The sequence below is a fragment of the Nelumbo lutea genome, chromosome 6, assembly GCF_056320005.1.
Source record: "Nelumbo lutea isolate HS-2025 chromosome 6, American lotus-T2T, whole genome shotgun sequence".
Lineage (NCBI taxonomy): Eukaryota > Viridiplantae > Streptophyta > Magnoliopsida > Proteales > Nelumbonaceae > Nelumbo > Nelumbo lutea.
In genome coordinates, this window is record NC_142689.1 from 69,248,875 (window position 1) to 69,320,963 (window position 72,089).

A 72,089-nucleotide genomic window follows, 5' to 3' on the forward strand; every position below is an offset into this window, starting at 1 on the left:
AATGATAAGAAGAATACCCGTCTGATTTTAAAAATCAATCTCAACTTATCAAAACAGTTTGCAAATGGAAGGATATATAAGATTTTGAAGCCAAGTTTCTATAATGTTCAAAGCAAGACAGTTTTACCCCTTAAGCCTAATACTGATCTATACAAAGTTTGAGAATTCTGAAATCAAGATACTTGGCTAATTTTGTCAAGGATGATCTTGCAATGGGAATGATTTCTTTACTTAGTGTAATTTTAAGGCTGCATTGCTAAGGAACTAACAATAGTTAAGTTGGGGGTTGTGATAATTGATGCCTAAAGGGCATCATTTCAGGAGTATTTTAGGCTTTAGAATAGTCAAAATGTCTCATTTTCCCAGTTAAATTCAAGATTATGACCTCTAAGGGTATCTATGCAAATCTTGGGAAAATTGGGGAAGTTTTAAGGCTGAAATGTAGTTTTTGGGAAGCTGGTGTGAATTCCAGCTAAGAGAGAGGGTGTTTTTGTGAAAAGCTAAGCATAGGAGGGCGCCTCCTATATGCTAAACCCAGAATGACACCCCTCCTACTATATTAGCATACTCCCCTCTCCCTAGCAAACCCTAGGGCGCCTCTCCACTCATTCTTTTCATCTCTAACAAACCCTAACCGCCCTAACTACTAAATCCGCACCTTCCATCCCTTCCTAACATCTAATCTTCACCCTCCATTCTAGGGTACCCTCTTTTGAGTGCATTTTAACCCTAGGGCACCACCTAACTTCTAATCCTCACCATTCAACCTTTAGCCACTAGATCTCAACCCTTTATTTCACTCTCTATCTCAGCCATTCACCATAGGGCGCCACCCACTCCTTTTAATCTCCACCTTTCAGTCCTAGGCGCCTAAATCTCCACCATCTAATTCTGGGCACCCAAATCTCAACCCTACATAATATTGGGTTCCCTCTCCTTCTCTTCTCAGCCTTAGGATCATCTTTGAATAATCCTAACCCTCCATTCCAAACCCTAGGGTGCCCATATTTCTGCTAAAATCCAGCTGCCACCCCCCTCTTTCTCTCTAATCCCAATTTCATTCACTCTTCTCTATAAAAAGAACCCAAAGGGTCCTAAGAAGGGGTTGGATTTTGCCCCCAAGTAAGTTGAAAGGTTGTTCTTGAGAAATTCAAGGGTAGAGGAAGAGGAGAACGCCCAGGCAAAAGGAAGAGTTCTTGTTTGCAGTTCGCCTAGATACTACTGCCACATTTGGATTCGAATCCCAACCAATTTTCCATTAGTTTCAGATTTACTTTCCGTTCTTTAATTTACAGTCCTTATCTTCATTCCTGCAATTTACTTTTATCTAGTTTAATTTTTGTGTTCCTTTCTGTAGATCTGAAATTTGGCTAGGTAAGACGGAAGGCCTAGTTCGAAAAGTTCGAGGGTCAAAGGATAGATCCGAAGACTACTACCTCTGACTGAGATTCAAACTTTTTTATTTAGTTTTTATTTATTTATTTCTGTCATTTATTTATCTTTTTGCAAGTTTCACTTTCAACATTGTTAGAATTTTATTTTAATGGATTCTATTTTAATTAATTAAATTTTATGTTTCTGCAATCTCCAATCGTGTTATTTTGTCCGAATTGAAGTACGTAACAATTTTTCCCTCGCTTCCCTGTGGATACGATCCCTTTTTCACCACTAACTACGTTTGTAGTTATTTTGAGAATCGAAAAAATTTATAAATGTTGAAATTGGTGTTCTGAAGTGGTTAACGAGCGTTTCCGTACACACCACCTGCCTTAAAGGTGGCCCGTGCTGTGCTAGCCTATGGGCAGCCACGGGCCATGCTGTCCTCCCCAGTGGAAATTTTGTGGGTCGGCCCGGCACTACCCATGGCCCAGGCCCAATCTGGCCCATGTTGTGCTGTGCCGGCATGTGGGCCTGGGCTGAGCCAGGTTGTAGGCCATGCCAGGCTGGGCCACAGGGTAGGCCTTAGGCCTAGGCTGAACTGGGATAGACTTATTGAATGGATTATTGTAAAATCAAATGTAATATCAGGGATTCAAGATCACTGGATTAGGATTCAGGAATCAGGACAAGAAACAAATAATAAATTAATAACAAATTTATGATTACCCAATAACCCAAAGAATAAATAAATAAAAGCATAAAACAATTCAAATAGGAATTTAAAAATTTTATTTCATTTAAATTTGAATGAATAATGATACAAATTACAAAGCATACAATTATACAAATATTGAAATTATGAAATATAAAATGGTTGGATACTTCATAAACTTCATACTTGGATAGTTGGATGAATGAAATATGAAAATGGAATAAATTAATAAAATATAAAAAACACAATATAGAATTATAAACTATATAGACTATATAGTTACAAATTGAAAATACAAAATTACATTAATAGAAAATAAATTAAATAAAATTAAAACAAAATTTCTAATAATTAGACAAAATAAAAAATTGTGGGTTATTTGTTAAAATTTACAATTTAAACAAAATTTGCATATACATTATGACGAAAGCATTCGCACACACTTTCATAATCTCCTTCAGGTGAAAAACCAAATATTCAGTGTATGTAGTACTGTAGTAATCTGTAGTATCATGCCCTCCTTTGTCTTGTAATTGTAAAGTTGTAACCTATATTCTGCATCATGATTCATAACTGCATCTAGCCAACCCTGGTAGGCTGGTACAGTGGTAGTGCCATAGTGTGGTACAGGTCTTGCACTAAAATAACTAAACAAGACTCCAATGGAACTATAGCCTGAAGACACCGGGGGGGGGGGGGTTAGTAGATCACGAATCATGTGCCATGGTGGGACTGGTGGTGAGAAATGTTCTCCAAGACTCTGACTTCTCCCAATATTTTTAAAGTTTATTTTCCATTATTTCAAAAATTTATTTAAATTGTGGGTTATTTCTTCTTCCTTCTCATGTGTGAGAAAATGTCTAGTCAAATGGCTAGTACTACCCTTGCTACAATAGCTAAAGTCTTTTCTACATTTTTGGCAAACTGCTCTTTTCCCCTTCCCCTCAACATCCTCTATTTTAAATATTCTCCAATACTAAACTTGGAGTTTTGGGAAGAGTTGGCCATTTTTTTTCAAATTCTAAAAAAAATAAAATTAATTTAATTGTAGTTAACCCAAAATCCTGGATTGCCGATTTAGAATCCCAACTTGATTTCCATGGTTAAAGCCTTTCAACATGACAACGTCCAAGGTTCCGAGCCTCCCAAATTACTAACTTGGAGAATTAGACAATCAACCAATCAGACTATGAGACTATTAGAGTTCACTCAGATGGCAACGAATGTATGAGAGACTGAGAGTCTGAGAGGATAGGGCTATTAAACTTGAATGTTGATTGTTGAATTGGTGTGATGAGAATGGTGGAGGATAAGGCTATTTATAGGAATTGAACATAATTCAATTGCCAAAATACCCAAAAAACTATATGTTATTTAGTTGTTGGGAGGGGTATTTTGGTCATTGTAAAGTTACTTATAACTTTACCCAAAACGCCTCCTAAACTAGTTGTTATATAGTTGTTGGGGGACATTTATGTCATTTTATCAACCCCCCATAAGCAAAACACACAAATACCCCCGTAATATGGCTGTTTATAGCTGTTCAGGGGTATTTTATACCCCCCAAAAAGCTGAAACTAGCCGTTGAGCCCCTTTTGGGGGGGGGGGGGGGGCAACCACCCAAGTCCCAAGACTCCCAACGGCTATATTCCCGGGTGGGCCAAGCACGGCCCGTTATGGGCCTGGCGGGTCATGCCACATCGGCCCGTGGTAGGCCATGCTTCGTGCCATGACGTGGGTTGGGCCATCCTGGCACGCGGCTGTGTCGTACCGGTCCAAGGGCCTCAAACCCCCGGCCCAACACAGCATGGACCTCCGTGCCAGGCTTGGCATGACTCGTTAGCCTTCATGCCAGGCCGGGCTGGTTTGGTCCAATTTACACCTCTATCCATTGATATCTATCAAAAAATATCTGGTCCATTGATATAAGATAAGAATATATGTGTCAATGGACTGAGTTTGGGTTGAAACCAATCTAAATAAAAATGAATTTAAACAGATTGAACGGTCCAGATATTAAATTGAACTGGTCCAAATTGATCCAAAACATTCATTGGATTAGATTGGATTGGACATGGTCCATTTATAATGGACTCACATTGGACTGGATTAGATTGGACCAAATCGAGTACAATTGACACCCTTACATGCTTTAAACCAATCATTAACTTTTCGGTCACTATTTAATTGATTGGATCTTTCGATAAAAAAGCTACCACACCAAGCTGCTATGGTATCACCTCTTGCATCATGAGCTTGAAGATGCTATACCCTTTTGAAATATTTGTTGCCATTTCTGAAGGAATACAAATACATATGCAAAGTCTTGAATTTTGTATCATCTTGTATGTATTTGTACTGTACATATTTGCATTTATACTCTTTTCAAACTGAACCAATGTAGGCCGAGCACATGGAAAATTTGTCCTTCCAGTCAACAGTCCAAATAAGTTCATCATTCCACTCCTCTAATCAACTTAGTAGATAAAATTTTCTTCGCGTATACTTTGTCAAAATGATGTGAATTGATGTTGATTCCAATATCTATTCACCATCAATGAGGTCTATAACTGGATTTCTTAAGGTTATGTTCGGTTTGAAGGAAAAGGTAGGGAAATGAAGGAAAAGGTAGGGAAACCCATACAAGGTTTGTAAAGGTTTCCCTACCTTTTCCTTCAAACCAAACACAATGCAAAGGAAGATAGAACCCGCTTTTTAGGGAAAACACAAACTTTAGCATGTAGTGAAATAAGAACAAATAATTCTTAATACAATGGTAATGACATGGTCATCAAATCATTCGAGTGAAGTAATCATTCTCAATTCAATTATTAGTAAAAGAAAGTTAGAAACAAGCCTGTTTATCACTTTTCAGTCCCCCCCCCCTTCTTTTTTCTTCACCACTCTTCTCCACAGACTGTCATTATATGATTTGTCGGAGTTCACCAGTAAGTAATGCATACTTTCTGTGCTGTGATAAGATGGAAGGTACTTTAATTGCTTCTATCCTTGATAATAAATCTGTACCAGTAGAACCTGCATTCTTATTAGTTGCATGGAGAACTGTTTGCAAGATTTGAAGAGGATCACCATGGCTGACAACCAAGATGGCACATCTGCACATGCCAAAATAATTAAAAGTTAATATGTATCAAGAAACAATACATACAAAGTGGATGAAGAAGATGACAGCCAGGGCAACGGGTCACTAATAAAAGTATCAGCTTATATAACAGTATAAGACTGTCAGGTGTGTGCTTGCATTATCTTGGATTCAACCTCTTTATAAGGAAAAAAGAAGATGATTTTAAATTAAGTAGGATGAATGCAGTTGTGTTAAAACATGAAATATAGAGGTGTTAAGTAGGATTCACCCAATGCTGCTCCCAGCAATCTAGGGTCTTGGGACTTGGAAAAGGTGGATTGGATAAAGACCTGATCTATGGCATTTTATTACGCACAAAGTGGTCATTCTCAGATTCAAACCTGCATTCTCATGCTTGTCAGCTTGAGGTTTTACCATTCCATCAAGTGATGGCCCCCCTCAACAAGAGCTTCATTAAGATAATGAAAAAAAAAATGAAATTAACAAGAGCTTCATTAGGTTTGCATTTCCTTCCCCTCCTAACCTGACAACTTTTATGATATCGTTCAACTGGTTCATCAATGGATCAATAGTAAATACATTTTTTAATAGTACAAAAGAAGGGGACATCTTAAAATTGAACATATTACCTCTGTTTAAGCCTTCGAGGAAAATGTATTAGCTTCTAGATCAGTTCCATTCCTTTTTTTAATCATTATTACCAACTTACCATAACTACAATACTACATATAGGTTAAATAAAGGGTGAAAGTGAAATAAGAACAATTACCCTCTTCAAACAAGATTTTTCTTGTAAGGGAACAAGAACAATTACCCTTCAAACTCTGCCTCCATGGTTATTATAGCAGTTGTAAGTCGATAAACAACATCTGCAACACTTTCTCCACAATCTGGCCGCATGAATGGATCTTTTTCATCCAGAGCCCATATTTCTGCATACTGTTGACACACATAGGAAAAAAAAAAAAGGAAGAAAAAAACCATGAAGCGAAGTGAATTTGAACTCCAAAGGGCACAAAAGACTATGGGCAAACTGCCCTAACATTATAGTTATGGCTCATCACACAATGGGCCATACAAGATTGGTAGCCAATGGCCCAATGCCCGAAAGATGTGCCATCATATGTATTCTAGGATAAGTTTGGGAAGAGTGCAAATACAAGGTTTAGAAATACAGTATACAAGGTTTATAAGGTTCAGTTTTGGAACAGTACAAATACAAATATGAACAGTGCAAATACAAGGTTTAGAAATACCATATACAAGGTTTTGCTCTGAACCTATTTGTATTTGCACTCTTCCCAAACTGAGCCCTAAGGACATAAAGTAAATATGAAACCCTTCGTTTGGTGTTCCTTTACTTTCTCTATAAACTAGGAGGAATTAAACCAAAAAGAATACTTACTTTATCATGTGAGTTAAGTTCAAAGGAAGGACCAAAGTAACGTTCTCTGAGTTCTTCCACAATCTACCCAAGCAGATTACCAACATCAGAGAGAGAAGGGAAAAAAAAGCTGAGCAACTTTGTTGAGAAGAATCAAATTTCCACCAAAAGATCAGTGAATGCTTAAATGGGAATAATGATCTTATATGTTCACTAAGTTGGCTTTATGGCAAACTACTCATATTTACATTTAGGAAATTGTTGGCCTTGAGATCATATTCTTCCTTTTATATCTTCCCAGGTTTGAGAAGATAAGATATCCATTAAGTATTCATATGCAAAAGAATGGAACCAGAATACCTAACAGCCTACTGATCACCTAAGGCAAGCATTGATACAATAAGGTTCTTCTTTAACCATCTAACTGATGTCCATTTTTGTTTTTTGGGGGGAGCAGTACATTTTTCATAGTATAATCTGTCTAATGGAATCTTTTAGATCATTTTAGATCATATTTTTAGATTATTCAATGATGTCAGTTTTTGGCCTTGGAGAAGAGATATACATATGGATCCATTGGATATACACCTCATTCTTGATAGTCATCAAATAGGCATCGTTAGATTTCTTCCTATCATGTTTCCTTGCAATAAAAACTACCATTGAGAAAATTCTTATTATTTGCAGCAAAAAGCAAGAATAGCTAACCTTACATCGAGGACCTTCAAATGGAAGATTCAAAACAGAAGCAACAACCTTAGCAGTATGAGTTGTTCTTGAAAATGGAGAATAGCAAATCCGAACATTTTCAAGCGGTATGTTGTTTTCTTTAAGTTCCTGCAGATGTGATACAGCTTAGATGTAAATAACAAAATGGTTATCAACTTCTCTGATAGAAAAACACTTGGAGATGGACAAGTAGCAATGCTGACCTCTGATTATGAATATCTGCTGCAATTTCTGTGTGCCTCTTAATACATGGCTAACAATTGGATATAATTTAATCCTACCATCTCTCACTTAGTATAAACTTGTACAAGGCCAAACCAACTGTTATGAAAGTCTATAGAAAACCAATTGCATGCCATGCATTTGGAAAGTGGACTTATGCAAGTATGGTGGTACTCCAATTATGGTCAAGGAATTATTACAGTTTCAATGTGTAAAACAATCTGTGCGAAGTGAAGCATCTGATACAATGGTATCAACTAGCCAGCTTGCATGCAACCATATTACCCAATATAAGTCCTAGTTATCGAGGGCCTTGGGAGGAATGGACTAGATAGGGACCTAACCTCTGGCACTTTTTACATACACATTGCACCAAGCAATGACTCCCTCCTGTTTAATACCAAACTTATAATTTCATATCATCTTAACCATCTTGGTCATATCTGAGGTCCCATTTAACTCTAAAATGACCATCTTTAACAACTATTATGTGTCATTGTTGGGAACCAAGGCCCGGACCCAAACCCAAGGCCCAGGCCTCCACTTAATCGCACCTACCTGAGGAAGAAGGCATGCAAGCAGATTCAGCACCCAACTGCAGCAAGCAACACGTCAGCTGGTCCCTCTGCATGAATTTGTTAGAGCTCAGAGTTTGTTGAGATATTTTGCAACTGAAACCATTATAAGTATGGGTTGGCCGAATGAATTAAGTATGCAAAAATTGAATCCTCTCTCTCTCTCTCTCTCTCTCTCTCTCTCTCTCTCTCTCTCTCTCTCTCTCCATTTCTGCTTAGGAGAAAGGGTCTCCCTCGAAGAGATTCCTAAGGTGAGCAGCAACTCATCAATTGGTATCAGAGCCAGGTCGGCTAACTTGAACGATCGAAGATGACCAACACCCAATCGGTGATGCTGGATGAGAGCGTGGACAAGATCAAAGTCGATCTCCACCAAAGTGGTCACGGGGCTTAAGGAGATCAAGGAAGCCATGTCAGTAATTGAAAGAACGGTAGGATCCATCTAATGGACGCCATAAAGGTTGCGGAATGGGTGGGCGAATTTAAAAAATTTCCTACCTTCTCCCAACTGGGAATCATATTCCCTAAATTTAGAATACAATATTCAAGGATCCGACTTGAACCATAATCAAACCAGATATGTACCAAAAGATAAATGGGAGGAATATACCTGATCCGGAGAAGCAGTATCTCCCAAAGTTGGTATTCACGCCCAAAGAATGCTCCAAGATCCGTTCCTGCTGAATATGACACAGCTGTGGATGGAACAGAACCAGCAGGGTGTGTCCTACACACTGGATCCTTCACAAGAATCCTCTGGAAGTACTAAACACTGAATCTTTTTCAGTCTTTCTTGCAAGACTGATGTCAAGAACAGATTTCTTGACTTTCTTTTCTGCAAAGATCTAATCTTGCAATGGCAGATGGCGGCGGCAGGAGGAGATCTCCAAAACGAAAAAGGCTGAACTGCTTTTTCTCTTTTTCTGGAGAGTATGAGATCTGATCTGAATTCGCAGGAACCTTTCTTGCGATTTTTCTTGGTTCGAAATCTGCTGTAATTCTCTCTATCTTGGTTCGTTTTTCTCCTCCTTTCTTCTTGATTAAGAAACCTCCTTATTAGGAGTTATCCCAATCCAAATCAGTATTTGGATAGGGGATAATCTTAATCCTTTCTGCAGATGGAGTTAGCTTACTCCTGATCTTATCAGGAGGTTACCAGATTCAAATCTAATTTGAATTTGGTCTCTAAGAGTGGATAAGGCTAAAGGCCCAATCCTTTTACTAACTTTAATCTCAGATTCGCCCCAAGGATGGGTGATCCTATCAGCCCACCTCGAAATGGGCTTCTGGCCCATTAAGTGTTCAGTGTCTAATTACTTTCCAATCTGCTGCCCAATTGGGCTTCTTTGTATGGCGTGGGACCCAAGCATTGATCTACACACCAGCCACATGGGTTCGGCCCAACCTCTAAAACAAGGCCCAGCCGAATTCACTGAAAAACTCAATGAACCCCTTGAGTCCATCATATGGACCCTATGGGCCCAACACTTACATTAAGTGGTCCCTGGGCCAAGCCATCTTATAAAAACCCAGGGACTGTGGGCAGGTGCAAGATTAGCCCATCAGGTATTATCCTCAATGGTCTTACACTTAACCTCTCAGCCCTTAATGATCAAGCACTGCCCGACAAGAGAGGACCTCTCCCTCGGCTGCAAGGAACAGTGCCGCACTCTCCTCTCACATGGATCCCGGGAATTAAAACTATTTGCAAACAATTTGAAACCGTACATATATATATATATAAATATATTAATTTTTGCAAAACAAAATTCCAACGATTGAAATCAACTGCCGGCAGTTTGGTTTCCATCAGAGAGAGTGCATTCCCGATCATTACCCTTTGTCCGACAAAGTGGCTGATTCTGTCACTATGATCACCCACTCAGATGAATTCTCAAACTGCCCCAACATACCCAGGTTTTGATCCCCGCTAAGGATCTCACTGATTGGCATATCAAAGGCAGCCTGATCCAACACCTAGTGAAATGTCATAATCGAGTCTAGGGGTCAGGTGTAACTTTCCAGTTTTGCCCATCTATCTCCAAGGTCCAGAGCAATACTGGAAATCTGGTCCGGTTCAAGGATTCAAGTAATCCCATACTGCATGTGCCTCGGGTCTTACCCTGATGGCTGAGACAGGCCATCCCAACACTTGGTGGCACACCAGCATCAGCCTTGGCAGGATAAATCTCCCCAGACTTATCCAACGGCTGTGAACATTTAAAACTAACACGAATCTCTATAAATGTCCAGTTTTAGGGTTTTACACAGAATTAAACCAAACAACATGAATCAAACATGCACTTTATTTATTTCCACTAAATAACAAAAGTACATCAAATCAGATTGAAGCTAAGGGCATACAAAAACTGTCTAACAGTAATTGCATCTCAGAAGGAGAAAGCTTCTCCCGCTGCCGGCCGAGAAAGTGACAATGAAGAATCCAACTGGGGCAGCAGCGGAAGGGGAAATTACGTTGCATGAAGAATCACTAAACTGGATTTCCCAACGTTCTACGGGGGAGATCCGATTCCTTGGGTCTTCAAGGCTGAGAAGTATTTTGAGTATCATGATGTACAGGGACTCCATCGCCTCTTTTCATCTGGAAGGGGAGGTGATTTTGTGGTTTCAGTGGTTCCGGTGCTCCCATCCCCAAATCTCATGGCAAGAATTCACGGAGGCGTTGTGCATACGATTTGATCCTATTGGGTATGACGACTATGATGAGATGCTATCCTGGGTAAAACAGACGGGAACGGAACGAGACTACCAAGTTGAGTTTGAATGGCTAGCCACCAAAGTATATGGGTGACCGGAGAAGGCGTTGGTCGGTTGCTTTGTCGAAGGATTGAGAGATGACATCAAAGTAGAGGTGAAGGCTCTTCAGCCCACTTCTCTATCTGCAGCAGCAGGACTGGCAAGGTTGCAAGAGGAGCGACTCGACCGACTAAGGAAGGTGATGACTCGACCATTCGGGCCCCTGTTAAAAACCCCATGCCACCAAGATGGGCTTCTCCCTCGCCCCATGACAGAACCCAGCCGAACTGTTGGGGAACCCACTTGGCCCACCCAAGGACCCACACCACCAACTAAGAGCCCAGTTCCCTTCAAACGCCTCTCCTGGGCTGAAATGCAGGCCCGGCATGAGAAGGGCTTGTGCTACAATTGTGATGAGAAATTTGGGCCTGGCCACCGATGCAAAACCTTTTTGCTACAATGGGAGGAGACTGGAGAGGAAGGTGAGGAGGAACTAGCTAAGGAGGAAAGGGAACCAGACATACAACAACCCCGAGATCTCTCTGCAAGCTTTGACAGGGCTAACATCCCCCAAATCTATGAGGGTTGAAGGGAAGCTCAGAGGTCATCCGGTATCCATACTCATAGATAGTGGAAGCACACTGAATTTTATCACACAAGTATTGGCTCGCCAACTAGGTATGACAGTTCTCTACACCTCTCCATTTTCTATTAGAGTATGGTAACCACATTGAATGTGAAAGTATTTGCAAACACGAAAAGCTGGTAATCCAAGACCACACTTTCACCGTGGACTTGCATCCATTGGATTTCAGCGAGGCCAATGTAGTTTTGGGTGTACAATGGCTAAGCCAACTGGGCTCGATCCTTTGTGATTGGGAACATATGACCATGGACTTCTATTGCGATGGGCTCCGCTGCCATCTGCAAGGTCAAGAGGTACCCAGCCCACTAGTGGAAGGTCTACACTCCATGCTAAAAGGGGGGTTTGGAAAAGAACACCTACTGCTGATGCAGATGGGCCCAATGCCTATTGGGCCTTTACTAAGGCTAGAAAATGAGGTCTAATCATCTAAGAAGGACCAAGATGACATATAAAAGGTGATAGGCCAATTTCCAGAAGTCTTTAGAGATCCAGACCAGCTACATCGAAACCGGTTCCAAGACCACTGCATACCTCTAATTCCAGGGGCAGCCCCTACTAACGTGCGGCCCTACAGATACTTGCATTTCCAAAAGACTGAGGCTCATGAAGGAGCTCCTGCACAAGGGATGGATACAAGCCTAGTACAAGCCCATTTTCGTCCCTAGTGCTCCTTGTAAAGAAGAAAGATGGGTCCTGGCATTTTTGTGTAGATTACCGGGCCCTGAACCATATCACAGTCAAGGATAAATTCCCGATCCCGGTTGTGGATGAGCTATTAGATGAGCTGGGGCAAGCCAAGTATTTTTCCAAAATGGACCTCTGGTCCGGCTATCACCAAGTTCAGGTCCACTCTGAAGATGTATACAAGACAGCCTTCAGAACCCATGATGGACACTATGAGTTCCTAGTTATGCCGTTTGGGCTGTCCAACGCCCCTTCTACCTTTTAGGCCATCATGAATGATGTCTTCAGGCCCTACCTCCGGCGTTTTATTTTGGTCTTCTTTGATGACATTCTGGTATACAGCAAGGATTGGAATTCACACCTCCAACACTTGGAACAAACATTGAGCTTGCTGAAACAGCATCAACTGTTTGCCAAGCTTTCAAAGTGTGTTTTTGGGCAGATTGAAGTCCATTATTTGGGCCATGTGATTGCAGCTGGACGGGTCATGGCTGACCCAGAAAAAATAAATTGTATACAAGACTGGCCCACGCCTAAAACAGCCAAAGCCCTACGCAGGTTTTTGAGCCTTACCGGCTACTACCGGAGGTTCATATGCAACTATGGGTCACTAGCAGCTCCATTAACTGGGCTTCTCAAAAAAGACTGCTTTGTTTGGATGGAGCAGACCCAGAAGGCTTTTGATTCTCTCAAGCAGGCCATGATCAGCCCACCAGTCCTAACCTTACCAAATTTCGAAGAGACCTTCATGATTGAATGTGATGCATCAGGTGTGGGAGTTGGAGTGGTGCTCATGCAAAATGGAAGGCCCATATCTTATTTCAGCAAGGCCCTCTCCACTAGAGCCCAGAATCAGTCAACATATACAAAGGAGCTTATGGAAATAGTACTGGCAGTCCATAAATGGCGACCATACTTGTTGGGTCGAAGGTTCATAATCCGAACGGATCAGAGAAGCTTGAAGTATATATTGGACCAAAAAGCTCTCACCCCAGATCAGCAAAAATGGATAATGAAATTAATGAGCTTGATTTCTTAATCGAATACAAGCCTGGAGTCACCAACAGAGCTGCGGATGCATTGTCTCGGAAGGTTGATTTGTCACTGTTAGTACACTCTCAGCCCCATTACCCTCCATTTGAAGCTCTACGAGAGGAGGCCCGAAATGACCCTAGCCTTGAAAAGGTGCGGCAAAGCTATTTGCAAGACCCCACCTCTACACCGGGGTACACCATGAAGGGATCGGACTTGTTTTTTAAAGGAAGATTTGTCCTCACTCCTACTTCAACGCATCATAAGACCTTGCTAGAGCTCTATCATGATTAGGTGGACATTCAGGTGTTTTTCGGACCTATAAGAGGTTATCTTCACATTTTTATTGGCCCAACATGAGGAAGGCAGTCGAGCAACACGTAGCACAATGTACAGTATGCCAGCAACAAAAGTACTCAGCCCAATCCCCTCCTGGGCTCCTGCAACCCCTCCCAATTCCATCTCAGATTTGGGAAGATATACCCCTGGACTTCATCACTGGTCTTCCATCTTTTGGGGGCAAGACGGTGATTTTGATGGTGGTCAACAGGCTCTCTAAGTATGGGCACTTCATTGCCCTATCCCATCCCCACACCACAACTTCAGTATCTGAAACCTTCATAAAAGAGGGGACAAGACTCCATGGTACCCCCAAATCGATCGTCTCAGGTTGGGATCCGGCCTTCCTCAGTTAGTTCTGGAAGGAGTATTTCTGTTTACAGGGGGCAATGCTTCATCAATCTACTAGCTATCAACCCCAATCTGACAGACAGACCGAAGTGCTGAATAGATGCTTGGAAACTTATCTACATTGCTTTGTGGGTTCCAAGCCCAAACATTGGACAAAGTGGCTTCCATGGGCTGAATACTGGTACAACACTACATTCCAGGCGGCAGCAGGCATGACACCATTCAAAAGCCGTGTATGGAAGGGAACCACCCCACATCCTTCCATATGAAATGGGTTCAACCGCAGTAGCAGAAGTTGAAGCCCAGTTGCTGGAATGAGATGAGGTACTCAGCTTCCTGAAGGAGAATTTGCACAAGGCCCAACAACTCATGAAGAAGCAGTATGACAAAAAACATTGGGTCGTTGACTTTCAGGTGGGGGACTACGTCTACCTCAAGCTACAGCCCTATCGATAGTCCTCAGTAGAAAAAAGGGCCTAGCATAAGCTCTCTCCTCGCTACTTTGGGCAGTTCAAGATAATTGAGAAGTGTAGAGAAGATGGGCCGAATGGCCCATAGGTTGTTTATTCTTTCTTGTAATTTATGTTTCTTTTTTGTAATGGGCCTTATTCTGGGCCCATCCTGTCAATATTAAGTTCTTTGTAAATTCTTGCCCAACTAGGGGCCTCCTTGTAATTATTCAAATATATCTAATAAAACAGTGTTAGGGGGCTGAGAGAGAGTGTGTTCGAAATCCTCTTCTCAGACCCTCATTGCCGAACCCTCAACTCTCTTCTCTTCAGTTTTCTTCATGGTATCAGAGCATACCTGAACTTCAATATCCTAGGGCTGGAAGCTTGACTCGTGTTGCCTGATTCTTGGAGGTCATTGGAAGTGCCCAAGACTCGAATCTCTTGGAGAAGTGGTTCAGTGGCCAGGAAGAATCAGAGAAAAGAAAAAGGGGAAGAGGAACAGTTCAGTTCTGTTGAAGCTCGAAACTGTAAGTTGTACTCAGATTTCTGGGTTCAGTTTTCTTCTGGTTCGAAACTGTAAGTTGTACTCAGATTTCTGGGTTCGGTTTCTACTGGTTGTTCTGTATTGCTTTCGAATGTGTTTGGACTGTTGAACTGCCCGAAAAACTTTGGTTGTTCTGTACTTAACCCAACACCTTACGGCACGAGCTGACGACAGCCATGCACCACCTGTGTCCGCATTCCCGAAGGCACCCCTCTCTTTCAAGAGGATTCGCAGCATGTCAAGCCCTGGTAAGGTTCTTCGCTTTGCGTCGAATTAAACCACATGCTCCACCGCTTGTGCGGGCCCCCGTCAATTCCTTTGAGTTTCATTCTTGCGTAACTACCTTCAGCTGCCATTGAATCTGGTTTAACCCAGAAATTTCTGGGCTGTTTTTCACTCTTTATTGGACTATCAAACTGTCGAAGCATGCTTGTAACAAGGCTATGGATTGTTGCTTATACCCGGCTGTTTTTGGGGGGTTGTACGAACTGTTCTTGAGGCCTTTTCTCCTTTTGACAGTGGGGTTGTCTCTATTGCCCACACTGTGTTTGTAAAAAGGATACTTCGGCTGAGTGCCAAGTGGTATTTACTTTGAAGCCCAGATTTGAAAAGGGTACTTCGGCTGAGTGCCTAGAAGTTTCTGTTTACTTCTTGAAGGCTGAACTCAGTGTATTGCCTTCTTGTGGTCGGCTAGACTCTATTATTGCTTGTCTTTATTCAGTATACTTGTAGAAGTCATCTGAAATCATATTTGGAGTGTTTACATGATGTACTCCTCAGAATTTGAAAACAAAAGTGGTGCTGAATATGGACTGGTTCAGGGGACTCCAAATGATTCCTTATTGACTGTGACCACAGTTAAACTAGATGAAACTAATTATCTGGCATGGTCACAATCAGTAAAGATTCATGTATGTGGTAGAGGAAAGTGGGGTTTATTTCCGGGAGTAAGAATGCTCCCCCAGAAGATGATCCATCCTACGAGAAGTGGATGCAAGAAAATTATACTGTCATTGGGTGGCTTGTGAACTCAATGCAGCCACAAATTAGTCAACACTACCTATGGATGAATTCAACAAAAGAAATTTGGGACAGTGTTGCAGAAACCTATTCCCAAAAACTCAATGTGGCCTGGGCATATAAATTGAGAAGTGATGTAAAGAATTTAAGGCAATGAGAGAAACCTCTTGCTGTATATTTCTCAACCCTGAAGTCCCTATGGAAAGAAATTGACCTAATAGAAGCTGTAACTTGGGACACCACAAATGATGCAGAGACCTACAGAAAATTGGTTGAAAGGAACAGGGTTTTTGAGTTCTTAATTGGATTAAACCCGGAATATGATATCACAAAACAGAATATTCTTTCCAAGAAGTGTGTCTCTTTGTCACAAGCTTATGCATTGGTGAGTAGTGAAGAGAGCAGAAGGGCTGTCCAGGTTCAAGGGGTTGATATTAATGATCACTTTGCCAATATGGGGATTAAACCTAAAGGGAATACTGGAACTTTTAGTGGCACAGGAAGGAAAGAAGTTATATGTGGGTACTGCAAGAAGCCGAAGCACACCAAAGACAAGTGCTGGAAGTTACATCCTAATCTTGTTCCCATTCGGTTTCAGAAAAAACATGATAGTAAAAGATCAGGAAGTGCAAATGTAGTTGTCAGGCCAGATAGTGAAGAGATGTCTACTTCTGCACAGTTGGTAGTCATGAGAGCAGAATATGAAAAGTTTGGGAAGATGATCAGTCAGCTGAGTGATGTGACCTCTCCTTCCAACCCTTCAGGAAATTCTACTGTTTCAGCATTTGCTCATTCAGGTATAAGGGCTTCTGCCAATCATGCTACCTCTTCAGGTAATCTCAAGATCCCTTGGATTATTGACTCAGGTGCTTCTGACCATATGACTACCAATCATGCTACCTCTTCAGGTAATCTCAAGATTCCTTGGATTATTGACTCAGGTGCTTCTGACCATATGACCAATCTGTCTACCTTGTTTGTTTCATATGACTTACTTCCTGGACGTGATAAAGTCACTTTAGCTGATGGTTCACTTGCCCCTATCTCTGGTAAGGGAACCATCAAGGCTACGGATTCCTTGTAACCTTCTGCCCTTCATGTACCTCAACTAAATACAAATCTGTTGTTTGTGAGTAGTTTAACCAAATCACTAAACTGTTGTGTAACCTTTTTTCCTTCCTATTGTGTTTTTCAGGATCTTGAGTCTCAAAAGGTGATTGGGAGTGGCCATGAGGCGAGCGGAATATACCTGCTTGATACTCTGGGACAATGCACTGATCATCTTGAAAATGTTGCTCTCGGACTCTTCAGAGTCTGCTAGTCGGATTATGTTGTGTCATTGTCGTTTTGGTCATCTTCCTTTTTCTGCCTTGAGTCATCTATTCCCTGAACTGTTTAAGGGAATTAGTTTGTCCAGTCTTCATTGCGAGTCTTGTGAATTGTCAAAGCATTGTAGAAACAATTATCCTTTGAGCAAATATTTTATCCTGTTTATTGATGACTTTTTATGGTTCACTTGGATATTTCTGATGAAATCCCGTGATGAAGTTCCAAGACTTGTAAAACAATTCCATGAATTTGTTCTAACCCAATTTGATACCAGGATTAAAATCTTCAGATCAGACAATGCAAAAGAATACTTTGAGAAAAACCTATCCTGCTATCTTTCTGACATGGGGGTTATTCATCAAAGCTCATGTGCTAGGACCCCAGAACAGAATGTGGTTGTAGAGAGGAAAAACAGGCATATTGTTGAAGTTGCAAGAAGTATCTTATTTACCTCACATGTTCCAACCAGGTTTTGGGGTGATGTTGTTCTTACTGCTACCTACCTTATAAACCGCATGCCATCCAGGGTTTTGGGGTTTAAGTCTCCCTTCACTCTTCTTCATCCGGACAAGGACCTTTTTCCTGTTCCTATTTGTGTCTTTGGTTGCACCTGTTGCATACATGTTCCAAGTGTTCAAAGGCATAAATTTGAACCCAAAGCTCAAAAGTGTATCTTCCTTGGTTATTCCCCCACACAGAAGGGTTATTGTTGTTTTGATCCAAAGTCTGGCAATCGGTATGTCTCAATGGATGTCACCTTTGATGAGCTTTTCCCTTTTTATGGTTCCTCTCTAAAAGGACATTGTCCACAGGGGGAAGATTTGACACAGGTGTTTGCTCTTCCTCTTCCTGCCCCTGTTGAGTCTCTTGATGTGTCTGCCTCTCCTTCAAATGTATCAAGGGCGGATCAGTCGTTCCATTCTCCTTGTCCCAGTACTCTACCTCCTCGTCCTATCCTCAATCCCAAGGTGTATCAAAGAAAAAGATCCAGAAATGTGCAAGTTGTTTCTCCTACAACACATGAGCCCCATACACTTCCAGTCACAGAAAAGACAACATGTACTGTTTCAGCACCTTTGGATTCATCCTTCCCTGACCTTGATATTCCCATTGCTGTTAGAAAAGGAAAACAGAAGTGCATTGCACATTGCATTTCCAAGCACCTTTCTTACAGTTTGCTTTCACCTTCATACTTTGCCTATCTCTCTTCTGTTGCTTCTCATCTTATTCCCAGGTCTGTGTCAGAAGCTCTTAAGATTCCAGAATGGAGGGATGCTATGAGATCTGAAATCGATGCCCTACACAAAAATGACACATAGGAAGTGGTGGATTTGCCTGAAGAGAAGGATCTTGTTGGTTGCAAGTGGGTCTTTACTATCAAATACAGAGCTGATGGCACCATTGAAAGGTACAAGGCCAAGCTGGTTGAAAAAGGCTATACACAGACATACGGGATTGATTGATTAGAGACTTTTGCACCTGTTGCCAAGATGACATCTGTGAGGGTTCTTCTATCTTTAGTTGCTCACTTTGACTGGCCCCTTTATCAATTAGATGTGAAGAATGCATTTCTGAATGGTGAATTACATGAGGAGGTTTACATGTCTCTTCCTCCAGGGATGTATGGAACTGATATGAAAGGGAAGGTGCAGGCTAAAGAAATCTCTTTATGGACTAAAACAGTCCCCTAGAGCATGGTTTGAGAGATTTAGAACAGCACTTGTTAACTTTGGTTATGTGCAGACACAGTCCGATCATACTCTTTTTGTGAAGAGGAGTGGACCTCTAACAGTATACCTCATTGTGTATGTAGATGATATTGTAGTGACTGGTAATGATGCCTCAGGAATTCATGATCTAAAATCTTTTCTCCATACAAAGTTTGAGATTAAAGACTTGGGGGAATTGAGATACTTTCTTGGCATAGAAGTGGCTCGATCCATGGATGGGATTCTTATCTCCCAAAGGAAGTATGTTCTTGATTTGCTCTCCGAAACTGAAAAGATGGGTGCTAGACCAGTTGCTACTCCTATTGATATGATTCATAAACTCTCAGCCTCAGAAGGGACATTGTTAGAAGACAAAAGAATCTTTCAGAGACTTCTTGGGAAACTTTTGTACCTATGCATGACTCGGCCAGATATTGCATATGCAATCAGTTGCATTAACCAATTCATGCATGCTCCCCGAGACACTCATATGGCAGCTGCAGAGAGAATCCTATGTTATTTGAAGGGCTCCCCAGGAAAGGGTATTCTATTTGCCAAGCATGGTCATATGAAACTTGAAGCCTACACTGATGCTAACTGGGTCGGGAACATTAATGACAGAAGATCTACCTCTGGGTATTGCAGCTTGGTAGCTGGTAATGTTGTTTCTTGGAGAAGCAAGAAACAATCGGTTGTTGCTCGGTCTTCTGCTGAAGCAGAATACAGGGCCATGGCACATGAGGTTTTTGAATTATTATGGCTAAAATCTTTGATGGAAGAAATTGGAGTTGAATATGACAAGCCAATGATGTTGTACTGTGATAATCAGGTTGCCATCAACATTGCTCACAACCCAATGCAACATGATAGAACCAAGCATATTGAAGTTGATCGACACTTCATTAGGGAAAGGGTCTCTTCGGGTGAAGTGTGTCTTCCTTTCATCACATCTAAAGGACAGTTGGCAGATTTTCTCATCAAAGGCATTCCCAAGGCGAAACTTCAGCATGATACCAGCAAGCTTGGCATGATTGACTTCTATGCTCAGTTTGAGGGGGAGTGTAGAGAAGATGGGCCGAATGGCCCATAGGTTGTTTATTCTTTCTTGTTATTTATGTTTCTTTTCTGTAATGGGCCTTATTCTGGGCCCATCCTGTCAATATTAAGTTCTTTGTAAATTCTTGTCCAACTAAGGGCCTCCTTGTAATTATTCAAATATATCTAATAAAACAGTGTTAGGGGGCTGAGAGAGAGTGTGCTCGAAATCCTCTTCTCAGACCCTCATTGTCGAACCCTCAACTCTCTTCTCTTCAGTTTTCTTCAAGAAGATAGGCAATGTTGCCTACCGACTGGACCTTCCCAAAACAGCTCGTCTCCACCCAGTTTTTCACATCTCCTTGCTTAAGAAGTCGGTGGGAGATACAACCAAAGTTAGCAGCAGCCTCCCAACATTTACAGAGGAAGAAGACATTACCCTCACACCCACCAAGATATTGGATTACCGTTGGGTCCATCGTGGAAAGAACATAGTGCAAGAAGCCTTAGTAACTTGGACTGGGCTTCCCCTCCATGACTCCACGTGGGAACAGTATTGGCAGCTAAAAAATCAATTCCCAGATTTGGACCTTGAGGACAAGGCCCATCTTGAGGGAGGGGGAACTGTTGGGAACCAAGGCCCAGACCCAAACCCGAGGCCCAGGCCTCCACTTACTTGCACCTACCCGAGGAAGAAGGCGCGCAAGCAGTTTCAGCACCCAACTGCAGCAAGCAACACATCAGTTGGGTCCCTCTTCTGCATGAATTGTTAGAGCTCAGAGTTTGTTGAGATATTTTGTAGCTGAAACCATTAGAATTATGGGTTGGCCGAATGAATGAAGTATGCAAAAATTGAATCCTCTCTCTCTCTCTCTCTCTCTCTCTCTCTCTCTTTCTCTCTTTTTCTCTTCGGAGGAAGGGTCTCCCTCGAAGAGACTCCTGAGGTGAGCAGCAACTCATCAGTCTTGCTTATCTTTGTTATGTGTATGTGGTGTTCTGCTAGTTGTTCCAAGCAATAAGGCAGAGGAGCACCTAAGATATCTCCCAAGCAGAAATCTTTAATAATCCTAAGCATCCTAAGCAGAAATTCTACATTCAAATCCTTCTGTACACTGATTTGCATACGGGAAAGCACAAAGTGAAGACATGCTTGTATTTTATTTTACGTTAAGAAACATGTATCAAATAACAAGTTCGGTCATTTGCTCATGTAAAGAGGCAGTGCAAAAGGAATGCACCCAGAACAAGCTGATATCTCTCTCTCTCTCTCTCTCTCTCTCTCTCTCTCTCTCTCGCTATATATATATATATATATATGAAAAGCTACAACAAAGGTCCATGAGAAGCAGCTGAAAACAATGGTTAGATGATAAAAGTAGGTTTGCCAAACTAGAAAAAAATGGAGTATGCGTTACATTGAAGAAACATATGAAAATTGAAAAAAATCTAAATTATGTTTGGACATTGCACTTTGACATCTGTCCAAAATGACATCTTAGACCAGGCATTCTCCAAACAAAAGCAATTACCTTTTTAAATGCTTCTCCTGCTATTTGTGCTTGATTAACACCTTCTGAAGCCAATTGATATTCATTAAGCATGCCATTTTCCTGTTTAAGATATTGGAAAGTTGTTAATAAAATAACTAGAAGAAAATTCTTAAGACATGGATCTAGATGAAATTTTGAAGAGATTCTGAAGAAAATTAATAAAAAATTTAAACAATGACATTAGAAACCATCCAGATGGACATTTAATTAAACAAAGTAGAAAAGTTAAATTCATATAAATATCTTTCAGCGAAGAAATACAAGTGCTCACTGATATTTAGACTTGAATTGCCCTTAAAACCAGTACTTCGAGAAAAGTAAAAAAGAAAAGTGATCACTGTCCAACAGGTTTGAATTTCAAGTGTGATGATTAATCTATAAGATATTTTTCAGCTATGCCCTAGGTCTAAGCAGGCAAACACTGAAGTTCATATCAACATTGTAATAGACTGCCCTGTCTCTGAAAAAAAAAATGACAAAACCAGCATACAACCACTCTATTACTCTTTACACAAATTATGGATACCAACAAACAATTATCACTGACCAAAAAGAAAAAAGAAAAAAAAATAAAAGGATGGAAAAGGCCTAATAAGTACCAAGAGCACACTGCCTGCTAGTGGAGTTGAACAATAAATTAAAATAATGAAACAAGTAATCCATTGAATTTCTTCTATTTCTTGTTGAGGTGTTATCTTCATTTCTTTTATAACTTTGCAAATGGTATTGACTCTCCAATGGAACATAATAGTAAGGCCCCACTTATTTTGATGTAAAGTGGGATGGAAGAAAGAAAGTTTATTCTGTATAAATTCTTTCTGGTATTTGGTTAGAGTTAAGGCAGAACCCAAAGGAAAAAATGTAAAAGGTTTCAGTGGGTACCGTTATTTTATGCCCAAACTCCATAAACTGGGAACCAAATCTTTCAATGGTGGATCTCGATTCACAGGTGTTTATGGTAATTATAATTGGGAACGCTTACAGACATAGATATAGAACCCGGTCTGTGCAAATGGTAGTATAAGTGCCTTTGATTGCAATGTCGCATCTTCAAGATTGATGTGGTACAGTTTCTTATAAGGATCGAGTTTCTTCTAAACTATTCCTACCATTTCACTGTTCATTTCACTCTGATAAAAAAACAGAAGAACTTGGGCTGGAATTTTTTGTTTAACATTTTGGAATTTCTTATCTATTCCCTCTATCCCTCGGACTAGTTCTACAAAGAAACAAAAGGAGCCTAAAAGTGAAAATTTTATTTTATTTTTTCTTTTGGTGAGACTTTTCTTTCGAGAAAAGATAACTTCTATTAGAAAAAGAAAGAGCAGTATATGAGATGATGTGCGAAAGGCAAAAGGAAAAGCAAGTAAACTCCTCAAAGATTACAAATGCATGGTTAGATTTACAAGAAATACAATCACAAGAAGAGATAAATATAGCCTAAATGAACATCGCCAACCCTGACGAAAAACTGCAGGTTTCTGCCTCCCCTGCAAGTTGAAAAAACTTATCCCCTTCTCAGTTACTTATACATTCAACCAAATGCAACACTCGAATTGACGTCCAAACACCAAAACCACCGATAAAACCATGGATTTAAGATACCTGCATAGACATTTCGATCTATGCGACAACCAACACTTAACTTTCCCTCCTCCCCTCTATGTTGCTTACATACTGCAAGGTCATCTAACCTCCTTATGAGATGTCTACATCTAAACAAAACAAAAGATTTCAAAAACCCAAATGTCTATTGTTCTTAACGTGGAAATATGTAGTCGAATGTATCCATTTCTAGTCGATAATCGATGTTCTAAATTTCAAATGATAAAATCCTTCCAAAACAAAAGAAAACAACAGGCAAGAATGAAATACCAACCATGGAACAAACGATAAGGCCTCTTTCGTTGGGAATACTTTTACCATGTCTCAGAACCCAGTATCTATTTCGGAGGAAAGAGAAGTTCTCCATTTCTCATTGCCCAAAATGTTGGAGACTTGGGGGTTTTATAATTTTTCGTTACGATCGGGCTTCTCGCTCGCTCTCGCTCTCTCGCTCTGTTAGTTTATCTATTACTGTTATATTTTCACAAAAAAAAAAAAAAAAAGGTAAATTTCAAAAGACCCTTTTGTACTATGGAGTCTGTGACAAAGACCCCTTGTACTATGATCATGAAACAAAAGACCCCTTTCGTTAGTTTTCTGTTAAAATCCGCCGTTACAATCGTTGCAATATTTTTTAATCCCCATACTAATAAATACAACTCTTATAATAATTATTTTAAAAAAACGCTGTTCATCTTCCCCGACTTACGATAGAACAGCAGCGACACGGTAATCACTTCTACCTCAGATTTTGGTAACGGCGGTAACTCCCCTCGTTAATTTACAAGTTTCTCTGCTGGTCGCTGCTGTGTGTTGATTGATAGATTATCGATGTCTCTCCTCACCAAAAGAAGCAGCAACACCTATGGGAAATTCAAAATTTCCCTTCTCGCCTTTTCACTCTTTTTTGCTCTAAGAACATCCCATGACGCAGCTGCAGCAACAAGGGACACAATAATAAATGAGGGTGAAGGGGTTCAGGATTGGGATCACTTGGAGTCTGCAAGTGGAATTTTCAGACTGGGATTTTTCGGCCCGAGTGCTTCAAGGAACAGCTACCTGGGTATTTCCTACAACAAAGTTCGAGATGCAACCGTTGTCTGGGTTGCCAATCGAAATAACCCAATTGCCGATTCCTCCGGTCTTCTTACGATGGAAGGCGACGGAAAATTGAAAATCACACACAGTGGAGGCAGTGCTATTATGTTATATTCCAAACAGACCGCCGGTAACGTGACAACTACTCTATTGGACACGGAGAATTTTGTTCTGAGGGAGGTCGATTCTAATGGAACTGCAACACGGGTATTGTGGCAGAGCTTCGATTATCCCACGAACACGCTTCTGCCCGGGATGAAACTGGGCTTCGACTCGAAGACTGGACATAACTAGACTCTAACTTCTTGGCTGACCAATGAAGACCTCTCATCGGGGGATTTCTCTGTGGGCGGGGACCCAATGGGTACTAACAAGTTGTTGGCCTGGCGTCGACAGGATGTTTACTGGAAAAGAGGAGTGTGGGATGGCCGAAGCTTCAAGAGCGTCCCTGAGTTGACATCCGACTATGTCACATACAATTTCAGCTACGTCTGGAGTGAGGACGAGAGATACTTCACTTACTCCCTAAAGCAAAATTCTTCTCCTTCGTCGTTTTGGGTGCTGGATTTGAAGGAAACATCAGGCAATATAAATTCTACAACTGGAACGACAAGTATGATAGTTTCAACAATTTGTGTCCAACCCATCTGCCCTACAACTACTCCAGAGAAAACAAGAAAGGGTGTGTGGAGCAGAAGGTACCAGAGTGCAGGAGAGGAGAGTTGTTCTATTCGAAACAGAGGTATATGGATGGACTTCGATCTTTCTACACGTCCTTGGATATGAGCTTGAGGCTCAGAGACTGCAAATGTGCTGGAGCAATTGTTCTTGTATAGCTTACAAAACTTATTTTGCCGAAGAGACGAGATGCCAGCTTCGGAACAGAGATTTTCCTTTTCGGGAATCATCCTCCTGGGGTCCTATTCCTATCTATATTCTGGGTTCGTTTCTTTATCAACAATTGACAGCCAACAGTAAGCACCAAGTAACTCTATGAATCATCCATTATTTCAATTTTCAACAATTTGGTTGTAGAAAGTAGTTGATTTCCAATGCAGAAAAAGAATCAAAAGATATGCGATGGTTGTTGTACACCGTTGCCATAGTAGCCAGCGTACTGATGCCTGTTGGGTTTGGGCATCTTTTGCTGCTTGAAGAGGAGAGGTCTCAGATCAAGAGGTAACCTCTTACAGTCGATCTAAAAGTTGAAAAGAAGAAAGTCTGTGTTTAGTCAAAAGACGAGCAAGATCTTATTTTTCTCTATATTCATCAGAACAAAATGAAACAAACCAAGAGAAGTTATTACTTGAAGTTGAAGATGGGAAGGAAGTGTTATGTTTTAATCTCTGTTAAGTGGGCTTATATATTAAGTGAAACAAGTGCATTGATGGGCTATCTCGTAAGTGGGCTAAATCAAGTGATTCATTTAGGCAAAGGGTATGGGGCTTAATGAGTGGATACCACATTTTGGCCCATATAGGCTTAATGGCATCCTATTAGGTCAAAATATAAAGGCTCCTAGGTTATGGTTCCCAATATGTTAAATCATCTAACCGCCCTCTTGCTCTACCCGATTAGAGTCAAGAGTTGAGAAAACCTAAGGAAAAAAGAAGATTTAACTGAGGAAAACCACAGTCGACCTACCATTGATTTATCACTCATTCCACAAGGGTTTCCACTACTGCGATGGATATAGGTATGTATGTTTAAACCTCCTTAATAACTGCAGCATGATATTCTATGGGGTGCAACATGTCTTATTGTTCTTCGTAAATGATATTGGTATGATTCTGCAAGACTAAGGATTGATTTGCTCCCCTTTATTTATTCTTACAGGAAGATCATGAATTAAAGTTATTCAGTCCATCCAGCATTGTAGTTGTCACAAACAATTTTTCATCAGAAAATAAGCTTGGTCAGGGCGGATTTGGACCTGTTTACAAGGTAAGCTCCTGTACTCCTCAAACTCGGTCCGACCTCCTGTGTCATTGCTGTTCGTGTATCATAAGGCCAGGGAAGATGAACAATATTTTTCTTTCAAATAATTATTATAAGGGTAATATGGGAATTAAAAAATATTGCAACGGAAACAAAGTATAAGGGGTATTTGTCACAGACCCCGTATAGGTGGGGTCTTTGTAATTTACTCAAAAAAATCTATTAGTGTTATACTGAAGGAATGCCCACTTTGGAAAATAATTTGGCTGCCTAAATTTGACAAAAACCCCCTGTATTATGGGGTATAGAACAAAGACCTCCTACACTTTATTTTGTGACAAAAACCCTTCTTATACTATGACTGTGAGACAAAGACTCCCTTCTCAGTTAACTCGATTAACAGATCATTTAACGAAAATACCTTCCATTGTCGAATTAACATTTTCAAAATGGCGAAAATAGACACCCACCAAAAACCGTTAGAGATGAGTACGTGTCACCCAGCTATGATACGATGCCCATCCCCGTCTAGCTGAATTCCTTTGGTTTCTCGCCTTCGAATTCCCTACTCGTCTTCTTGTGTTCTAAGCAAAGAAAGACAAGAGCAGTAATAAATCATTAGAAGACATTACTGTCGAAGTGTCAACCAGTCGCCCGTGATCGATTCTTCTGTACAGCTTGAAGACAAGAATATCTTTCTTTTGCAGTAATGGATCATCGAATAGATTAGCAATGTTGTTTTCGGACGAGATTCCCTCCGACATCTGCTTTTACTTGCTTCTCTCTCTTTGTTTTTCCGGCGACGTAGTTGATTCTTAATCAACAAAATTTGATCTTAGAACTTCAACTCTGAACAATATGAAGCTTCTCGGAGATGCTCATTTTTGAGTAATGGCAGCTTGTGTCTCACTCGTGATTTGTCCGTCCCTAATTCCGGCGCTGGGAGGATCTTGTATAGTAAGCCCATCAGGTTCCGCCAACCGGAGACTCCTCCGTCTTCTTTCTCAACTTTTTTCTCCTTCTCGGTCATTAATCTCAACCCATCTTCCATCGCCGGATGACGAGACGATTGGCAATGCTGGTGGGTTCCTTGGCTTGGTTGGAAGAAATGTGATGTGTGGATTCGTTGCGGTTGAACTCGATACATTAATGGACGTAGAATTCAGGCACATTAATGGGAACCATGTGGGTTTGGATCTAAACAGCTTGCTTTCTACTCAGGTGGGTGATTTAGGTGCAATTAATGTGGAGCTAAGAAGCGGGGATCTCGTGAATGCTTGGTTCGATTATGATGGCCCAACTTGGTTGTTTAATATCTCTATTTCTCCGGTCAATCGATCCGCTTTTGTCATTCAATCTCGACCTGGAACGGTTTGTCAATGATTTCATGTACGTGGGTTTCTCTGGTTCGACTCAGGGGAGTATAGAGATTCATAGCATTGAACAGTGGAGCTTTAGTTTTTCATTTGGCTGAGCTTCATCTTTTTTCTCCTCGTCCCCATCCTCTTTAACAGCTGATGGAGGGTGATTTGGCCCGACATCTTAGTACGGGTACACATGGGCGTGACTTTGCTCAAGCAATGACTTAGCATGACAGCACAGCAAGCGCAACTGCAATTTGGAGGGAAGGGCCCATCGAGTTCAACCTGGCAATTCGGCGAAATAAGCTACTCGTCGAGAGCCGTCTGACCCGTACCTCCTCCCCGAGGCTAAGACGTTCCGAGCTACCTCCGAGCTCGGGACCCCCTGACCTTTCCTAATGCCCGAGCTCCTCCCAGTGGATTTTGGGCCACTCTCAAACAGGAACACCCCGATCCGCCTCTAGATACCCTGGGGTAAAGACACCTCGGGCTAGGCAGCTCGGTGTAGCTTGCCACAGGCAGCTCGCCACTTGCGGGATAGCTCGGCATAAGGTAACTCGCGAAAGAGTAATTCGACATATCGTAGGAAGATCTCCTGCCCGACCACCGTACCCGACAAATCTGGGGACAGCACCATGTCCCTTGTCAGACAGTGTCGTGCCTGCCACCTTTAGAGGGTGCCTTACACCTGACAAGCACGTACCCTGCAATGACGGCCCCGCGCGTGCCACCTCAGCCCTGCCTGTAACGGCTGCGGCAAGATGACAGTGGCGGTTATACCTGCCCTGTCAGAGGCTAGTGGGCCTGATGCAACCGAATTCTGTTATAAGAAGGCCAATCTCAAGGAACAGAGGTAACTTTCACATACTCGCGCTATCTGCACTCTTAGCCTTCATCCTCTCTTTGCATCTTTCACAGAATTCTAACTTAAGCGTCGGAGTGTTCCTGCCGGGTAAGCCCCTGGGGATTCTTCATCTTCTCCATCTCAGGTACCTTTTAGGAGCCATGTGAGTGCCAGTTAGGAGTGACCGGATTGCGCACCATCAATTGGCGTCGTCTGTGGAAACCGCTTCTAAAAGCCTTACCCTAAACCTTCACAGTTCTTTCTTCTCTGAAAATTCAACGTTCATGGCTTCTTCAAGCAATGTCGGACGTAGCATAGATATGGATAACACTAGGGAACAACCCTAGGTTCCCACGGTCTACGTTGGGCAGTTCACCATTCCCCTCTCGATGGATGGAATCCCTAGCCTGAACGTGCCGCAAGCAGTGTCGCCTGTGGGTGTTCCCCTTCCCCCCTCTGTTGAAACAACCTTTGCTGAACCGACTGTCATCCCTCTGGCGACCAGCCAGAACCAACTCGACGATTTGATGCAGTGCATGCGGGCCATGCAAGCCCAAGTGCAGCAGCTCTAGCAACACCAGCTTTACCAGTAGCAAGTGCTGCACCACGTCTCCTAGTACCACTATCAGCAGCAATTCCCTCAGCTGCCTCAACCTCAGCTTCAGCCTCAGCTCCCTCCTCAGCACATAGCCTCACGGAAAGCTAGGTCTTGCCGCCAGGATGAACGCCCTTCTCGCCAAGGAGAAGCTTCCCAAAACCCCCCTAAGAGCCAAGCCTCCTCCCGCGGCAAACAAGAAAGACTAGCCACTCCGGTCTCGCTGCGAGCAGTCAGGTCGGGAGGACCCCAGCTCGCCAGGTCTACATCACCTCGGCAATCAAAGTTCGAAACCCCGCTTCTGGAGAACTAGTTTGAGATCCTAGCTGCAGACTCTAAGCAGGATCCCTCTGTCCACAGCCATCACCTACGGCCAGAGCTGCTTCCTATGCAAACCATTCCTGACAGCACGGAGGTGAGCAGCACCAATGCGGAGCCCGCCAAGAAGCAGAGACACCCCCGCCGAGCTCGTCGGTCTACCACCCACAACCTGCCCGAGCTTAAAGGAAGGGAAGAGGTAAGCTCGGGTGAAGTTAAAGCTCCCCTTCTTTCTGTTCCTTCCCCCCTGTCTCCCGAGCTCCTGGTTGTTCCAATGCCTAAGGACTTCAAGCTCCCCCCTCTCGACAAGTATGATGGGTCGTTCGACCCAAATGATCATGTGGACGCGTTCCAGTCACAGATGCACTTGGCGAGGGCCAGTGAGTCTTGCATGTGTGTGGCTTTCTCCACCACTTTCAGAGGAGCGACCCGCACATGGTACCGAAACCTTGCACTCGGATCTATAAGAAGTTGGGCACAGTTCGCGCAAGCCTTCACATCCCATTTCGTCACCAGCAAGCGGTGCCCGTGAACTTAGGAAAGCCTTCTCAGCATAGTCCAGAGAGAGGGAGAGTCCATTCGGGGCTATATCAAGCGGTTCAATGATGCATGCATGCAGATACCGTGCCTGGATCCCACAGTGCGTATCGCAGCAGCCAAGAAGGGCGTGACTCACAAAGAATTTATGTGGCACATGGTTGTCAACCAGCCGGCGACCATAATTGAGTTCCTCAAGCTTGCGGACAGGTTCATAGCCACAGAAGAAGAGATCAACCAGAAGGGCGAGAGCGTGCCCGAGAAAAGAAAAAGAGAAGGAGAACCTTCCAGCCAAGGAGGTAGCCGAAAGAAGAAGGATGTAGCTCGGGGGACAAAGTCGGGTCAGCCGTTCCGAGCTCTTGTAGCGGACCGAACTGATTACACCCCACTGAACGCGAAGCGGGCCGAGATCCTGATGGCAATCAAGGATGTCCCGTATGTGAAGTGGCCACCTCGTCTGAGGGGGAATCCTAATGAAAGAAATAAAAATTTGTATTGTAGTTTTCACAGAGACCACGGTCATAGTACCGAGAACTGTAAGAACCTACGCGACGAAATAGAGGAGCTCATCCCTCGCAGATATTTAAGGAACTTTGTATAGAACAATAATAATAATAATAATAATAATAATAATAATAATAATAATAATAATAATAATAATAATAATAATAATAATAAGGCAGGTCAGCAAGGGGAGCACGGTAAGGATGCGCTCGGGTCCAGTAGCAGGCCGGCCGAACAGTCACAGAGGCAGCCTCCGGAAGAGAGGCCGGTTCGGGGCACCATCAACATGATAATGGGAGGCTCGATCATTGCAGGTTGTACCTCAGCAACAGCTTGGATGTCAGTTCGTGAAGCCACCAAGGAAGAACAAAATCCTCTGAAGCGGCCGAAGACGGAAGAACCAATCTTCTTCACGGAGGACGATGCATGAGGGGTCCACTACCCCCACGACGACGCGCTTGTCATAAAACTAAGGATCAATGATTTCGAGGTCAGGCGTGTCCTCGTTGACTCAGGTAGCTCGGCAGATATCCTCTTCAAAGCCGCCTTCGACCAGCTTCAGTTGTAGGGAAGTGACTTGCGGTCCACAAACACCCCCTTGGTGGGTTTCAGCAGAGAAGAAGTTAGGCTCCTTGGGAAAGTAACAGTACCTGTGGAAGTCGGCACATGGCCCTGCGTAGTTAGACTCAACCATGACTTCCTGGTGGTCGTGACCCTCTCCCCATACAACGCCATAATAGGCCGGCCGATCGCCCATGTCCTATGGGCAGTGGTCTCCACGTATCATTTGGTGATGAAGTTCCCTACGGACTTTGGTGTGGGGGTAGCGCGGGGTGACCAGCTTGAGTCTCGCTAGTGCTATGTCACTGCCCTTAAGGGGAAGACCAAGGTGGGCGACGACCTCGAACTGGAGCGGCCTACAGAGCAGAGCGAAGAGCGAGCTGCACCCATGGAAGAAACAGTTGCTGTTCCAACTTCAACAGCAGATCCAACTTGGACACTTCAGATCGGTGCTTCAGTCCAGGAACCCTTGCGATCCGAACCAGTAAGTTTCCTACTTCAAAACTTAGATGTTTTTGCATGGTCCGCAGCAAAGATGCTGACAAACCTAACTACTGATCCTGTAGTTAGGTCTGTTAGACAGAAGAAACGCAACCTAGCCCTGAAGCAATGGAAAGCTATCGACGATGAGGTCGCGAAGCTCCTCGCAACCGAATTCATAAGAGAAGTCCATTATCCGAGCTGGGTAGCCAACCCCATTCTGGTAAAGAAGGCTAACGGAAAGTGGCGCATGTGCATCAACTACACCGACCTAAACTGAGCCTACCCAAAAGACTGCTTCCCCCTCCCCAGAATCGACCGCTTAGTGGATGCGACCTTGGAGCACGAGTTGTTGAGTTTCTTAGACGCTTATTCGAGCTATAACCAGATCAGGATGGACCCCGCCGACGAAGAAAAGATTGCCTTCATCACAGAGTTCGGTCTATATTGTTACAAGATTATGCCCTTTGGGTTGAAAAACGCTGGGGCAACCTTTCAAAGGCTTGTAAATAAATTGTTTGAGCCATTAATTGGTAGAAAAATAGAGTGTTATGTAGACGACATGGTCGTCGAGACCCAATTCTCACACGAATTAATACAAGACTTACATTCTGTATTCCAAATTCTGAGATGATTTAATATGAAATTGAATCCAAACAAGTGTGTCTTTGGTGTTACCTCGGGCAAATTCCTAGGATACATCGTTAATCAGCGCGGTATTGAAGCCAACCCGGATAAGATTAAGGCCATTTTAGACATGAGACCACCCCAGAAGTTGAAGGAGGTTCAGAGGTTGAGTGGCCGCCTAGCCGCCCTGAGCCACTTTATGTCCAAGTCGGTGGACTGTTGTCTGCCTTTCTTTAAGGCAATTAAAAGCAAAGGGTTCGAATGGACCCAAGACTGCCAGCTTGTGCTTGACGAGGTCAAGAAATACCTCGCTAGTGTGTCAATCTTAATCCGGCCTGAAGAGGGCGATATTTTAGAGTTGTACCTCTCGGCAAGTGACGAATTGGTCTGTTCGGTACTAATAAAAGAAGTAGATCGGGTCCAAAGACCCATCTATTATGTTAGTAAAGTATTGCAGGGAGCAGAGATGAGATATCCAGAGATAGAGAAGCTAGCCTATGCACTAGTTATCACAACTCGAAAGCTCTGTCCGTACTTCCAAGTTCATACTATTATCGTCCTCACCGACAAACCTCTGAGGCAAGTCTTACTTAAGCCCGACGTCTCTGGTCGACTGACGAAATGGACCATTGAGCTCAGCGAGTACGACCTTCAATACAAGCCAAAAACTGCTATTAAGGCCCAAGCCTTAGCAGATTCCATTGCCAAGTGCACTTTCAGCTCCGAAGTCCCCAGGCTGGTCGAGCACGAGGCCCCCAGTTCGGGCGAGCCCGGATCTCCCAAGCCAGTTGAGTCCGGGCCCTGTGAAGTAGCAACCGGTGTGGCATCTCTCCTAGTTAGGCCAAGCGCGAACTGGGATGAGGAGCCTTGGATCCTTTACGTAGATGGCTCCTCAATCCAGCAGGGCAACGGAGCCGGAATAATCTTGCATGGCCCAAGTGGCATGAAATTGGAGTACGCACTACGCTTCGAGTTCGTGGCATCCAACGATGAAGCGGAATACGAAGCGTTGATAGCTGGACTAGCCTTAGCTAGGGAAGTAAAAGCCAAGCACATCGTCATTTGCAGCGACTCCCAGCTCATAGTCAACCAAGTCACAGGAGATTACGAAGCTCGTGAACCAACCATGGTTGCTTACTTAGCCAAAGTAAGAGAGGCCCTACTCAACTTCCAGTCACACTTCATTAGGCAAATCCCGAGGTCGGAGAATGCTGAGGCCGACACCCTATCCCGGTTAGCCAGCACCAGCGACATCACTATGAGAACAGTGTACATAGAGGACCTACCTCAGCCTAGCATTCTCGGGGGGGCAGAGGAGGTCACTCCTGTCATTCAAGCAGAGCCAAGCTGGATTGACCCGCTCGCGAGCTTCTTGCTACATGGGAGATGAGATGCGTACCAACCTTGATCTACTCGACGAAGTAAGAGACCTCGCGTGCATCAGGACTGCAGCTTATCAACAAAGAGTAGCTCGGTACTATAACGCCAAGGTCAAGAAGTGGAACATCCGCGTCGATGACCTAGTCCTTCGTAAAGTTATGGTACCTGAGCCCGGCGCTGGCAAGCTCGGGTCCAACTGGGAAGGACCTTATTGAGTAAAACGAGTGCTCGGGGAAGGAACATACGAGCTCGAAACCCTCGAAGGAAGACAGGTACCTCGAGCATGGAACATTGTCAACTTAAGATAGTATTACCTGTGACAACTGAGTAGACTATGAGTCACTCCCAGACTACAAGCCGCTTCTCCAGCCTAAGGGCTAAAACGCAGAGCTAATGAAAGACCCCAGCACCACATGAGACCTAGCCGCCTCATCGGCATAGGCTAAGCACTTGTAATGCCTAAGGCGCAGGCAGCCCGGGTACGAACCTTGTGATGCATAGCCCGCCCCCAGCATGCAATGGGTTGAACCCGCCAAGGACAACCAATGTCAACTCAAACTGGGCGCAGACAGGTCGGGCATATACCCTACTATGTTACTCGCCTCGATGCACAATACCCCTACTAAGTACTGGAAGACGGTTCGGGGTAACGACAGTTGAGAAACCCTCATTTCGGGTGTTTAGCTTAATAGCTTAATAGTTCAGGATAAAATAATCACTTTAGCAAGTAAAGAGAGTAAATTGCACAACATGTAGCAAGGTGTATTTTCATTACAAATATTTCATTACAAGAAGTCGGTTACAAAAAGAAAAAAGATCAAGCTCGCAAATACAAGGACTGAGCTACTTTGGAGGCTCGTTGCCTTCGCCAGGGACCTCCTCAGGGGCAGTAACCAGACTAGTGGCCTTTGCTTCATCATCGGTGCCTTCGTCCTCAGAGTTCGAATCATCCGCTGACTGAGGCACTATGTCATCAGTGATCCGTGAAGTAGTGATGGCGCTTGTATCAAGACCGGGGTGGAGATGTCTAATCAACCACCGGTTGAGCTTGAAGCCCTTGCGGTAGGCCTCGGTCATCACATCATCAAATCTTGAAGATTGGACGTAGTCGATAACTGCTTGAACCTTATTCTCCTTGAGGGCATCCTCGAAGACCTCGGTCTTCTCTTTAAGGTCGGCTCGGAGGTACTCCACCTCGCACTCCAGCTTCCCTTTTGCTTCCTTGAGGCCCTGCACCTCGAGCTTCAGGGCGTATCGGTCTGCCTTGAGACCGTCCCAGTCTGCCTTGAGACTGTCCCGGTCTGCCTTGAGACTGTCAACCTCAAGCCTCAAGGCTTCTTGGCTGAAATTAAACCCGTTCACTTCGGCCCTCAGTCTGTCCTTGTCTTGGGCCAACTCGCTCTTCTCTACCAACAACACCACAATAAAGCTCTTCTGAGCTAAGGCATCATTCTGCAGGCGGTGGATTTGACCGCGAGCTACCCTCAGCTCGGTATGAGCTGCGCATGATGACTTCTCAGCTTCCAAAGCCCGTTTCATATGCCGATCAGATTAAAAGGTCAAAGCACGCACGACTGAGTTCACCTACAAGAAGGAGACCAGTCAAAAAAAAAAAAAAGAAGAGAGATAGAGAAGAGAAAGAAAGAGAGTCTTTTACAAGGAACTCACCACCATGGTATGAGAAGCAGCCTGGGCACCGAGCTGACCAGGAGTGAGATCATCCCATTCTGTGACCTCCTCCAGGTACACAGCCTCCTTGCTCTTTTGGAAACTACACCGGGGGTTCAAGACACTTTCGCCCCCCTGACTCTCCGAGCTAGACACCGTCATCTCTACCACATGGGCGGACTCCTTGGAAGCCTCGGCGGCAACACCAACAGGGCAGGCCCCGGCTGTAGCCTTTGCAGAGCGTGCCTCGGCTTCTGTAGCACCTCTAGCAGCAGTCTCGACAGGCTCAGTGGTGAGCTCTGCTACTGTCTTGGGCCCCTGAGGCGCCATGTCCTCCTCCATATCGATGACGGGCTGAATGCCAGGGAGATCGGGCTCCGGAACCGGGGCCTATGAAGGCTGAGCCTCGATAGAGGCCTGCTAAGACTCAATGTGCGCCTTCTTGGCTATGCGCTTCTTTCTCTTCATCTGGCGGAAGAGCCTCTAACCGTCTATCTTGTTCGTCTCCATAGGACCTGCAGTGAAGCTCGGCGTTAGTAACCCCGAAGTAAGCACGTAGACAAAAAGGCTGGAGTAAAGAAAAACCTACCTGAGCTCAAGCCGGTCTAGATGAGCTTCTCCTCGGCTGTGAAGTCCTTGTAATTCAACCCAAGCTGAGCCCACGACTAAAGTGACTTCTTGGTCTTCCCATCGAGGATAACATCGGGGTCTTGAATGGCCACCCTCCAGTCATTTGGGAAGGGCCACCCCGTGCTGCTTCGAACTACGAAGTAGTCCCGCTTCCAGGCCGGGACTTTACTCGGGAGCTTGTGCATTAATTTAAAACCCGGGCGGGGAAACAGATAATAAGCCCGCCTATGCCCGGGGACAGTGCCCAAAGCGCTCTTCTTTATTGCCAAGATAGTACTAAGGATATCTAGGTCAATGGGGAGGGAGCAGTCGAAGCAAAGGGAAATGGTCTCAACCACATTTCGTATGGAATTCGGGTGAAGCTGGTCCAAGGTAATGTTAAAGTGCACCAATACCTCAACAATCAGGGGATGAAGAGGAAGTTGGAGTCCAGCGACCAGTTGCTCCCTGAAGACCACGATCTCATCGGGACCGTGCCCCCATTGGAAGCTGCCGGAGGGGAGACTGTAAGAGTACCCCCCAGGAAGGTTGAACCTCTGTATGAGGTCCTGGAGTCTCTCCGGAGTCATGGTGGAAGGGTCGAACTGGTCTGGCACCCGACCTCGGTGGGAGGTGGATGCCAGATGACCCGAAGGCACCCGTACATCGGGCGACTGGGTGGAAGAAGAGCCACCCTGAGCCGAGGTACCCACCTCGGGCTCGTTGATGAGGCTATCTACACTAGACGACATCACAGCGTGGAAAGGAAAGAATATTCGGAAAAAGAAAGGAAGCTTGGGGACTCACCGCAGGAAACACGAATTGAACTAAGGGGAATAATCGAACTGGGAACCTCAAACGCGAGCTCAACACTGACGCTGAAGGCTTTGTGGCGAAGAAATGACCAATGGTCCCCCACTATTTATAGCCGTTGCCCTTGGGCATTAACGGTCAAGATGGAGACGATCCAACTACTCTCAAAATAACTGGCTACGGGTTCCTCGAGGTGAAATTAGTTTAGTGTGTTTTTTGGCGTCCGCGAAGTCTGAATCGCGTGACATCTGCGCGTAAACCGAACACGACCCAGGTTCCTTTTGACTGAGCCGGGAACTAGACCGGTCCAGCTAGGCGAGTCACGTGACGAAGCGGCATGAGTACCGAAGCCAAATCCACCCGGTGCGACATGAACTCCCTGCGCTAGGTCAACACCGCCAGCACAGGGAGTGGAGGGCAATTGATGGAGGGTGATTTGGCCCAACCTCTTAGCACGGGTACACGTGGGCATGACCTTGCTCAAGCAATGACTCAGCATGACAGCACAGTAGGCGCAACTACAACTCGGAGGGAAGGGCCCACCGAGTTCAGCCAGGCAACTCGACGGGATAAGCTACTCGCCGAGAGCCGCTTGACCCACACCTCCTCCCCGAGGCTAAGACGTTCCGAGCTACCTTCGAGCTCGGGACCCCCTGACCTTTCCTAATGCCCGAGCTCCTCCCAGTGGATTTTGGGCCACTTCCAAACAGGAACACCCCGATCCGCCTCTAGATACCCCGAGGTAAAGACACCTCGGACCAGGCAGCTCGGTGTAGCTTGCCACGGGCAGCTCGCCACTTGCGGGATAGCTCGGCACAAGGTAACTCGCAAAAGAGCAGTTCGGCATATCGCAGGAAGATCTCCTGCCCGACCACCGTACTCGACAAATTTGGGGACATCAGCCATGTCCCTCATTAGACAGTATTGTGCCTGCCACCTTAGAGGGTGCCTTACACTTGACAGGCACGTACCCTGCAATGACGGCCCCGTGCGTACCACCTCATCCCTACCTGTAACGGCTGTGGCAAGATGATAGTGGCGGTTATAACTGCCCTGTCAGAGGCTAGTGGGCCTGATGCAACGAAGCCCAATCTCAAGGAACAGAGGTAACTTCCACATACTCGCACTATCTACATTCTTAGCCTTCATCATCTCTTTGCATCTTTCACAGAATTCTAACTTAAGCGTCAGAGTATTCCCATCGGGCAAACCTCCGGGGATTCTTCATCTTCTCCATCTCAAGTACCTTTTAGGAACACGCGAATGCTATTTAAGAATGACCGGATTGCGCACCATCAACAGCTAACGCATCAAATTCAGCAACTCCTACCATCTTTGCTTCGCACTCCAACAAATCATCCTGCCATAACGAGCTCCGTGAGCAAAGACCCGTCGCGGTGGCGGGTGGTAACAACTGTAGCTTTTTTTCTGGCTATTTTTGCGGTGTTCTTATTTAATTCAAAAGAGGGTTAAAATTTTCTAAATAGTTATTATAACGATAGTAAGGTGATTAAAAAATATTATAACGGCGGATTTTAAACGAAAGAGGATCTATTCACGATCATAATTTACCCTATTTTCAATGCAAGGCGGTAAAGATTGCTCGAACGGGCTATGCCCTGACCGAAGCCGAACTCGATCTAATATTAGCGTCGTTTTGACTGTCATATTCAGTGGCAAACAAGAAGTCGTTTTACATTATTACATTATTACCGAGACTATTGCATCATTTTTAGCCTTCTCAGAGACAGACAGGTCCCTTTCCTTCCCTTCTCATTCCCATTTCTCACTTCCCCAATCTCTCTCTCTCTGAAGGAGAAGGAGAAGCGAAGCAGAAGCAAAACAACAGAAATTCAGATCTGAAACCGACTAGCAGAGTAAGCTCTACAAATCTCTGCTTGTAGAGAAGTAGAAAGGACTCTGAGCGCTGGAGGTTGACAGACGGCAATGGCTCTCAATCTTCGACAGAAGCAAACTAGTAAGATACTAAGACTTTCTTCATCTCATCCTCCTTTCATTTTACATTCATTTAGGAACAAGAAAGCTTAAAACAAATAAACAAATCGAACCCCTAATTTTTCATTTTATTAACATGCTGCTTATATTCTCATCCCATTTTAAATTGGTGAATTTCAACCCATATTTAACGAGTAGGTTGTATCATTCGGATGTTGAATCTGAATCAACCCTTGAACTCGAGCGGGAATTCTGACGAAGAGGTTTACAAGATCCTGGTGTATGATAAGTTCTGCCAGAACATTCTCTCGCCACTGATCCATGTCAAAGAGCTCCGCAAATATGGAGTTACGTTGTACTTCCTCATCGACAAGGAGAGGAAGCCAGTTCCTGACGTCCCGGCTGTCTATTTCGTGCAGTCGACTCCATATAACATTCAACGCATCGCCGCTGATGCCTCTGCTTCTCTCTACGAGAGCTTCCACCTCAATTTTTCATCGTCCATCCCCCGGCCGCTGCTCGAAAGTCTCGCTTCTGGAACTCTAAAAACTGACTCAATTCATCGGATCTCGAAGGTGCACGATCAGTACTTGGAATTTATAACCCTGGAGGATAACATGTTTTCTCTTGCGCAAAAGTTTTGTTATGTCCAATTGAACGATCCCTCGGCTGGAGATCGCGAGATCGAAGAGATCGTGGAGAAGATTGTAAGTGGACTGTTCTGTGTTCTGGCAACACTTGCGGTAGTTCCCATCATAAGGTGCCCACGAGGTGGGCCTGCGGAAATGGTTGCTTCTGCACTGGATTTACGACTGCGTGATCATTTGCTGTCAAAGAATAATTTGTTTACTGAAGGGGGCAACTTGGGGAGCTCCTTCCAGCGGCCAATCCTGTGTATATTTGACCGAAATTTTGAGCTTTCGGTAGGAATTCAGCATGATTTTAGGTATCGTCCACTCGTTCATGATGTTCTTGGGTTGAACCTCAATAGGCTGACTGTTCAAGGGGAGAAGGGGGGCCCAAAATCATATGAATTGGACAACTCGGATCCCTTCTGGATGGGAAATGGGTCATTAGAATTCCCGGAAGTTGCAGTGGAGATTGAAAACCAATTGAACAAATACAAGAAGGATGTGGACGAGGTGAACAAGCGCACAGGTGGAAAAGATGAGGCAGATTTTGATGGGCAGGATTTGATTGGTAACACAAAGCATTTGATGAATGCAGTGAACTCATTACCTGAGCTGACAGAGAGAAAGCAGGTCATTGATAAGCACACCAATATTGCTACTGTGCTGTTAGGTGAGATCAAGGAGAGATCCTTGGATTCTTATGCAAAGAAGGAGAATGATATGCTGACAAAAGGAAGCATTGATCGAAATGAACTTCTTAGTGTTCTAAAAGGGAAAGGCTCAAAGGTTGATAAGCTACGGTTTGCAATCATTTATCTTCTTTCTGCAGAAACCACACCTCATTCAGACTTGGAAGCAGTGGAAGCAGCACTAAGAGAGTCTGAGGTGGATACTTGTGCTTTTCAATATGTAAAGAAGATAAAATCACTAAATGTCTCATTGGCTTCTGCTAACTCTGCTAGCAGGAGTAACATTGTTGACTGGGCTGAGAAGCTCTATGGGCAGTCAATAGGTGCTGTTACAGCGGGTGTGAAGAATCTTTTGTCAAGTGATCGACAGCTTGCATTGACAAGAACAGTGGATGCACTTATGGACGGAAAACCCAATCCTGAAATTGAATCCTACCTCATCTTCGATCCTCGAGCCCCAAAATCAATCTCTGGTGTGGGTACTAAAGGACCATTTAAGGAAGCAATTGTGTTCATGATAGGTGGTGGTAATTACATGGAATATGGGAGCTTGCAAGAGTTTGCACACCGTCAGCAGCCAGCCAAGCATGTTATATATGGAACGACAGAGGTTCTTACAGGTGCTGAATTTGTTGAGCAGCTTACAGTTTTGGGACAAAAGATGGGACTAGGAAATAGTGGTGTTCCTTCATCCCATTGATACGGATGTTATGATTAAGCCTTAGCTTTTGATGGGGCATTTGTGGAAGCAACTTGCCTTTAGGCAATTCAAATTAGTGAAAGCCACTGGTGTAGAGGGACAAGTTATTTACTTGAAGCTGGCATAGAGGGACAACTTCTTAGTGTTCTAAAAGTGAATTTGGCTATGCATTGCCTTTTATGCATCTGAGATCAGCATGATGTTTGTTGATGTGAGTGTGCTTCCACCAATTAAATATTAAAAAGTTGACCTCCAGGGGGAATTGCTGATTATCATCCACAAATTGAGGTATAAAGTCTGTCTTTGGGATCACAATGAGCTTATGTATTCCCGTTTGATATATTGCTTGGAAATTGTTAGGCAATAATAGTTAAGGAGTTCTAAAACTTCAAGGTTATGGCCAAGCTTGACTTTCATTTTCTGTTGGTATGATTCACTTTTCAATTGACTAGCAAGTTGTTTTTTGTATTTTCAGAAGATACCAGTTAAAATTGTGCTTGATATATAGAGTCAGTGTTTGAAAAAAACCATGGATTTTAGTCCTTGAGACTCACCTTGATACAAACCTCAAGGAAAATGCCTCGAAGCTTATGCCAGAAAGTATAAAGCACATTTCTCACATATTGTGTTGTCTTACATGTGTATATACACGGGCAGCAAATAGATTCTTGTAATTATAGCTATGTATACACATGTATATGTATGTACTTGTGATTATATTTATGCTTTTACATATTTACAAATGTACTCTATTTCATTTAAAGTGTTTAGTAGTTATTAAATGGTTTGTAAGCTCTTGATATTCTTACAGTTTTCGTTATATGATTAGATATTCTTTTGTATGCTTTTCCCATAAAAAATATGCCCCTTTTGAGTATATTTCTACACTTTTATTTTAGTTTCTTGTTTCTTAAAAAAATGAACTCATTTATATGCTTGAAGCTTATGCCTCATGCATCTAAAGGTCCTAGTGCCTCACTTAATACCTTATTTTTAATCTTTCTAGAGACAAATTTTATAGCACCTCCAAGTCTCAATACCTTAGTAGAATATGCCTCTCTAATGGGGTTGACTATTGCCTATGATACGAGTTCAGATTAGCTGAAGTTCTCACACTGTTAAGCAGGCTGTGGAGCCAATTAAAAGAGTATACATTAATTTGACACAAGAAGGGCGATTCCTGTGTGTGAATCCCTCCAATAGAGACTCATGGGAGTGGTTTGAATTTTTATATTTGATTTGTTTTATTTTAATTTTCTCTCTGTGCCTTAACCCTCCTTTCTCTCCAGCCTCCAGCCTCTACCCCCTCCACCCCATGCAGGTCACTGTCAGTAAAACTTGGGCAAGTTGAAATCTTTGAGTTGCCATGGCCACCTAGTATAGAAATCATCATGCCTTCCATTCTTGGTACACCAGAACCCTTCATCTAAAAATCTGCAATATTTAGATCCCAGAACCAGTCTCCTTTAACAAATCATAGTCTTCACCACCCTCTGCAAGAAACCCTACTCGTTTATCTTGACCAGTCACATTGAAACCCAACCACATAAATCTCTATGACTGCCTGTGAACAGGAATCCTCTATTGACAACCTTATAGTCCAAGTAAAAGAAACAGTAAAGAAAACACACCACTGTAACAAAGAAAAAACCCAAGTGTCTCCAAGGATGGTTCATGTAGTTTCAGATGCTTGAGCAATGCAGCAGCAAACACTTGGTTAGATCAGTTTGAGTCTCTTTGGAAACCCAAAAAGAAGTTAACAGATTTGAAGGAAGAAATGGTCTGAAAAAGGCCTTTGGCCTCATTCTCGTCTTATTGCTGAAAACTAAAAGTGGGTGTACTTAGTTCTTGTTATTTTGAAAGTACTAGTTATAGTAACTCTCAGACTTGCTATTCATAATAATTCTCGTAATTACTATTTTTAGTAAACTCGTAGTTTGCTATTTTTAGTTATTTTGATGTCTTTAAATTAAAGTAGCTTTAGTTGGATTAGGAAAGTGTTATTGGAGTTGTTTAGGAGTTGGATTTCTTATTTATTGTCCTAATGGGTTTGTTATTGGATTTATCTTAGTTCTTAAGTAAGTAGGAGTTGTGTTTGGTCAGTTTTCTAGTCCAAATTAAGAGTCTGAAAGGGGACATCCGAATAAAAAATATTGAGTCTATAAAGAGTCATTGTAATTGGAATTAAAAAAGAGTGATTTGATGAAATAAAGACTGGTTTAGTGAATTCTGGTTGTTGCCAGAGGTTCTCTGTCCCTTTGTCTCTCTCTCTCTCTAAGTGATCTATCTCTTTGCTGTTCTCCCTAACAGCAAGAATCCTACTTGTTTTTCCTTCTATATTCTTCATCTCTAATCACCCTCACAGCTCATTCACCCCACAAAGCACGCCACCATATCCTAAATTAGTAGGATCCTACCCCATCCTACATCATTGAGCTTCTTAAGAAATTCCAGAAGCAGAAAGGCATGATTTCTGGATCTTGAGCAAGTGGGTTCTTAATCATTTGGAGAATGATGGATTAATGGGGTTATTCTTAAAGCAACTCGAGATGGGTTTTGGATGGGAGGAGTGTTTTTTTTTTTGATCAATGATGGGAGGAGTGTTTTCTTTGTGTTATTTTTTTATAATTCAGGTTATTGTAGGAAACCGAGCAGGAGAGGGTGAATAAAACAATAGAAGAGTGGTGGCATGCAAGCAGGACTATTCATGATGGCAAATCTTTCTTTATTACCCAGTTCCTGTGAGCTAATTATTTCGACAGATATACAGAGAGAAATGAAATGGGTGTGGTTAAAGCAAGAGAGAATTCATGGATAAGGAGGTTTTCACTGTCTTTTGTTGCTAACCGTTGGCATAGAGTTTCTTTAAAGAACAAAAATGGGCAAGATGGGGCATGACTATTTTTCATGTTGCAAGCCACATCAGTTTCTTTGCTGAGCTGATTTTTCATTCTGAAAATAATGAGACCAATGGCAAGAATTTTGTAACCAAATGCTCTAATGGTATTTATTCTTGCCCAGAATGAACAAGAATTAAAAAAAATGAAATCCTGAGTAACGAACCAAACATGGCCTAAACGTCTGATTTTTCATTTAGATCCAATTCAAATCCGGGAAATATATGTCAAAAAGGCTTGAGAGAGAGAGGCGAGAGAGAGCGAAGAACCACTCCCTTTAGTTTCTATTAGAGGGTCTCACACATGGGAATGGATGTTCTTGTGTAAAACTAGCATATATTCTTTCAATTCAGATTAATCGAGCGAACACCATGGTTGTGTAACGGACTATGCATCAGTGCCCTATAAGAGCCCCCACATGCACATCGCGTGCATTGGAAACATCTCCCGTGTGAGCGCAGATGTAGATGAGAGTAAAATTACAAAAAAAATGTCTAGATTCTCTTTCGCTTACTATGTTTATTTTACTCTTTTTTTACATGAAACGATCTCTATACTTCTTTTTAACAAAGAATTAAAGTATTTGACTGATTAGCAAAGAATAAAACCATTTCTTTTTAACAAAGAAAAACAGTTAAAAAAAGAAAACCTGAACTTGGGCATTTTTGTAATTTTACACATTGTAACCTTAGTTTTAAAAGAATTGGACTCAAGTATATATTTCTAAAAAGTCCAGGGTATAAAATGTCATATCTTAAAGTTTAGCCCTTAAGTGTCATTACCCCCAAAGTATTTGGTATCAATTTATAATTTACCGAAAAATAAATGGGGCTTAGGGTGAGAGGTCGAATGTTTGTGGGCTCATGTATTTTATGACTGATTAACTAGTGTGGGATTTTATTATTGGTCCACAGCCTGCCTATCCAAAGCATAGTAAAGCATGGTACTAGCCAATTTGACAGTAGAAAGCTTGACAATGATTGGGTGGGGATAGGAGTGATCATTTCAGTCAGGCTTGAAAGCTCAGTCTAGAACATACACATATATAATACATGGCACGTGCTATGCATATCACCAAAAGCAAGGCAAATATCAACTCTTGTTTTTACTTACCGTTAAAAGTAATTTTTCATATTCCCTTTTTGATATTTGTTTTAATTTTACTGTTGTAAGTTATAGCAAATTAACTAACTTTTTGTTAATTACTTTAATTAACAATAATTAAATTACAATAATTTTTACATTTGTTTTTAATTGTTGGTTTTATTGATTTTAATGTTAATTAGTACTTATAAATTTAATTGGGTTGAATGTGGGCTAGGTTTCATATAAACCAATCCATTTGAATTTGATTAGGGATAATTTGACCCTCTAATGACATCGTGCCATGTGGCACTTCCGAACTGTTGCATAACACCTCGGTGCCACGTAGTCAATGATGTGTCCTTACTAAGTCAGTTGGAACCACCTCGGATGCACTTTGGACGCTTTGAGAGAGTGAGCGCCTAGCATCACCTTGACTAGGGCGGAGGAGGGCATAGCCTTATGCGGCGTGTGCACCTCGGCAGGAGGGCTGAACTCCTGTTGAGCACTTATTGACCTGACCATGGCCCAAGGTGGCAACCTACGTGACATGGTGACTGACTTCCGCTATGTGCGACTTATTGTCTCTAATTCCTCTAGGATCACGTCGCTTGATCGATAGAACGAACTTTCATGTCACCCGCTTCGGAGATAATCGGTTAAGCATTATTGCTATCCACTAAAACCACTTTCGTGGTGGGCCAATAAGCCACATTCCCCCAAAGATCTCAAACATGCTATGTAAGACCTATGCCTATATAAAGACACCTCCTTCAACCATAGAAGGTACGTGCAATTGTGCATTCAATTTGCTCTTGCATTCTAAGCTCTCTTACTCTCATTCTACTCTCATAGCTGACTTAAGCATCAGAGTGCCCACCCCGAAAAAAGCACCTCAGGTACTCTTAACACTTTCTTATAACTTGGCTTGCTGACCTCACTAGCTTGGCGTCCGACCTGTCCTCTAGTAGGGAGCTACCATATCGTGCACTATCAATTGACATCGTCTGTGGGAATTGCTATGAAAATCCATGTTCTCACCATCTTTCTACTCAATCATATCCAGTGGATTCGATAAGCAATAGCAGCAGCAATAACAACAACAATGCCGATAACGTCTAGACCAATGACACTTCAGTTGGGGGCAGAATTTGCTTGCCTAGAATGCACCAAATTAGAATGTACAGATCGGACAGATCTTGGTTCCCTTGACGATACCAAGAATCCCAATGTTGCCAGCACAGAGCATCCCAACACTGCCTGCTTTGACTATGCCTCCCCCACAGGTTGAACCCTTAGTGGTTCCTACTAGGGTCAACAGCCAATAGTCATGGCACCAACTTGTGGATTTAGAGCTAGGAAGGTCACCTCACTGCAATGGCTTGGATGCAGCCCCAATTCATGTTTGGCCTATAGATGTCGTAGGTGCCTTAGTAGTACGTCCCCGACCAGAATCTTGCTCAAATGGTGGTGTTGAACTAGCAGCCCAATGACCAGAACCCGACCCAAGAGCCACTCCATCAGTAGAATGTCCCCCTGATGAACAACACACAAGCACTTGGGACCATCGACCTAGCAAGAACCCGCACATCAAAAGACCGGGACTCAACATGTGTCCCAAGTGAAGAAACTAGTCGGGCCACTTCTTCTGTCAGGCCCATGAATACAGCCTCCATCAGAGGGTCTTGAAGATGACGCCAAAGGTGTGCCCGACGTGAGCCTTCCAATAGTCATTTTTCCCATAAGGATGAGGAAACCATGAATGATTCAAAAGCAAGCCGAGTTGGGACGTCACCTGCATTGCATATCTCCCACACTTCTCTACTATAGGTCGAGATCCTTGCGGCCCCTTGGCCCAAGGACTTCAAGGCCCCAAGCTTCGAATCGTATGACACCAGTGACCTGGTCGATTGTGTGGAGAGCTTCTAGGATTTCATGTAGTTACATGGAGCTACCGAGGCGAACTTGTAATGGCCTTCTTGACCACCTTCTGAGGCACAACTCGAATGTGGTATTCCAAGCTAGTTGCGATCTCCATTAAGACCTGGAGGCAGTTCATGGACCTGTTTACTACTCACTTCGCCACTAGTAGGCACTGCTACAAGTCTACGATCATGGAGGAATTCCTTGATCAAGCTAGCAAGTACATCAAGGCAGAAGAGGTGCTCGGTTCCTAGAGTTAGTTGGGCTGAAAAAGAAGAAGGTCAGAAGATGATCAAGGAGGAAGTAGCAAGAACATGAAGAGAAGTAAGTTGCCCAGGCACAACAGGTCTCCCCACTACTGAACGAGGTCCTTAGAAGAAGAAATAGGTCATCCACTCGACGCTCTCTGACTCCCCCTATCAAGACCAAAAACTATACACCACTAAATGCTAGAAGGGGGGAGATCTTGATGGACATTAAGTCGACAAAGTATGTAAAGTGGTCTGCTCCTTTGAAGGGAAATCTAGTAAACCGAAACTAGGATAAGTACTGCCACTTCCATAGAGAGAGGGGGTACGACATGGAGAATTGTCTAAAGAATGAGATTGATGAGATGATCAAGAGGGAATATCTGATGAAGATCATCAAGAGGGATGACCATCAAGTTGATCAATGAAGGAGGAAAGAGGCTCTGTTAAGGAGAGTGCAGCCCCTGCAGTAGTAGTAGAATGATCCACCAATCCGTGGAGTGATCCACATGATCACGGGTGGGTCCATAGTAGCAAGCTTATACCACCTCGACTGATCGAACCTTTGTTCATGAGCTGACCCATCAGGAGGAAAACCTGTCAAAGCACCCACAAGTGGAAGAAGTGATCTATTTCACTAAAGATGACACATGAGAAGTCCATTACCCCCATGAAGACACCCTTATAGTAAAGCTCGTCATCCATGACTATGAGGTGAAGTGTATTCTGGTTGATTTTGGTAGATTGGTGGACATATTATTTATAGTAGCATTCTAGCATATGGGACTGCAGAGGAAGGACATCATCCTGGCCGAAGTACCTTTGGTCGGCTTCAGCGGAGAAGTGGTCCGATCTATTGGAAGAGTAAACCTGTTGATAATAGTGGGGTTCACGCTAAACAGGGTGAGTTTTAGTCGATTTTTTTTTGTAGTAGAAACAATGTTGTTGTACAATGTAATCCTGGGCCGCTCAGTTCTACATGCCCTTAGAGCGGTGGTATCCACATACCACATCCCGATGAAGTTTCCTACTGATTACGGAGGAATAATCCATGTAGGCCATTTGCAAGTATTACGTGGCAGCCCTGAAGGGCAAAAGAAAGCAACCTCTAGTAGTGGATTTGGAACCACTCTTGGAGCTCGGTGAGGATCGAGCTTGCCCATTTGAGGACACCATCTAGGTGTTGGTTTCTAATACCAACCCCGAGAAGACAGTGTAGATTGGCTCACTCTCAAAGGAACCTCTATGCATTGAATTAGTAAGTTTCTTAAGTTCTAATTTTGATATTTTTGCTTGGTCGGCTGCTGATATGCATGACATAGGCCCTTTTGCTATTACTCATAAACTAAATGTTGACACTATGGTTAGACTAATTAGATAGAGGAAAAGGAACTTCACCTAGGAGAGGTCGAGGGCAATTGACGAGGAGGTTGGGTAGGTCCTCGTAACAGACTTCATTAGGGAGGTTGAATACTCAAACTAGATCGCGAACTCAGTGCTCGTGAAGAAGGCTAATGGGAAATGGTGCATGTGTATCGACTACACCAACTTAAATAGAGTTTGTTCAAAAGACAACTTCCCATTCCCCAGGATAGATCGACTAGTAGATGTGACCTCAGGGTTTGAGTTACTAAACTTCATGGATGCCTATTTTGGTTATAACCAGATATATATGGATCCTGTCAATCCAGAGAAGACTGCTTTTATAACCAAAAAAATTTATATTGTTACAAAGTCATGCCCTTTGGTCTAAAGAATGTCGGGGCGACCTTCTATGTCTTGTAAATAGAATTTTTTTTTGATTTAATTGGCAATAAAATTAAAGTTTATGTAAATGATATGGTAGCAAAAAGCAAGTCTTCAAAATCTTTAATCGTTGATTTAACCAACGTGTTTGTTGTATTAAGGAAATTTAACTTAAAGTTCAACCTGAATGAGTGTCTTCAATGTCACATTAGGAAAATTCCTCAGTTATATAGTGAATCGACATGGCATCGAAGCCAACTCTAAGAAAATCCAAGTTATCTTAGATATGCAACCCCCTAGGTTCATTAAAGAAGTCTAGAGGCTAACAGGTCGGATAGTTGTCTTGAACCGATTTATGTCCAAGTCAGCTAAGCGATGCCTTCCTTTCTTTAAGGCCATTAAGAAACCTAAGACTTTGATTGGATCGATGAATGGCATCTCGCCTTTGACGAGCTAAAAAATGCCCTTAGTTCCCCACCCTTTCTAACTAGATTGGAACCTGGGGATGGACTAAAACTCTACCTCTCCACGAGTGATGAGATGGTTAGCTTGGTCCTAGTTTGAGAAAAGGATAAGGTGCAACAACTTGTCTATTATGTAAGACAAGTGTTGGATGTCATTGAAACTAGGTACCCCAATATAGAGAAGTTAGCATTCCCATTAAACATAGCAGCTCGTAGGTTACGCCCATACTTCCAAGCCCATTCCATTATTGTTCTCACTGATAGACATGTTCATGGACCGGGCTTGGGCTTGGTGTTTGCCAAAATTTGAATTGAGCCCGACTCGAAACTTGATCTCGACATAGAGTAAGTCGTGCCCAAAGCCTAGCCCATGAATAGGTCTACTCACCGATAGGCCTCTACAATAAGTCCTACAAAAGCTCGAGGTCTCGAGAAGATTGACGAGGTGAGAAATTGAACTCAACAAATACGATATTCAGTTTGAGCCCCATCAAGTGGTCAAGGCATATGTCCTAGTTGACTTCGTTGCCGAGTGTACGTTCAACATTCCGACCCTTGAAAATGGGAGACCTATGACCACCTCGGAGGTTTCAACCAGCGTGACACCTATCTCAACCTGGGATGAAGAACCCTGGATCCTCCATGTGAACGATTCATCCAATCAAAGAGGAAGTGGGGCTGGACTAATCCTCCTCGGGCCTAGCGAGGTCAAGCTAAAGTATGCTCTCTAGTTTGGGTTCTGAGCATCGAACTATGAGGCGGAGTACGAGGCACTCATTGTTGGCCTATCCCTGGCTAAAGAGGTTGGTGCAAACCATTTTTTCATTTGCAGCAATTCCTAGTTGGATGTAAAACAAGTGAATAGGTAGTACAAAGCCCGAGAGCCCATCATGTTGGCCTACTTAGCCAAGGTGGGGGAGTTTATCCCAAACTTTCATTTGTGGCATATTCAGTAAATCCAAAGGTTTGAGAACGTTGAAACCAATGTGCTTTCTAAGCTAGATGGCATGATAGATAACACTTGGAGGACTGTATAAATTGAAGACTTGCTGCGTCCAAGCATTGAAAAAGCGGTAGAGGTCGCTCCCATCTTGGTAGCAGAGCCGAGCTGGATAGATTCACTCATTAATTACTTGCACCATGGAACTCTACTAGTAGATCACAATGCATCATAGAGGATTGAGCGATAGCCGGCTCGCTATGTATTCACTCATAGGTGAACAACTATCTAGGAGACCATTTAAACTCCCCTACCTGTTCTATTTGCGGCCTACAGAGGCAAACTAAGTGCTACGAGAGATCCATGAAGGTCTTTGCGATAGACATTATGGGTAGGGCTCTAGCCCAAAAAACCCTACAACAAGGCTATTACTAGTTGACAAGGTGGACGCCATACAACCTGTGCAAAAATGTGATAGGTGTCAGCGACACACCAACATACCTATTAACAACCGAACAAAGGAGAAGAGAGGAAGGAGAAGAGAAGAGGAAGGGAGGAGAGAAGAGATAAGAGATATTTGGAGACAACAACCATTTATGGCAGCGCCAATTTATATTACAACATAAAAAAACAAAAAACCGCTTTAACTAGTCCAAACGGACCCTAACTCAATAGAATGCAAACATAAGAAATAAAACTAGCATTCCAAAACTCCCCCTCAAGTTGGGACATGGATGCCAATCATGCCCAACTTGCCACACAAATTATTCTGCCGCACATGATGAAGGCCCTTAGTAAAGATGTCTGCAAGTTGTTCATTTGAACTAACATAAATAGTGCACACTTCTTTGCTCACAAGTTTTTTTTAATAAAATGCTTGTCCACTTCAATATGTTTTGTTCTATCATGGAGGACTGGGTTAGCAGCAATATTGATAGTAGCTTTGTTGTCACAGTAGAGTGACATAGGTTAATTAACTGCAAAACCCAACTCTCCTAACAAGTCTTTTATCCACATCATTTCAACAACTCCATGAGACATGGCTCTGTATTCTACCTTAGCACTGGATCTAGCCACCACACATTGCTTCATACTTCTCCAGGTGACTAGTTTTCCTCCCACAAAGGTACAATGCCCATTGGAAGATTTTTTGTCATCGATTGCCCCTGCCCAATCAACATCTGTATACACCTCCACTTTCAAATGCCCATGTTTCTAGAAAAGCAAATCGACTCCTGGGAACTTCTTGAGGTGTTTAAGGATTCTTTCTGCAGCTTCAAAGTGAATTATCTTAGGGTTATGCATGAACTGACTAAGGGCACCCACTGCATAGGCAATATCAGGTTTGGTCATAGACAAATATAAGAGTCTCTCTACAAGTTTCTAGAACTTCTTCACATCTTACAAACACTCCTCCTGACTGTCTCCTAGATGATGGTTGGGTTCAATGGGTGAATAAATTGGTTTCACTCCCAACTTGCTTGTATTCTCTAATAGATCAAGTACATATTTCCTTTGGGAAATAAAGATGCCATTTTTTGAGCAGGCAACTTCAATTCTAAGGAAATAACGTAAGGGGCCTAGATCTTTCACGTCAAATTGAGTGGTTAGGAATTTCTTCAGCTTCTATATTTCAGTTTTCCAGTCTCCGATGATTACTATGTCATTAACATACATAATTAAAGTTGCAATTTTCCCTTCACCTTTCTTCACAAACAAAGTATGATTTGATTGGCATTGTTTGAACCCCATTTGTTGTACTGCTAAATAAAACCTACTAAACCAGGCTTGAGGTGATTACTTCAACCCATCTAATGATTTTTTTTTTAACTTGCACACCTTTTATTCATCACTTTTGGCATAGAAAGCTAGAGGTTGAGTCATGTAAATCTCCTCCCCTAAGTCACTATTTAAGAATGCATTCTTGATATTCAACTGATGAAGTTCCCAGTCAAGGTTAGCTGCTAGTGAGAGAAGGATTTTGATTGAATTCATCTTGGCTATTAGAATAAAGGTCTCTGCATAGTCTACTCCATACACTTAGGTCTTTGAACCATCAACTCTATGCTTTATTGTGAATACCTACTTGCAATCCACTGGTTCTTTCTCTTCAAGAAGATCTACTAACTCCCAGGTGTCATTTTTGTGTAAGGCATTAATTTCTTCCTTCATTGCATCTGTCCAATCAAGTTTGGATAAAGTTTCTACTATATTCTTAGGAACAGAGACACTATCAATAGAGGAAATGAATGCACGGTATAAATGTGAAATATGATCTTAAGACAAAGTGAGACATAAAATGATTAGTAGTATAAGATCTAATACCCTTTCTCTTACCAATAAGAACATCAAGATCATTAATAACAGGAGGATCAATGTTAAGAGATTCAGGCATATCAATGGGAACAAGTGTACCTGGTTGATGAGGAGGATCTACCTCTAGATAGTCCGATGATATTGGTTGCATAGTTTTAGGTTCCACGGCTCTTGAACTCTATTGGCTCTTATGGCGGCAAAGAAAGACACAAAATGAAAAAGGGTCAGGAAGAGGAGGTAGTTGAACCTGAGTGTGTTTCTCCTCAATTCTACTCTCCCCTAAGGAGAAATCTAAAAGAAATGTTGACTCTCAAAGAATGATACATCCATAGAGACATAGTACTTGCATGAAGTAAGATTATAGCAACGGTAACCCTTTTGAGATAACGGATAACCAAGAAAAACATTGGAATAGGGGACAACGGAGCTGTAGGAAACAAAAGTTGATGTGGGGCCTTATACTTTAGTAACTGAGATGGAATACGGTTGATGATATATGCAACATACATAACATCCATCCAAAAACGTTTTGAAACATTCATATGAAGTAATAAACGCGAACTACTTCAAGTAGATGACAAATTTTCCTTTTAGCAACACCATTTTGTTGAGGTGTCCTGTCAAAAAAGCTTCGATGAAAGGATCCACACGAAGCAAAGAACTCTATGAGATCACTATGGAAGTACTCTTTTGCATTGTTTGACCAGAAAATGTGAATTTTAGTTTGAAGTTAAGTGAAAATCATTCGTTAAAAGTCTTTCACAATCTTTGGAACTTTATCTCTAGATCACATAGGATAAACCCAAGTATATCTAAAGTAGTCATCGATCAAAGAAATGAAATATTTATATCTAGTCTCAGTAGGTAGAGAAATAGGGCCCCAAACATCAGAATAGAGAATATGAAAAGGAAGTTTAGATCTTTTATTTCTTAAAAGAAAGGAATTTCTACAATGTTTGTTCATTTGACACTATAGTTTACTAACTGACAAAGATTTAAACAACTCAAGAAACATAAGTTTTAAAGACTCAAATGAAAGGTGACCAAGACGATATGCCACAAGTAGGCATGACTCTCACTAGAAGAATTTAAGAACTCTATAGCCACAAGACCAACTTTATTCTCCAACACATAGAGGCCATTATCCTAAAACACACATGAAGAAGGAAAGGTCACTGAACAATTCAAGGAATGAGTAATACTACTAATGGAAAGTAAATTGATAGGTAATTAATGAACATGCAACACATTAGAGAGGGTATGACCAAGAAGAAGGGATATGGTTTCTTGATCGACTATGGTGGAAAAAGACCCATTAGCCAGTCTCACATCATCTCTCCCAAAGAGGAGGTTATATGCCTGGAATAAATTTGACTTACCAGTCATGTGGTTTGAGGGTCTAGAGTCAATTATCCAAGAGAAATTAGATGTATGAGATGATACATGGAAAATAGTGGCAGTGTTACCTAATGTAGACGCAAAGGAGGTAGAAGGAGTAGGGCCATAATCCATTTAGCGAAGTGTCCTACCATATAATTCCAAGTGGTCACGAAAGGAGTTGATGATATCTTCCTTGGGGTCAGAATCAGAGTGTTGCTCCTGGGGTACCATGGGACTAGTCTCTTGAGATGCCATATTTACTGAGTTATATTTCTTCTAACTCTTTTGAGTTGGTTTCTTACTCGGATCAGACTTCTTACTCGATTCCTAAGCCCATTTATGCTTGCGATGAAGATCCCAACATGTGTCCCTAGTGTGCCTGGACTTTTGACAGTGAGTGCACCAAAGTTTATCTTTGTCACTCACTTTCTTTTGTAAATCATCATTTTTAAAAGAACCTCTAACATTTGAACTTGTACCCCCTCGGACATCTAGTGCAATTGGTTCCTCTTTTATACAATTCATCACACTTTTTCTGCTTTATTCAGACTGAATTAGGACATAAACTTCTTTAATTGAAGGTAGGTTCTTACTTCCTAAGATTTGTTCCCTCATGGATTCATATGTAGGAATCAACCCTAAATGAAAAGCAACCATGCGTTGCTAGGAAACAAGTGATTTGTAGGCCTTTGCATCCTCATCACACTTCCAATTCACATTTTGATAATGATTCAATTCCTTCCAAATTGATGTCAGATCTGAATAGTACACCGAGAGATTCCTTTCCCCCTACTTGCAAGTGGAGGGTTCAGCTTGCAATTTATATATCTTAAACTGTTCTAAATATGTAGATTTTGCTTGTTTCCATATTTCACAACCTGTTTTAGCCCACATAAAAGTCTTTCTTGCTTGTGGTAGCATGGAAACCAAGAGCCATGACATCACCATACTATTTTCTTGGTCCCATCTGTCATGTTCAACATTACCAGTCTTTGGTTCATTGACTTTACCATTAATATACCCAATTTTTCCTCTAGTAGTAAGATAAAGTTTAATTCCCCTAGACCATTCAAGATAGTTCAGTCCATCAAAGGGGATTACAGCCATGGGGAAACTCATATCCATCCCCACTCATTCCATTTTGACCTCCTGAAATTCCTGAAGTTGCAAAATTCTCATAGGATAGGATTCAAACACTTTTCAGACCTTACGCACACCTTATAATCCCTCTTATCACCAAAAAACAGTCCTAGAAACACACCAAGGATAAAGCCCACATGCACACATTACAATCTGGATACAATCTGACCACAAAGTAGCTTAGATTGTCCAGAAAAGGCAAGATTTTAGGGTGATCTTAGAGTTGAACTGACCTAGCAGTCACACTCCACCAACTTCCAGATCACCCAAACACATTGATTGCTAGGAGGGATCATAAACCAGTACGGTTACAGCATAAGGGGGTAAAAGAATCAGGTCATCCACAACCTACAGATCTGAATTCTCAGATATGGGATCACACGATCCATAAAGGTTCGAACCTCACAGCTTATCAGAAGGAATTCTCAGATATGGTTTCTTCTTGGTACACGACCAAGATAAAAAAAATACTAAGAAAAAATCTATACCAGTCGTAGGTCTATACTTTTGATCTTAGTTGAAGAAGACAACATGTTGAAACTTGTTCGATCTGCTCACAGGTCTAGTAGAACCACTCTGATACCATATTAACAGCTGAACAGAGGAGAAGAGGAAGAGAGGAGAGAAGAGATAGATTTGGAGTCAACAACCATTTCTAGCGAAGCCAGTTTATATTAATATAAATAGGGCGACCATAATTAGAAGGGAAAGGACCCTTATGCCCCTACTTAAGTTTCAACATAAAAAACAAAAGAAAAGACTGCTTTAACTAGTCCAAACGGACCCTAACTCAACATAATACAAACATAAAAAAATAAAACTAATATTCCAACAATACACTAGCAGCCCACCACTGACTTGTGCTACTTGACTAGCTCGTGGCCATTTGCATAGCAGGGGATTGATATACTTGGTCCCTTCTTGTCAGCAATCAGGCAGAGGAGGTTTCTATTCGTGGCAGTGGATTATTACACTAAGTGGGTAGAGGCCAAGCCGTTGGTGTCCATCATAGTTCAAAATGTATAAGGCTTCTTCTAGAGGAACATCGTTTGTTGCTTCGACCTTCCTTGTGTACTGATCTCAGACAATGGGAAGTAGTTCAAAGACATCAAGTTCTAGAACTGGTGCACCGAGATGAGTATCTAGTAGAACTTCAGTGTGGTAGTTCATCCTCAAGAAAATGGGCAAGCTGAGGTGACAAAGCAAGCCATTTTGCGAGGTCTTAAAACTCAGTTTTCCTGAGATAAGGGTTTGTGGGTGGACTAGCTGCCTAGCGTCTTAGGGGCATATCGCACGACAATTAGGATGGCAACTGCTGAAACACCGTTCAACTTGACGTATGGTATTGAGGTCGTCATTCCTACCAAGATTGAGGTGCCCACCTTGTGATATGACTCGTATGAAGAGAAACTAACAACGATGAGTTACGCACAAATCTAGACTTGGTAGAGGAGATTTGAGGCTTAGGGTATATCCAAATAGCCAAATACCAACAGTGGGTAGCTTGGTACTATAACGCCCGAGTTAAGAGACGTTAATTCTAAGCTACCGACCTAGTGCTCAGGAAGGTTATGGTACTCGAGCTGGGATCAAGAAAACTAGGTCCTAACTGGGAAGATCCCTATAAGGTAACTAAAGTGATTGGACCCAGGACATACAAGCTTGAAACTTTCAAGGGGAGGCAGGCCCCCCGTACATGGAACACCAACAACTTGTAGAGATACTACATCTAAGGTTTTGATTACAGTTTCAACCTAGGTACACCCTAAGTCTAGGAAAAAGTTGGAAAATCAAAATGTGAGGACAAGAGCTCGGCCAAACAAGCTCCCACCTGATGACCCCATCAATGTTTTGACTTAGCCGAATCCACAAAAGTAGACCTACTCTGTACACCTTGGCATACGTATTTTAACTTAGCCAATTTTCCAAGAAGTCCAACAACTTAGAAAGTAAAAGGGCGCAAGGAGACATAACACGTCGGCAAAAGCAAATTTTCATTACTTAGCAAAGAGAGGAAAAGGGATCAAGTACATTGATGCTTCAAAAAAAATCTACTGAGGATGCAGGCTCGGGATACATCCAAGCAGAAGAAAAAACTTAATCATCAGTTAGCCAAGACAACTACTCATCCTCGTTGTCGTTGCCATTGACACCCTCATCGACATCATTCCCATCACCTTCCTCATTGTCCTCCACCTCGGTCTTGGGCTCCGTATCGATCTCATCAACCATTTCATTGGGAATCGACCTGATGGATATTGTGTTGAAGTTGAAGCCCTTCTTAAGGCGTGGTGAACTCTACTTTCTCCGAAAGATACTTGGGTGAGTGACATAACTCCTTGACGGCTAAACCCTTAGCTCAGCAAATGTCTTCAGAGTACTTGCTCTGCCCTTCCTCAAGTTGATGAGTCTGTTGCTGCACCTCGTTGGTCAAGTTAGCGATGTCCTCCTCGTAGTGCCGCATCTTGCCCTTAGCCTCCTCTAGCTCCCAGTTTAAGTCAGCATTGGCATTGTTGAACCATCGACGATCGTCCTTGGTCCTGAGCCTAGCACCCTCCATCTGAGACTGAAGGAACTCCACATCGGCTTTCAACTTGTTAGCACCGCACTCCAAAGTAGCAACTCGATCCAACAATATTTGACCCATGGTGTTATTCTGTAAACATTGGAAGAAAAGTAGTTAATAGCTATAGAAGACATGTATAAGTATCTAAGGTGGAGATGCTTACTGAGAGGATATGTCGAATCATTCTCGTACTGGCTTCAATAAAGTCATGGTCTCCGTAGACCTGAACATCCTTGGGAAGGTGGATTCCCCTCCCCCACTACAAGGGCGATGTGGGGATCCCATATCCAGTCTATTGTAGAAACACGCCATTGAGGAATCAAAGGAGAACCATGTAAGCTAGAGGCTTTGATTGCGGGGTTGGGCATAGGCACATGAGGCATTACTGTTTGGGCTACTGGATCTGGTATTCCATAGGAGGATGAGTCAACGTACATCAGGTCTTCGCCCTCCAATTTAAGGTTTACTACATCGCGTTCGGCCGACCTCCTCTCAACCAACCTCCTTTCAGCCAACCCCTGCTTAATTGTTGATGGACGAGAAGGATCATCGGCTCTTCTCTTCTTCTTGGAGGGCCTTTTAGCAGCTTTCAGGATAGACGAGGTGCTAGACATGTTTACCACAGGAACAAGAAAAAGCCAGTGAAAGCAATAAAGCATGAGAAACTAGGAAAAGGCTAGTATAACAAGGGCGACCTACCTAGAGGGCTCAAACCAGCTCGAATAAGCATCCGTTCGGCTAAGAACTCATCGACCAGTGATTGTTGTCCAATGAGGAATTGTACCTTGTTCAGTAGTTTCTCGTCGAATTCAACTTTTGGGACCTTTCTCAGGTTGGCCCTCTAGGTTGTGCCCACAAGCCAACCATTCTCCTAGGACAAGAAGAATCTCCTCTTCTAGTGTGCCACCTTAACAGGGAAGCTGCCCAGGAGTTTTAAGCCTGCTCTGTAGCTCAAGTAAAAGCAATAGGGTCACTAGGCATCCTTTTTACTTGATAAAGCCCCGAGAAGATGTCGATGTCCAAAGGAAAGTCAATGTGATGGCAAAAGGAGATGGTCCTAACGACAGTCTTAATGGAATTGGGATGGATATGACCTAAGGTGAAGCGATAAAATCTAAGCACCTCGTAGATAAAAGGATGGAGAGGAAAACAGAGGCCGACCACCAAGGCCTCTTCGAAGACACATACCTCAGTTCATTTGTGATTCCAAGGGAACTAGTCCTTGCTAGGTTGGATGCAGTTCTAAGTGTTTGGCGTGTGGTAGGTAGTGACTAAGTCTACTATCTCCTCACCACTATCTCGGTGGGGTCAAATTCGGACCTAGTCCTTGGCTAACAATGAGAGGTCGAGGCCCCAACCATCGCCGCTCTTGAGCCGAGGTCCCTCCTTGGCTCAAGCGGCCTAGTAGTACTCCCCCTTTGACTCATTGGAAGACATAATTACTAGAAAGAAAAGAGAAAAAGGACTCACCTATGGGATTGAGAGAAAACTAGACCGACCTTTCCTATACTCGTCGAGCTCTCTGACCTTTCACTCTGTTGTTCCAAGAAACTCTAGGAATCTGTGAAAATGAGATCCCCTAAGGCCCCCTATATATAGACAAAGGACTTCAACAACTAGTGACTTTGATGCGTTTGATCCAACAGTTTATAGGAGCGCGCTGCTTCAAGTTCCAAGAACGATTTGAATTTAAATTTTGTATGCCCTATTTGAAATTCGAATTTGTCGTGCAAAGCCCACGCATCCCCTCAACATGACTTGTCAGACCGGTTTAGGTTAACGAACCAAGCCGGCGCCACCAAACCCACCGAACCAAGTCACTTCGGTCCAGAGACCTCCTACAGTGAGCTACTCCCTTCGCCGAACTGACTTCAACTAAGGAGTGAGGGACAATTGATGAGGGGTAGTTTAGCTCTCTAGTGACGTTGTGCCATGTGGCTCTTCCAAACCATTGCATAATACCTCGGTGCCATGTAGGCAGTGATGTGTCCTTACCAAGTCGATCGTAACCATCTCATGTGCACCTCAGGTTCACCTTGGATGCACCTTGGGCGCTTTGAGAAAGAAAGTGCCCAACATCACCTCTAGGATCATGTCTCCTAATTGATAGAACTAACTTCTGTGTCACTCGCTTCGGAGATAATCGGATAAGCCTTATCACTATCCGCTAAAACCACCTCCGAGGGTGGTGGGTCGATAAGCCACGTTTCCTCAGAGACCCATGCCTATATAAAGGCACTTCCTTCAACCATAGAAGGTACACACGATTGTGCACACAATTTGCTCTTGCATCCCAAGCTCTATTTCTTTCATTCTACTCTCATCGCTGACTTAAGCATAAGAGTGCCCACCTCGGGTAAAGAACCCTGGGTACTTTGACACTGTTTTCTTATAGCTCGGCTTGCTGACCTCATCAGCTCGAAGTCCGTGCTGTCTTCCAATAGGGAGCTACCAAATCACACACCTCCAGAATTGTCTTCTTTACCCAGTAGACAACTATAAATGGAAAACGCTTAGTAACATTTCTGGCAGGAAGAAAATGCCCTTGTTTCATATAAACCAATCTATAGGTACATAGTGGTCATTAAGACCATCAGAGTATAGAATGTGTCAAACCAATACTACATGGACGCCTGCGATGAATCCATAACCCCTCACACGTTTACGATGAGTTCATCGCAGATCCACGATTGCAATGAACTCATACTCGAAACGGGTCGCGATGAATATCGGCTAGTGCAAATCCGCGATAAACCTTAGACATACATAAACTTGCGATAAAGCTTAGATATGCACGAATCTGCGATGATCTATAAAGACTACGCAGATTCACAATGAACTTTAGACACGTGCTGAGTTGCGATGAACCTGGGACCGTTACAGAACCGTGGTATCATAGTAGATCAGGAATAAATGCCGGTTACACATGTGTCTTTAAATTACGCATGCGAGCTTAATGAAAGTACGCCTGCCAAACAATGACGTCACCCGTGCCACATCAATATAATAGGGTCGCATACAGAAAGAATCTGGAAGGGATAGGATTCTCTAATAATATTAGATAAAGACATTAACCATTAGTGATTATATTTCTACTTAATTGTTATAAAGAGTTAATAATAAAACCCTTGATGTACATGGGCTTATGTGATTTTGATCTTGCAGAGTTGCAATACTAAATGTTTCTCTCAAAAATAAAATAGAAAAGTAAATAAATAAATACAATTAATTATTTGATTAAAATTTAAACAAAATTATTTGTTGATAATGTACCTGAAACTAGTGACTCTATACAATGACCCACTTATGACTCTAATGGGTGGGTTTAATCCAAATCCAATTCTGGCCAATGTAAAGCCAAACAATTAATTCAATCAACCGAGTTAGTGTAGTTTATTAATATATGCTCTTGTGTACTTTGTTTTGCTTTTCCAATGAACATGAATTATCATTATTTTTATCCATCGTGACTACAAACGAAACTATCATTTTCATTTTGTTAATATGTTTTGCACCTTAGCATCTAGTGGTTAGGAATTTACATGAGGACAAAAATCTGTTTTTTGTTACGTTAAGGCATTTTATTTTTCATAACTCATTTTCCAGATTTGCAATCATTCATTTAAAACTGCATAATTTAGGCTTTACCCCTGAGTTTTCTAACTAAGAGATTGTTTTCCAGATAACCCTCAAAGCATGCTATTTGAAAACGGGATTTCAGGTCAAATAGTTATTTCTCGAAAGGACACTTTTATCACAAAGCACTATTCCGGCAAGGCTTTTCCATTCAAATAGTTATTTCCAAAAACATGCTTTCAATGCCTTCTTCTAAGATATGTAAAATATGTTATCATCTAGCTCCGAAATTTTATCATTTTGTGATTTTAAAACATGGCTTTTCTTTTTCTTTTTTTTTATAGTAAAAAAAAATGACTTTGAGTTAGGTTAATAAAATTTGAAAGGAGTTTTTACGCATTCATTACACCTCTTGCAATGTATTTTGAGTCTTGCGATGAAGTTATGATACACTGATATGTTCTGAATAATATGATATAACTACTGTTAATGGATATATTTTGATTTGTGCGATGAATCTTGACCATGTTTATTATATATATATACATACACACACACGTACAGATTCCCCAGCGACCCCGGGAAGGCCCTGGCAACCCCAGGTGCACTCAGATTCCTCAACAACCCCGACAAGGCCTTGAAAACCTCAAGCACGCTCACATTCCTTGGCAACCCTAGGTGCACTCAGATTCCCCGACAACCCTGGGAAGGCCCTAGCAACCCCAAGCTTGCACTTAGATTCCCCGGTAACCCCGGGAAGGCCCTGACAACCCCAGGAGCGCTCATATCACTTGGCAACCCTGGGCTTGCACCCAGACTCCATGGCAACCCTATGCGTACTCACATCCCCAAGCAACCCCTGGGGGGCTTCGTCGACATTAGATATGATTCCTATCTAATTTATAAATATAGATACTTTATCTAACTTATAAATGCAATGGTCTAAGGGGGAACAAACTCCACCTGTCCCGTACACTAATGATAACACTTTGCTGAAGAGCAACACTAATTTCGACCATTGATATCTCACTTCCATATGAAGGCTCAGATAGCCCTCTCATGTGATGACCAAAACCTTACCACAAAGGCAACAAAGGTCTGAAGTTCATAATTAACCTTTAGGGCTAGTTGCCTTCCCAAAGATGGTTACAATGAAACTCTTACTTATGTTAATTATTTATACTATGATTGAACCTTAACTGTACCGCCATGAAGGACCTTGCCCTCTTAAGGCACAACAACCACCGATCCTTGCATGGGTAGCAAAACTGCATTTCCCTACAAAGTAATTCAAACTTTCATTTCTATAAACATGTTAATTATATACTTATTTACATAACGTTATTTGGGATAACTCCTTAGCACCTGATAGTATCTCAGATGTTGGAATAACACTATTCGTTTTTTCTCTAACGACCTACAATAAGGTTTACTATACCTGTGCTGATACTTAATTGTGATAGAATCCAACGGGCACTCGACTCTAAAATACTTGCATTCTATTATTTTTTATGTTACCCAAACACCTATGAAGTCCCTTCCAATGCTAGTGGACACTTGCAACTTTCTTTCTTCTCAATGACATTTAACACTTGTGATGAGCCTCCAAACTAAGGGGTATGCACGATTTCCTTTTTCTATAGTAGTTCTCAATTAAAGGTCGATTATACTCGCAATGCTACTCGATTGCGATTAACTTTCAGAATACTTACAAAAAGTATTTATTTGTGATGGAGTGCACAAAACAACCAACTTTAAATGATTTGATTACCATTCGACATTTGCGCTGATACAAGTTGCGATAAAATTCACAAGCCATGCGACTTCCAAGCCGCATTACCTACAACTTTGATTTAGACTCTTTCCTACAAACTAATATGCGATAAAGTTTTATTACAAAATCTAAAATTCTTGACAAGTGACGAAGTGCGATAAAGTTTTATTACAAAATCGAAAATTCTTGACGAGTGACGAAGTTTTCTTGGAAGTCATTGAAAAGGCTCTCTCATATAGAGCCCTAATATAATGGGAAAACTTTCCTTTACGTTTAAGTTCTCTATGCATCAGAACCCAAATGTAATATGCCAAGGCCGATAACCCACTAGCACTGCGATAAAGGCACTAGCACAAAATAAATCAAAGCACTTGGACACTTGCATAAGACAAAAATTTCACCTATTCTTTCCACAAATATGATTTACAAAATGAGTGACTACGGGTGTCCACATAGAAGCCCAATCCTTCTTCATATCAACTATATTTTCTAAAGCATTGCACACACGCCTCAAAGTCCATCAAATACTGCGCCTTAACTTTGTATCCAGCCACCACATTCTGTTTGGATTCTTTTATCTAGTCGATTTTCTGCCTCAGTCTTGTACACCTTAAATGTTTGTAAAGCATTTGATTTATTCTCAATTAGATTAAGGTAACCAAATCTAGAAAAATCATAAATTAATGTAATAAAGTACCTATGCCCACTTCGAGCAAGAAGTTTAAAAGGACCGCAAATATCACTTTGAATAATTTGGAGGAGTTCAGTACACCTAGTACCCTTAGGAAATGATTTTCTAGTCATTTTACCCATAAGGCAATCTATACAATCACCAAGATCATAAAATTTTACCCCTGGAAACATTTCATCTCTAACCAGTTTATTAAGATGATCTTTGGATATGTGTCCTAACATTCACATGCAACAAATATTTTGCATATGGTTGATAAAAACTCAACTTATAAAGCCATCTAAACAAGTTGCAAAGCCAATATTATTCAAACTATAACTAATTGTAAGAGTCCCACTAGAAAAGTAAAAAGAGTATCCATAAGCATCCAGCTTTGAAACTGAATTCAAGTTTCTTCCAATGGAAGGCACATAATAAGTGTCAAGAGGATCTAATGTAAATCCAGATTTTAAGACAAGTCTATAACTGCCAACTACTAAAACTCTTATGCGTTCTACATTCCCCATGTAGATGTAGACGCTCTCCAAATTAACTTTCCTTACATTTAGCAACCCCTATAAGGTATTTGAAATGTAAATAGTGCATCTAGAATCAATCGATCATGTATTTAAGGGTATATCCATAATATTTACTTCTGATCACACTAAGGCTAAAGGGTTACCTTGCCAGTTTTTCTTTTTCTTCAACTTCCAACAATCAGACTTATAGTGCCTGGATTTCATGCAATAATTGTCGATAATTCCTTCTGCCTTCTTTTACTCAACCTTAGTAGAATTTTCTCATTGGGTTTGTACTTATAGTTTTTTCCTTTTTCCACTTTTCTTAAAATGTTTCTTCTTTGGCTCCATAGTAGCAATATGTGCAAATTCAAATCTACCTTTTTTCTGTCTCTCCTCCTCCAGGATACATTGGTTTATCAGTACATTCATACTCCACTTGTGAACACTAGTGTTATAATTAACCATAAATGTTTCAAAAGACTTGGGCAAAGAAGATAACACAACATAAACAAGAAAATCATTATATAGGTTCATCTTCAAATCTCTAAGCTAGTAACAATCCTTGACACCTTACTGATAAAACTTTCTAATACTTCCAGGTTGCTCAAACTTTGCAGAAAAAAGTTGGGAAAGAAAACATGGCCTTTGTGAAGCCTACAAACTGACTTTTGATGGTGTCAAGAGTTTCCCTAGTAGTATCAGATATGGGAATACTAGGCTTCAATGGCTCAAAAATCTAACTTTGAATGATAGGGATAGCCATTTTATTGGCCTACTGTGAATTGCTATATCTAGTGTGAACTCGGCTACTCGCATTTGCCGGAGGTTATAAAGGTTTGGGTTGTGTGAAGTAGATGTCATATCCACAGGCCTCTAATACGGTGTCAATCTAACTTCTTCATCTTTTGAAATTTGTTCCACTTAAAAGTTCAATGGAAGATGTTTGAAATTAAGCAAAAAGGTTTTGAGTGTTCAAGGTTGCCATGCAAAAGTACAAAATTTAATTTACACATTGGGAGCTAAATGATAAACTACTAATAATGCATCCAAATAATCAAGCATGATTATCAAAAAACAAAGTTATATATGGTCTCATCCTCTCTCCTTTGGGTTGAAGAATGATTTCATAATAATAACCAAATGAATTTAATTACACAACAAGGTAAATTGCACATGCACATACTTAACTATTAATCACTTCAACCTTTGGGTTGAAACAAATAATAAATATATATACACATGCAATTCCCTTTGATCACTCCAATTAAATCACGACAAATGATGTTACCTTTGGGTTAGTCATTTACGGATTCAATGGAATGGACAACCAATAGTTGGGATCAAGAAGCATCTAATGCCAATTTGAGTCCCAATTGCTTTGGCTTTTGGTCCTCAAATTGACCTCAAATGCAACTAAGAACAAAATTAAGTAAATGTTATATTGCACATTCCTTAGTTTTTCATATAAACATGGAACAAAAAAAGACATGATTGATAATTAATGGTAGTAATGCTAAGGCATGTTCAATCTAATTTTAATGGAAAAAAAAATAAAAGCAAAACAAAAAAAGAGATATTCAGCCCTAAAATAATTTCTTTATGCACTTAAATTGGAATAAAATGCCCCTAATTATCAAATAGACTCCAAAAGAGCTTATATTAGGTTGAACCAGGCATTTTATTACAATAAAATGGCCAAGATTTGATTTAGTTTGAATAAAACTAATCAAAATTGAATTTAAATGGTCATTAATCACCTAAATATGGTTTGAACCGGTCAAAGCAGATCTAAATAATGTCAAACCGGTTCTAAAATTGTCTTGACACTTTCTGGACTGATTTGGTTCGGTTCAACCTATTTGGACAACGTTCGAAGTTTGAACCACTCAGTTTGCACGAAATTGATCTATCACGGCACTATGTCTGACACAGTACTATGCCGAACATGACACAGTATATGGTATGGTACCATGTTGGACATGATTTGTCGAAAATGGGTCTAAATGGACATGAATGAGTCATCTTCTTCGCTTGAAGTTCATGATCGGGTTTGTGCAACCGGAATCAATAGTTGATTTCAAACTGCCCATTTTCAGTCATTTCCAACAATTGGTTGGCCTCCAATAGATTAGAAATGGATGGCAGTAAGAAATTTGTTTCTGAGTCGTGACCGAATAGGGTTGTATGGCTGTAAGAAATCTCTTGTACTGAGGAAAAACTAGCTAGTTACTACGAATCGATGGTAGGGGCTTCACCCAATTGATAAATGTAGTGATGGTTTTTAAATGAAAATCGACTCTAAAGACGATGTTAAACAAATATAACAAAATAAAATCATGCCTTCCATCTCTCCTATTCAGACTTTGCAATCTCTGCCTCAACTGATGATGCTGGTTTTTCAGATAAATCTTCACTCGACTCCAAGCCTCCAAGGAGATGAGAAACATATTGATATGGATGCTTGTTCGAATGGTGACCGTCTCTATTTATAATTGTTCTTAAGGCAATCAAAAGCTCCACCCATCAAGCACCTTGATGCCTCTAAACGTTTCAAAGTTCTTTGGTTTTCTAACAACCCAATAAATGTATTTAATCAAGTACAACAACTTGACCAAACTACGTGACTATTGGTTAATCTAACATGTAGAATGTTCCACATATTTGAAATGTTTATCTTCTATTAGATTTTGTGAAACTCTTTATTCTTTATTTTCATTAGGTATGGTCTGAAAAACAATAACAGAATAGTGACAAAACAAAATGCAAATAAGATTCTGCAAAACAAGAGTAACTCCACTTTTCTTGACGGATCCAGCAACACTTGAACACAACCTTGGACTTCACAAAGCTGATAATACAATCCGAATTGGGCAGAACTTCTTGGAGGTTTTGATAGCCTTCTAATAAAGAGGATATTCAATCGGTGTGCTTGTGGCTTCTACACATTCCCTTTTATAGGTAAGTGCTACTACGTCTCTCCTATGAAAGAGGAAACAAGAGCCGTTACCAAGGATAAACTCACCAACATTAATCTTGTTCTACCCCTTCGGATTGAGACAAGTGTCTCAATGATCATGGTTTTAAACCACATGATCACTCAGCCAAATTCTAAGCCAAACATCCTTTTGCTGACTTGGTCAAAGGCTGAAATGAACCAAACTTAGACCTAATAACCACCCTGTGAACAAGTCAAAAACAGTTTATAGAAAACAAATTTATTTTTACTAGAAAATAAATAATAACATATAACAAAAACTGTAATTGGTGTGTGTTGTAGTGTGTTCACAGGGATGATATTATTAAGCTACTCCATCAACTTGTGGCTTTTCACATGGCCAGTGAATTCTCCTACACATTGAGGATTCCAAATCAAGGGCCAATGGCCACCCGTTCCAACATGGTCGTTGCCCAAATTAGAAAAAAAAAGACTTGTCTGTTCATTTTTCGTCAAGTTCAGGATAATTGAAGGTGGGTTTTGGGTTATCTTTTTATCTTAAATTTTCATGATAACTGATTTGTCCAATTTACATTTCTTGGCCAGTGCAACTTGGGCCAGGTTTGCTCGAGGCTTTCACCCTATTCTCAAATTAATGAGTCCATACCACTAGGCATGTGTAAACATCTTTTGAGGTCCATGCTGATCTAATTTCCATTTTGTCAATCTAGAAACTCAACATCCAAGGTTTTTTTGCTTCCTATCCATTGTATCAATCTTAACCAGCAAGGATATCTCGTGCAGCCTAGGTAAGGATGTGTATGGGTGTTCAAATTTGGTTGATAAATCAAAAACCGAACCGAATAAGTTAGTTTGGTTCAGTTAATTCGATAACCAGTTTAGTCGGTTTTTGTCTTTTCTAAAATTTGGTTTTTGGTTTTGGTTCGGTTTGGCTGAGATTTTCAATCAAGCCAAACCAAAAACTAAATTAGTGTTGTTATTTAATTAAGTATATTAAATATTTAATGTTTTACTTAATACTTTATGCTAATTAATTATTATATTTCCCAACCAATTTATCAATTCTTCATTGGGATTTAGACCCATTCTAACTTTTAATTAATAATAGTTAATTATTAATTATTAATTGTTTGTGAATAATGACCAATTTTACAATTCCCCATTAGTTGACATAGGGCTTTGAACTGATTCAACTTTTTTATTAATAATAGTTAATTAAAACGTAGACTAATTATTAATTGCTTATGAATAATGGTCACTTTGCCAATTCTCCATTGGCATAGGGTTTTGGGCCTATTCTAGATATTAATTAATAATAGTTAATTAATTAAAATCATTAGATTTTGGGGCCATTCTAAATTTTAATTAATAATAGTCAATTAAAACCATTGGGTTTTGGGGCCATTTTAACTTTTAATTAATAATAATTATTAATTAAAATCATTGTTTGTCATTATTGTGGAATCAGAGCCCAATCGAATCAAATCGAATCAAATTCAATTAAGGTCAGTTCGATTGGAGAAAATGGTCAAACTGAATAGTGGGTTAGATTTTCAATTCTAACCATACCGAATTGTACCGAATCAACCGATTGTACACACTTAGGGCTATGTTAAAGGATATATTTGATAGGGAAAATTTCTTAAACTATCCTTATGCTTTATCTAATTGACTTACTCTAACCTTCCTGTTTATATATTGTCTTAAGAGTACTATAAGTATTTTAACAATAGACGGAATCCTCCTTGCGATTAACGTTCATTAATGAAAAGATAAAAATACTATCTTACCCATTATTCTCTTTCAGTTTTGGCTACGTTCATAGAGCAAAGAACGGAATTGCGTCCCTGAGTCTGAATGGATTGACAGACCTTCAACCACATGCCCAACTCTCTTAACAGTGAATGAGATGCCGATGACCAGTAAGCTTCACCCTCATTAGTTGCAGGTTTAAGTGTGGCTCCCATTGAAGTAGTCGTAGTTGCACCATGAGCGTATGCCATCCCATCTGCAGGGTCTTTAGTATTATGATTGGAGCTGTGTACTAGGACAGCAAAAAAAATCAAAATAAAATGCATTACAGGGGAAGGGGTGAATGTAGAAAGCGAATCTTTTACTACTATCGCCGATGACAGGAAGGGGAGAATGTAGAGAGCGAATCTCTTACTGTTGTCACGACTACAGAGGAAGGGGTGAATGCAAACAACGAATCTCTTACTGTTGAAAATCAATGTAGGCTGAAACATCGCAGAGAGCAAATCTCTTACTGTTGTCGTTGATAACAGAGGATGGGGTGAATGCAGAAAGCGAATCTCTTACTACTGGCAATCCATGGTGTTTCAAGCATGGTAAGAAGCCGAAACATCGCAGAGAAAATCCATGGCCACTATGCCTGTCAAATCACAACCTCTTTCACAATTTCTCCCTTTCGTTCTTGAAGTGGGGGAAGAAACACCGCTGTCGGAAACCAATCGATACCACTCAAGAATCCCCACCGTATGACCACCGTTCCTCGACTTTCGAGTCTGATGGTCCCTCCCTCTACAAGAATGATTGTGACTTTGAGGCTCAGAAGTTACCAATCAGATCTCGAAGTGTTAAGAATTGTTTCTCGTTCAACTCTTCCACTACCTCGTCGATGGAGAAGTCGACAAAGATCCCCACTACATCAGAGATAGAAGTTGCCAGAATTGAAGATAGTAGTGGGCAACCTCTAGACAGCTCCTCAAAGTCAACAACTGAGGCACCGAACCGCGGTGTTTTCCTATTCCATACGCTGAATCAAAGAGTGACGCCCTTCATTTGGCTGATCAGGGAACCAAAGAAAAAAAAAATAAAATAAAAAACTTCGCAAAAAATAGTTAAGGTAGATTTTCTATCCTCTCATAAATAAAAAAATCTTCTGATGAATAACAATAATTTTATTAAGAAATGGAATTACAAAGCTGGCATCATGGAGATTGAGATGTCTCCACACGAAGCATTCATATAGAGTAAAATAGGTCAGTCGTTTATTGATCAAATCAATGGTTTTTGGCCAATAGGGTAAAACGGGTGATCAATTTTTGATTTTTCCAGTCCGACCAACTGATTCGATCCGATTTTGAAAACCATGGCACAAAATGAGTGAGGAAGTGATCTTTCATTACACAATTAGCTCCCAGACGCATCTATTCTTCAGGGGCACAAATCACCCATTCATCTCCTCGATGGACCAGGTTAGACATCATTGACATGATGCCCATACTCATGTTGATGGCTTTCATTTTCTATTAATAAGAAACTATACAACCCACAAAAAAGATAATCAACCAAATTGTCGTCAGATGAGCCAAGAAAATGCCAAGCTAACGGAGAAGGGGTTCTAGAGTGCCTATATTTAAAAACAATTACGGCAATGTATAAAGTTGTAATAACTAGTGGAATTAAATATGAGAACAACATTAGTCATAGATGAATTCACTAAATATATTCAAGAGGCCCCATTGTGTCTGATATTTTCTGACGATATATTATTAATTGATGAAACTAGTGAGATTAAATTTAAAATTAATTAGTTTTATGGACAACTGCATTAGAAACAATAAGTTTCAAAATAAGGACTAGAATTTTTATAATATGATAGTAATGCAAATCAGGGTTATATTTAATACCGGAGACCAAGAGATAACTCAATGTGACCTCTTTCAATAATTCATAAGGATAGATTGAGGGTGTCTCCCATGCAGATCTAGTCTTCTGTGAGAGAGGAATGCACTTTGGCCCAAAGGAAAATTTTATAAAATAATTGTGAAGACAGCTATGTTGTGTGGAGCAGAGTGTGACAAAAATGTGAATGCTTGGATGAGTTGAATTGTGGCAAAGGTTGAAAGGATAGAGTTAGAAATGAAGTCATACAAAGGAACCTATGCCAGAGTAGCTCCAACAGGTGATAAAATGAGACAAAGTAGATTGAGGTGGTTTGGTCATATGCATAGAAAGCCATCTATAGCACATGTTAGGAAAAGTAATCTGTTCCAAATTGAAGGAGACATAAGAGCTAGGAACGGTCTGAAAAGAACTTGGGTAGAAGTAACAAGAAATTATTTAGGGTCCGTTTGGTTCACAGTCAGAATCGGAATCGGAATGGTCTATTCCCATAGTCTATTTGGTTCAGACAGGAATGTGAATAGGAATTGAAATCAGTAGGAATGAAATTTCATTCCCAAGGGGGCAAGGAATGGCTGTTACCTCAAATGGGGGAATGCCATTCCAGCAGCAAGGGGAATGGGATTCCAATTCCACTCAATCAAATAGTCGGAATTGGAATAGCCCATTCCTATTCCCATTCCAGACCCCTTTTCCCATGAACCAAATGGGGGCCTTAAGTATTCATGATTTAACAAAGGGATATGGCATTGAACAAAATGAAAAGGTGAAACATGATTCGTGTAGCCAACCCCATATAGTTGAGACAAGGCTTAGATCAAAGTATCACTCAGTTAGTAGAATTCTCAAGCAATCTAGACAGATTATCACATAGAGTGATTGTTTTTGCATTTTGGCAGAAAAAAAAAAATCCATGAGGTTTACTATATCACCACATAAATGGAGCTTTCAGAATGAGATGATGAACACCATACCACGTGCGCCAACGAAGGTTCAAAATATCGAAACAGCCCAATATGTCGGTAGGAGCATATCAAGTCATATCTTGGCTCGTTATTCTTTTTTTTTTAGTTTTTTTTTTCTTCTAAACATATTCAGAGGGGTCAATTTAAGGCCCATCTACCCCTTGAAATAGGTGGGACCCCAAAACACCTTGTGTAGGGACGTATTAAAAGGGCCTTGATACAATATGTATCTACTGATATGCCCCGATACGTGATAAAATTTTGAACCTTGATGCCAACAGGCTCCTTTATCCAACCACAATGACCACATTTTGTCCAAATTTCCACAGGCTACAATCATTTGTAATACAAACCTTAACCATCATAGGAGTAGATTTAGAAAAACAACAAACAGCTAACTAGAACTTTATGTACATTACCTTAAATCATCTCACATCTTTAGTACTATGAAACATATACCGCACTGTAGCTTTTAATTTTGATGAAATTTACTATTAATTCTATCCTCACTTATTTCATGGCGACTTATGGCACGTGATTTTTGGTGGGGGTTTAAATCAAATGGGTCTCATTTATTTACAAACCTGCAGTAAATTCTTGAGAGCAAAGAAACAAGGAGGATTGGGTTTCCATGATTTACTGATTAAAAATAGAATACCCATTATGAAACTCTCATGGAGATTCTTGACTAAACAATGACATCTTTGGATTGAAGTATCTCAGGATGAAACCTTTTGGACTGTGAAAACAAAGAGTTCTGATTCTACAATTTGGAGGAGTATGGTAGATCCAAGGGAGGTCTTAT

The 72,089-nt window shown here is 41.7% G+C and overlaps 2 protein-coding genes and 1 pseudogene across 3 annotated transcripts; 2 read left to right on the plus strand and 1 right to left on the minus strand.

Annotated features, from left to right (window-relative positions):
- Positions 1-4,804: 4,804 nt before the first annotated feature.
- Positions 4,805-23,627, minus strand: LOC148849501 (Phosphoglycerate mutase family protein). 2 transcript variants are annotated; one of them, XM_088949730.1, is made up of 6 exons: positions 23,436-23,627; positions 21,536-21,616; positions 7,291-7,419; positions 6,604-6,666; positions 6,013-6,137; positions 4,805-5,208 (listed from the first exon to the last, which is right to left on the minus strand). In XM_088949730.1, the coding sequence occupies exons 1-6, from the start codon at positions 23,526-23,528 to the stop codon at positions 5,016-5,018; spliced, it is 684 nt and encodes a 227-aa protein (XP_088805856.1). In that variant the 5' UTR covers positions 23,529-23,627; the 3' UTR covers positions 4,805-5,015. The 2 variants fall into 2 exon arrangements, with proteins under 2 accessions (XP_088805856.1, XP_088805857.1); XM_088949731.1 differs by lacking the exon at positions 6,604-6,666 and having other exon boundaries at positions 23,436-23,616.
- A 365-nt stretch (positions 23,628-23,992) lies between these two features.
- LOC148849502 (G-type lectin S-receptor-like serine/threonine-protein kinase CES101 pseudogene) lies at positions 23,993-24,553 on the plus strand (annotated as a pseudogene).
- A 13,633-nt stretch (positions 24,554-38,186) lies between these two features.
- On the plus strand, positions 38,187-41,234 carry LOC148849503 (SEC1 family transport protein SLY1-like). The gene is made up of 2 exons (XM_088952589.1): positions 38,187-38,472; positions 38,649-41,234. Exons 1-2 carry the CDS (start codon positions 38,442-38,444, stop codon positions 40,469-40,471), a joined length of 1,854 nt encoding a protein of 617 aa, XP_088808715.1. The 5' UTR covers positions 38,187-38,441; the 3' UTR covers positions 40,472-41,234.
- The last annotated feature ends 30,855 nt before the right edge of the window (positions 41,235-72,089 follow it).

Bases quoted from the DNA above. Each gene is read 5' to 3' on its own strand.
- LOC148849501 (XM_088949730.1), bottom strand. From the start codon at position 23,528: ATGGAGAACTTCTCTTTCCTCCGAAATAGATACTGGGTTCTGAGACAT. The intron at 7,420-21,535 runs GTAATTGCTTTT...TCACATCTGCAG, and splicing joins CAGGAGAAGCATTTAAAAAG to GAACTTAAAGAAAACAACAT. The intron at 5,209-6,012 runs GTAATTGTTCTT...TGGCATGTGCAG, and splicing joins ATGGAGGCAGAGTTTGAAGG to ATGTGCCATCTTGGTTGTCA.
- LOC148849503 (XM_088952589.1), top strand. From the start codon at position 38,442: ATGGCTCTCAATCTTCGACAGAAGCAAACTA. The intron at 38,473-38,648 runs GTAAGATACTAA...TTTAACGAGTAG, and splicing joins TCTTCGACAGAAGCAAACTA to GTTGTATCATTCGGATGTTG.